General features: G+C 43.0%; 1 long non-coding RNA gene across 1 annotated transcript; it reads right to left on the bottom strand.

Annotated features, from left to right (window-relative positions):
- Positions 1 to 17,381: 17,381 nt before the first annotated feature.
- On the bottom strand, positions 17,382 to 37,627 carry LOC114595323 (uncharacterized). Its single transcript, XR_003706254.2, has 3 exons — positions 37,466 to 37,627; positions 21,956 to 21,983; positions 17,382 to 17,522 (listed from the first exon to the last, which is right to left on the bottom strand). It is a non-coding gene; the product is annotated as an uncharacterized LOC114595323 (long non-coding RNA).
- Between the last annotated feature and the right edge of the window lie 19,262 nt (positions 37,628 to 56,889).

Raw genomic sequence — 56,889 nt, 5'->3', positions numbered from 1 at the left:
TAGTGAGGTGATAGCCTGGGTAATGGGCCATTAAGGGAACAAAGGAAGTGGCACAGTGCCAGAAGCCAAATGGATGCGTTCCCTCCCTCAGTTGGCTGGAAGTTGAAAAGACAAAGGCCAGAGGTGAGAGTTGAGTGATGTGAGCTGGAAGTTGGAAGAAAAGCTGCAGGTTAGGAAGCAGGCTGGGAAGCCAGAGAGAGAGAGCCATGCTTGATTTTTGTTTGAATCCAAGGCTGTGGCTATGGAAGATGCAAGACCCTTTTGGGCTGTTAATGCTGTGAATCCCTCCAACACAGGTTCTGGTTGTTTGTTGTTGTTGTTTAGTCGTTTAGTCGTGTCCAACTCTTCGTGACCCCATGGACCAGAGCACGCCAGGCACTCCTGTCTTCCACTGCCTCCTGCAGTTTGGTCAGACTCATGTTTGTAGCTGCGAGAACACTATCCAACCATCTTGTCCTCTGTCGTCCCCTTCTCCTTGTGTCCTCCATCTTTCCCAACATCAGGGTCTTTTCCAGGGAGTCTTCTCTTCTCATGAGGTGGCCAAAGTATTGGAGCCTCAGCTTCACGATCTGTCCTTCCAGTGAGCACTCAGGGCTGATTTCCTTAAGAATGGATACATTTGATCTTCTTGCAGTCCATGGGACTCTCAGGAGTCTCCTCCAGCACCATAATTCAAAAGCATCAATTCTTAGGCGATCAGCCTTTCTTTATGGTCCAGCTCTCACTGGTTGTAGATATGTGTAAATAAACCATATATCATAAAGACAATACAGTCTCTTTTGAGGCTCATTCTGAAGGAAACACAGATGCTTGGAACCCCTGGAATCTTGCACTGCTCAGAAATTGGGTTGGCATGCCAAAATATTTACCCACTTACCTGGGAGAAAGCCTAATTGAAATCAAAGGGATTTATTTCCAAGTAGGTGTGTATAGGATAGCACAGATAGTTGAATATTGGGACTGGTAATTAAGTAAAAGCTGTTGCTGAGTATTGGAAGCCCACATGTTTAATGATAGAACTAAAGGCTTTGAAGAATATGTGAAGGCCTGATTTAGATGGAGCTACATAGAGCAGCCAAAGATCCTGTCATGAAGCCCAGGACTGAATAAAAATAAATGTCTATTCTGGGTGCTCTCATTTCTCAGCAAAAAATCTGGTTCATTGTGAAGAATCCTAAATTTATCCGTAAACTGACTCCTTAGAATCACACAGTGACAAGCTGGATCTTAAGAAAACTAAAAACTAAAATAAAATCCAAATGCAGAATTTTCCCCAGTGAAGTGAGGACACATTCATTTATTACATTTATATTGTGCTTTTCCTCCAGTAAGCTTTAGGTAACCCTGATGGGTCTTCCCCCACCTTTCAACCCCTCAGAAATCCTGTGAGATGGGCTAGGCTGAAAGATGGTGACTCACACAAGGTCACCCCAGTGAACTTAATGAGTGAGATGTGCTAACCATCAAACCACAATGATACTTTCATGACAAGTGTGTGTATCCATTGACTTGAAAAGGAATAAATTGGGAACATTAGAGAAGATTGAAAAAGGAAATTGTCCTGGGGGGGGGGGTGTTTACCGTGCGGCGTGGTCTGAGTCCGGTCCTGGGTCGAGGGTCTGGAGGCTGTCTGTCAAGGGCGAAGCGGGGTCCAAGGCAAGGAGTCGGGCGTGGTCAGGAACTCCAGAAGAGCAGGTCAAGGTGCTGGCAAGAACAGGTTTCCAGCGATGTCGTTCCCGCAACCTGGGACTGGGCTGACTGGCCTTTATCTTCTCTGAGGCCAGGGGCGGTCCCGGCCCACAGGTGACCCGCCTCTCCTGGCCTTAAGGCGAGCACTCCTCCTGATAGAACTTAGTTCCCTCCGCCTCTCTGCCCTGAGCCTCTGCAGCTCAGGAGAGGCTGGAGGGTTACTGGACCCAGAGGGAGGCAGCCTCACCTCCCCCTGACTGGGCTGGGAGAGGAGCACCTGCAGGCAATGGGTCCTCAATCACCCCCGAAGCCAGAGTGGATTCATCTGGTGTCTGCTCCTGAGGATCCGGCACAGGTGCGGGCCCTTCAGATTCAAGGCCCTGCCCTGGCTCAGCCGGCCCTGGAGGCGGGGACTCCTGTGCAGGCTGGGATTCCTCTGGTTCAGCCTCTGAATCAGATTCCCAGGCCATCACAGAAATTTGAGATTGATGAACCAGTTGCATTCTCTTTGGTTGCCTGTAGAAAAGCTTTGCTTCAAGCTGCAATCCTATACTGAAGACCCACTGGCTGAGGGACTGTAGGATTTGACAGAAGGCCTGGTACACCATTGATACACCAGATACCATATTGGCCCAAATATAAGCCACACTTTCCCCCCACATTCCGATCGTGAAAAGTTAAGGTGAAGCTTATATTTGGGACCTTACGCCGCCGGCAAAGCGACACAGCTCACCCCCCCCCCCCCGAAGCAGCCTGGGAGCGCAGCCACCCGCCGCTTCAAATCCTCCCTTTGTTCCAATGGCTCGAGGGAGGCTTTGGAGCGGTGGGCGGGCTGCACGCCTTTGCCCCGTGCTCCTGGGCTGCTCTTGTGACCGGGGCGGGGCGGGGGGGTTCGCACCGCTTTACTGGCGGCCTCTTCCCCTTTGATCCAACAGCCCCCATAGTAGGGTTAGGGCAAAGGGTTAGGGTTAGGGTTAGGGTTAGCCTGCCCACCGCTCCAAAGCCTCCCTCGAACCATCAGAACGAGGGGGGGGGGGAGGCCGCCTGCAAAGCAGCGTGGCTCCCCCTCCCCAGAGAGCAGCCTGGGAGCACGGGGAAATGGCACGCAGCCTGCCCACCGCTGCTTATATTCGGGTATTATTTTTCTTTCTCCCCCCCCCCCCCAATTTTAAAGATGCAGCTTATGTTTGGGTGCGGCTTATATTTGGGCCAATACGGTATGCTGCCACCACCAGGTCAAAGACACACTGGTGGACAACTCCAGTAAGACTTCAAATATCCACAAGTCTTGCCTTGGTAGTCAAGTGCTGTGGTATTTTGGCTTCATTGCTGAATAGACTGGGTGATACTCCCTATTGGCCATACTCAGAATAAACCCATTTAAATCATTAAATAAGTCCATTGATTTAGTGGATTTACTCTGCTGACTTAGTTGGATATTGTCAGCATCGCCCTTGAGCCAGTGCACCAACTGGACTCATGCACCTCAACCCCGACTGGGCTAGGCGAGCTGGGTAGCACCGCCAGAGACCTCCTTTCTCACAGGAACAGGTCACAGTGCTGTGGACTCACAGCTTAGAGCTGAGAGCACCGGATTCACTGTCTCAATAATACAGTCGTTGCGCAGCAGAGTTTTGCAGAGTCTTGCAGAGTATAAACCACTCGGAGAGCAGCTCTGTAGAATATCTTCCTTTTATTCTGTAACTACAACTATGATACAAAACTATATACAGAGCTGAATATTCTAAGCATGAATCAATGCTACACTGAGAGTCTGCAGCTGCTCTTAGCAGCAACCTTATCTCTACGATCTCTAACACTCTCTCTCTCCCCGATATACTGACTGACTGACTCTCTCTCTCACACACACACACACACAGATGTGGTGCTGGGCAGAATAAGTAGATAGCAGGACACGCCTCCTCCTCTCTGGAGAGTCAGCAGAGACCATCAGGAGATCATCAGGAGATTCTTGGGTATGGGAGGGGTGAAATCTCCTCAGATATGACCTGTTATATGTTTGTTCTGCTTTAATCTTGTTTTACATTTTATGTAAAGAAATAGTTTTATGAGGTGGCTAATAAATATAAATGATAAATATTAATAAATAAATAAATAAATAATAACAATTAACAGAAAGCTGTGGGAACACTTGTACTGCATTAATTTTGATGTACCTTAGTAGAGTGATTCCAATTTAAAGCAGGATCAATTTTCATTCACTATGAAGATGCTTCATCAGCATATATACTACTGCAGCGGCTTTAGATGACTTTTTCCTCTTGATCCTATGTTAATTAATTCATTGTTCCTATCTAGTTCAGAGTTTTAAAAATGTCTATTACAGGTTATTTCTGGAGAGAATACAACTGTATACATAGTATTGTTTTCACGTCCTTTCTTAGAATCAGCCAGAGCACGGGCAGGGAACTTGTTGCCCTCCAATATATGGTTGGACTCCAGTTCCCATCAGTTGCATCCAGCATAACCAATGGTCAAGGATGATGGAAGCTGTAGTGCAGCAACATCTGTAGGGCCAAAGTTCCCCACCCCCTGATTTAGAACCAAGGGCCAAACTAGATGCAATAGTGGCAGGCAGTCCTGTGTGTTTAAATACAGAAGTCTTCTAATTACATAGAAAGAAGGATGTGGGTGCCTTGAAAGGGTTGTGATAGAGGGGAGGAGTGATGAAGTTTCTCCACATTCACTTCTCCATGGTTCCTATCCACATACATAGGAACATAGCAAGGCTATTGTTCCATCTACAGTGAGGGGAAAAAGTATTTCATCCCCTGCTAAATTTGCCCGTTTGCCCTCTGACGAAAAGGTGGCCACCAGGTTTGCACACATCTCAGGAGGTATTTTGTCCCACTCCTCTTTGCAGATCCTCTCCAAGTCAGTAAGATTTCGAGGCTGATATATAGCTACTACAATAAACCTACCATTAAAACTATGGACTGGCCATTTCTTCGTCAGAGGGCAAACGGGCAAATTTAGCAGGGGATCAAATACTTTCCCCCCTCACTGTAGCTCAGTAGTACTGACTACTGATTAGCACTGACTGTCTAGGGTTTCTGGTAAGGGATATCCCCAGCCCTACCAGGAGATGCCAGGAGCTGATCCTGGAACCATTTGCATGCAAATCATGTGTTTTTTCAATGAGCTACATGTTGGTGTATTGCCAAAATAAACTTGAAACTGGCCTTGAAGCATGGCCTTGAAGCACATCCTTGAGGGCACACCTAAAACATCTGCTTAGCAATGAGAATTCTCCCCAGCAACAGGTTTCTTTATCAGAGCATGTCTGGAGGAGCTGTGGTAGAGTGTGAGTCTGTCTCTCTGAACGGATGGCTGAATGGAGCAGATATCTGAATATAGGTGAGGTGGTTATTCCTGTCATAGGAATTCACCAAGAGAGGGCTGGACCGCTGTTGCCGTGAAGACACAAGAAGACTTTCTGTGTAACTCTGTTGAGATGAAGAAAGGAACTCCAAGAGCTGGAACTCATACACTAACACTATAGCCTTTCTTATCACACAGCTAAAGCTGTGTCCTTATCACACATCCAGCACTCAAAAAGATGATCTCAGGTTCAAGAAGCATCAAGGAGATAAACTGTGGTTCTGTGCACGTGCCTTTTGGTGTTAAAATCAGATTCCTACCCACCTCCTCATGGATGCAATTCTTTAAACCAGGGGTACTCAACCTTTTTATACCTACCACCCACTAATGCATCTTTCTTGATGGTAAAATTTCCTTACCGCCAACCAGTGTTCGATGGAAGGAGGATTCAGCTTGTGCTGTAGAACCTCCTACCGCCCACCTAGAACCCTGAAACGCCTACTAGTGGGCGGTAGGGACCAGGTTGACAACCCCTGCTTTAAATGGATCCTTGGGACACTGACAAAAAGTGTTGCCTCATTATGACACACGTGTTACTAAAATGGTGGGCAATCAAGCCACAGTGATGAACCTGTTCAAGGGCCTGGCTACACAGAAATACCCTGTTCCAACTAGCGGTCCAGTAGCAGTTGCTGGTTAATTCTCCCTTCCAGGACTGTCTTCTAATCTGCTGTTCCTGGTTAAATCAGGAATAATAATAATAATAATAATAATAATAATAATAATAATAATAATAATAATTTATTATTTGTACCCCGCCCATCTGGCTGGGTTTCCCCAGCCACTCTGGGTGGCTTCCAACAAAGATGAAAAATACACAAAAATGTCACATATTAAAAACTTCCCTGAACAGGGCTGCCTTCAGATGTCTTCTGAATGTCAGGTAGTTGTTTATCGCTTTGACATCTGATGGGAGGGCGTTCCACAGGGCGGGCGTCACTACCGAGAAGGCCCTCTGCCTGGTTCCCTGTAACTTGGCCTCTCGCAGTGAGGGAACCGCCAGAAGGCCCTCAGAACTGGACCTCAGTGTCCGGGCAGAACGATGGGGGAGGAGACGCTCCTTCAGATATACTGGATCGAGGCCGTTTAGGACACTACTATTCACAAGGACAGAACACTATTCACAAAACCCTCTACAACAGGGATGGGGAATCTGTGGCCCTTCAGATCAGTGGCGTGCAGTGAATTTTTGTAGGGGAACTGAGGTGCTGGCTTGTGAGGGTGATGGGGGTGATGTTGTGTGCGTGAGCATCATACCTCCCTCCAGAAGCCAGTCAGAATCTTATTGGGCTTTGGGAAGGGAAAGCTAGGCCTTTGACAGCATGCTGGAGCCCTCCTGCCTCCTTACTCAAAGCTTTGGGAAGATGGCAAGAGGGCTCTTGGACTCCATCATAGCATCACGCCTGCCTCCCTCCCTAAGCCAGTCAGAAGCATCCTGGGCTTTGGGAAGGAGGTGCCAGGCTTTAATACTTTAATACTCTAATTTACCAGGAACATTTAGAGGACTAGCCTAGTCCCCTTAGTGCACTGACCGCACGCCACTGCTTCAGATATCTATAGACCTGCCATTCTTTAAATCAGTGTCTATGGATGGCACATCAGTATTGTTTAGTTCTCTGAGAGCTTACCTGGGCCAGATTCAGAACAGGCTCACTTGTAATGAGCATTTTTTGTGTGCTCACTTTGGACCAGGCCTGAATCAGCTTATTTAAAGCTCAGGACCCTACCATGCCTAGCATGCTTCTGATTGTGTCTTAAGGAGAATGATAAGGTCTGGAGACCTCCCAAAACCATTTGCAGTCCTTTCCTTCCACCCTTTCTTTTTCTTGCCTTGCAGTCATGGCAAGAAGGACTGTCACCGTTACCCTGAGGAGGTCCTAAAGTGATGCCGCAACAGCAGCATGGGTACTGAAAAGGAGAGTGAAAGTGATGGTGGAAAATTCAAGTGGAGTTGACTTTATAGAATAAGCAATTGATGGGTATAGTCCTAAAGATGAGGATGCAGTCGCATAGGAGACACCTTTTGCAGGATACTTTACATTCGTATGACATTTCAGTTATTGGTCAAGAGGGGGCAACATTCTCCCTCCACTAGGAGAAAATGTGATCTGTGATCACACAGGGCTTTCTTTCTAGGAAAAAGCATGCGCTATCATGTGGCGTTTCAGAAGAGGCATTCATTTTAAAAACCTCTTTTTTATGTGTCTGTTTATAGCGATAGAGACTGATTTACACCTTTGACTTGCTGGGGACAATTTATTACACACCTATAAATAAGCCAAACCTTGTTCTTTCTGTGCCAACTCATGGTTTCCCAATCCTGCTTTTCTACCAGCCGATGGGTGTGGCAATCTTCCCTTTAGAAAGGTCCAGACAGCTCTAAGGTAATGGCTTAGAGACGAACAAAAGCTGAAGCACCAGCCATTGCATTTCTTTTGAAGTACTATATAGCTAAATGTCCAGGGGATGTAGGATCAACTGGAGGGGAGGAAGGGAATAGAGGCAGGAAGAAAAGAATTTGTGGGGAACTGCTCTTTTTCATTATGGTTGCCATTATGTAGGCATGGACATAAAAAATATGGGTTGCAGGAAAAGCAATCAGTTAATGGAAATAGAGGACAAAGTGATATGTAAATAGGGCCTTGTTCAGTAAGCAGACTGGTTCATAAGCTGTGATTCCATAGGGGCTCTGCTTTTAGCAAATCAGACAAGGCACACAGCACCTTCACTTCATATCCTGATTCTGGAGAAACTTGTGGATCTACCTCCTCGGACTGTATGCAATAGGAACATTGGAATCTCCAGGCTTCCCACTGACTGACTCTTCTGCAGCTGAACACATGAAACCATTGCATCCAATAAGATTTGGGTTGGAATTAAACGTCTTTCCTTGCTTATCACTTCCTCCCCAGACAGCACGTCATATTTCCTGCCCCTACCCCAATGCTTGGGTTGTTGTTGTTTAGTCATTTAGTCGTGTCCGACTCTTCATGACCCCATGGATCAGAGCATGCCAGGCACTCCTGTCTTCCACTGCCTCCCGCAGTTTGGTCAAACTCATGCTGGTAACTTTGAGAACACTATCCAACCATCTCGTCCTCTGTCGTCCCCTTCTCCTTGTGCCCTCCATCTTTCCCAACATCAGGGTCTTTTCCAGGCAGTCCTCTCTTCTCATGAGGTGGCCAAAGTATTGGAGCCTCAGCTTCACTATCTGTCCTTCCAGTGAGCACTCAGGGCTGATTTCCTTAAGAATGGACAGGTTTATTCTTCGTGCAGTCCATGGGACTCTCAAGAGTCTCCTCCAGACCATATGCTTGGGTTATTGGGGGCTGAATATAGGTTTCCGATAATCCTCCCAATTTTGATAAGGAGGTCAGTACAAAAGGTAGATGGGTGGACGTCCCCTAGCACCCCAGTAATTTAAGCACTGGCCTACCATATCTTAGAACTTTCTGCCAAAGCTTGTGCTCATAAAAAAGACAGCCAACACCCAGAAAGCAAGTTCCAAAATGGAGTCCATTATAACTACCTAATGAGAAGGTATTTTGCTCTCTTGGAAAGCCAAGAGCTTTGTGATGCCTAATTGAGGAGAACTGCCCTTAATGATTAACTGCCTGTAATAATCTTCCTTAATAATCTTCTATAATTTGTAGAGACCTAATTAGTGTGTTTTAACAACCTGAAATTCTGAAACCAAAATGGTCGAGATAGAGAACATAATACTATATCATAATCCTTAGCAGTTCCGAAGCCTTAGCACAAATTTGCCTCAAACTGGGGCATTCAGAAATAATGAACTTATCTGAAAAATGGACTACATGGATATGCTATATGTAGCACTCACAATAAAAGCAAAATCCTTGGTTTTTAGTTTTATATATGAACCAAAGAAAATTATGATATAATGCAATGCTTATGTTCAATGTGAAGCGAAAGAGCAATCTGACAAAAGTCACATGGGACTGAAGATGCTACTTGCAACCAAGAGGAAGTGGGCACTGACAAAAGTAAATATGGCTGCAGCTTGGGAGTTATTAGTGAAGAATGAACAGCGACATTAAAAATGAATAAGTTCACATTGTTTGGTTTGGTTCATCTTCTTGAAACTATCCGCAACAGAAGCAAGATGACCATATGCAAAACATGTCACACAAGAATGTGCAAAAACAAGTAGCCGAGCATGATTTGCTGTGCTTCATGCAACTGTGAAGAGCTGTGTCACCTTAAAAAGAACTGCATTTCAAACATCCACTTGGATTTATCAGTTTAAAATGTGGTTGCTTCAATTTCTAATTTCAGTGGTTATTATATGTTTGCTTCATTTTCATTTGACCCTTCCTCCAAGGAGCTCAAGGGGTCATACATGTTCCCTTTTCCACTTATCCTTACAACAGTCTGGGAGGGGCAGGTTAAAACAAGGAATGGTGATGGCAACCAGTCAAAGGGCACTTGGCAAACTTCATCAATGAGCAGGAATTTGAACATGAGTCTTCCTGCTTCTAGTCCAGGAATCATGTCTTCTAGATTGTACTGGTGGTAATAGTGACTAATAAGAGGTCTTTTACCTAACTTAAATAAAAAGAATCCCTATATTTTGCAACCAAAATTTACTTCATACATGCACTCATTCAAGAATTATGGCATATGCCCATTCCTGTAACAGCCATCTTGGAAAACGTTCAGAATTTATGCAGTAGAATGGGCAAGTCCATGCAATGTGTTCCTACATGGGCCTGAAACTCATGCAAACCTCAGCATTGTCTGTTCATCATCGTTTATATGGTGGCCTATGACAGACTCAGTACTGTAAGGGAGGAGTACCATGATTACTGGCCATTAGTATTAAAGTGTTTTTTTCTTTTGAACCTTTTGGCTCCATTGCTCCATTGATTTTATTTAAATGCTCAAGGCTTATTTTATGATAGTTGATGCCTATCAGTTAATGTGCCTCACTTTCTTGGCAGTAGGTGAAGAGAAGTCCTAAACCAGCCAGAGTAATAGTTATCCAACCTTACCTGTACATTGCTTCTCAAGAATTTGGATGGCAAACTGGTGAAGAAAGGGCAAATAACAATGAATCATATACAGAGCAGAAACAGGCTGGAACATGTTCCATTATGCGAATGAAAGTCACCAATTTCTGGGTTTGGAAGCTGAATGCAGCTGGTGCATTTGATGAGGTAATTGCTACTTTTTAAATGGAGAGTGTGGTGCCATATACAGTGCTTGTTTCAAGGTAAGGTAAAATGGCTCATGTAAAGAACCTCTGAGAGCTATGTTATGGCCCCCTCATGCAGATTCTTTCAGGTGGGGTGGGGGGCATTCATTGACCTATTTGTATTGACTGAAAAAGCTTTGATCCTAACCAAGTTTAACAGGAAGATGGAGCACACCTGACACACACAGTAATCAACTTTTGTAAATACCATGGCAAAGGTCAGAGCAAAGGCCGACTGATTTCTTTGTAATGTTTTGCCACATCTGGGAAATTAGGGGATTTGCATAGCTGTGACCTGCTTCAGATTGGAAGCGAAGAAAATGAGCTGTGTTTTTGTGTGCATCTGTGCTTCTTCTTTCCTGTATTGATGGGAATGAGTGCATTACAGCCACTTAAAAGTATCTTCGCTTCTTATGCATTTTCAGCAGCATTTTAAAAGTACCCTTTGCTAATGCACCGGCACTGAAGAAATGTGGCTGTTATGTAAGTGACAGTTCCCAGTTGTGCTTGGGCTCCATTGACGGAGCTGAACTTCTGTTGTATAGGCTGAGTACACGCCAAACATTTAAAGCACATTTTCTTATTCCCAGTTTTGCCCTTTAGGCCTTGTCCTCTTCATCTGTTGAAAATTTACAAAAGACCTAGATATTGTAAAATGTATTTGCTAATGTGCAGGATATGCTATTTTCCTATTTTCCTATCAAAAGCATCTGTAGCCTGATCTCCTAAAGTCTTTCTTTCACATTACATGGTGAAAAATGCAATTGTAGCTCCTAATATACTCTTCACAGAGAACTGTAACTGTCTGGAGCAACCTGTGTCATACACATTTGCAATCACAGACTTGTCACAGTCATGAAATGCATGTAAAATATATTCAGTGTATACCTAAAAACATAGTGGCACAAAACTGTCTGTCTACTACGATCTTGCTGCCTGGGAATTTGTAGAAACCAAAATATATTGTGTTATGTAGGTGCCTGACTCAAAGGCACTTAAAATCTAAAATAATGAGGAACATAATGAAGGGAAGGACAGGGGTGGGGAATTGTTACTGTAGAACAACCATAGGTTAGAATTATTGTATTGTTTATATACGTTATGCCTTACTATTGGCTTACTATTGTAGTTAAATACAATAGCTTTGTGTGTTTTCCCATATGGTTTGGAGGGTTTGTTAAGTTGTGGGTGAACATATCAGACGACACAGCGATTCTTCAAACAGCACTTGTTTATTCAAAGGCCAGAACAGAACTGAACTGAGGAGCTCAGTCAGCCTGCTTATATAGAGCTCCAGAACAACGTAACTGTAGCAACTTTCTAAAACTATCCAATGACTGAACGTCACTTTCGATCCTTCATTTGCATACAAACTATCCAATCACTGAACATCACTTTCGATCCTTCATTTGCATAACTATCTACAGTATCCCCCTGCTGGCCCAGGGTGAGAACTTCAGTACATAACAGGGTTCAAGACTCTTACAAGCTTAGCACTCATGGGAATAAGAAGTGATGGAAAATTTAATTCACAGTGGGTTGACGATACTACAGACTTTATACAAGGACGCCACAGGAAACGGAAGTTTTATCAAATTTACATAGTACTGTTCAAATATTATGTAATAGTCATGTAATTATCTAACTATTCTGTAATAAGCACCTGTGTGGTGCCTGCCAATCTGAAAGATGCAACAACTCTCAACTAGGGTAAGGTGATAGAGCCGATTATGGAAGAACAGCTACAAGTGTTTCTGGAGGAAATATATTATCTAGATCCATTTTAATCTGGGTCCAGGTGCAGGTTTTGGGATTGAATCAGCCTTGGTTGCCCTGCTGGATAACCTTTATTGGAAGAGGGACACGGGGTTGCCATATTTCCAGAATTTCCTGGACATAACTGGAATATGGCAGTCGGAAGCAGTGTTCAGGCAGAAATCGCTGAAATGTCTGCGAAAATCTGGACGTACGGCAACCCATGTCGGAAGTCTAGATTTTGCCAAATTTCCTAAAAAATAGTTCAAAAACTTCATTTTTAAATTTTTGTTTTAGATTTTGCAAAACAACTTTGGGCAACATTGGGCAAAAGTAAAAAAAAAGCTCTGGATTCTCATTTTTTGAAATACAGTGGTACCTCTAGTTACAAACTTAATTCGTTCCGGAGTCCGTTCTTAACCTGAAACTGTTCTTAACTAGTGGCGTGCTTTTGCTAATGGGGCCTCTTGCTGCTGCTGCGCTGCCGGCACACGATTTCCGTTCTCACCCTGGGGCAAAGTTCTCAACTCGAGGTAACTCTTCCAGGTTAGCAGAGTTTGTAACCTGAAGCGTTTGTAACCTGAGGCGTAACTCGAGGTACCACTGTATGGCAACCCTAGGATAACTTAAGGTCTGCCTTACCCTTTATGTCCCAATCCAATCACTGAGGTCATATGGGGGAACACTATTACTGGTTCCCCCATGGACTAGAAGAATGTTTCATGTCATGAAGAGTCGTGCCCTCAGATATTCAGTTTATGTTTTGAATTTTGTATGTTGCATGCTTTTATTTTGTAAGGCACTTGGGGACCCAGTTCATGGAAAAACAAGGTATAAAATTTTAATATAAATAAATAAACATCCAGCACAGTCTTTAGCATATGCGCCGCCAGAATGCAAAGATCCACCCAGTGCCCCCAAATTTAGTTTAGCCCCCAAATTAACTTTTATTATGATGTAAGAGTTAATTTTGCGTGCACAGCACCTTTGAGATTGACAAGTGCTGTTGTCGAGTCTGATGAGTGTCACCGTTGTGAATGACAAGCGCTGCCACTGGCAGGGCACATCTTTGTAAATGAGCGCACAAAGTCGAAAGTCCTTTAGTGAAACAGTAGGTATACATTTCGGTAATACCTAGGTATATATGTATTTTGTTTTTCTAGCTTGATCAAAATTATTGTTTCCTAACAGGTAGAGCTGGACCATAAAGAAGGCTGATCGCTGAAGAATTGATGCTTTTGAATTATGGTGCTGGAGGAGACTCTAGAGAGTCCCATGGACTGCAAGAAGATCAAACGCATCCATTCTTAAGGAAATCAGCCCTGGGTGCTCACTGGAAGGACAGATCGTGAAGCTGAGGCTCCAATACTTTGGCCACCTCATGAGAAGAGAAGACTCCCTGGAAAAGACCCTGATGTTGGGAAAGATTGAGGGCACAAGGAGAAGGGGACGACAGAGGATGAGATGGTTGGATGGTGTTCTCGAAGCTACAAACATGAGTCTGACCAAATTGCGGGAGGCAGTGGAAGACAGGAGTGCCTGGCATGCTCTGGTCCATGGGGTCACAAAGAGTCGGACACGACTAAACGACTAAACAACAACAACAACAACAACAACAGGTAGATAGTTAAGAGCTTCAACAGCTTCAGCGGCGGGTGCCTCCTGCCCCCCCGAATTCGGTGCGCGGGTGCCCCGCACCCCTTGCATCCCCCAGGTAAAGACGGTCCTGTAAACATCAGTTCAATTGATTTCAAAATTTATCTTGCTCTAGGCTTCAATTCTCTGAGGGTGTTTCCTGGAACTGCTTCCATCCATCCATTCATTCATAGAACACTGATTTCTACTGACATTACAGAGGGAGATAGTGGAGGGGAATTTTGAATTCTTCACTTTGCCTTCAGCCTGTAGGTGCAACAAGTGCAGTTTGTGAGTGGGAAGCATAATTTTTAAGGATAAGCAGGAGAGTCCTAATATCTTACAGGCCAGAATGGTGCCCACTTGACAGGCTCAGCAGGCGGGGAAAGTGTTTGAATACCATAAAATCCATGAAGAAATCTTTGGGATTATTTTTTAACGTAAATGGGGAAAGTTCCTAAAATCAATATTCCACTGTTAGAATCCTGACATTTAGATCTTTTAAAACTTAGAAATTTAAACCTGAGAATCTTCACTATCTATATCATGCCAGTTTTGATTTATGTATTTTTGTTACCTTTGGGAGCCTTTATATTAAATGTGACAGTTGTAAATTCATATTGTAAAAAATTAGGACAAGTTATGAACCCGCATCTTTTAGTCTGTGTTTGGTCTATTGCTAAAGAAATCATCTCAGTTTGCATCTGTAAGCATTACTACCTCTCAAGAAGAAGGAATAAACTGGGATCAAGGTAGGCTTCTAGTGCTGCAGAGAAAGAAGCCTAAGGCCACATAGATAAAACAAGAACCTTTGTGTTGGCAATAACTTGGCACAAGCAAGCTTACAGCCTGTACAGAAACGTGTGTATGTGTGTATATGCAGGCATGTATGCAGCAAATAGATTTTGTGCAATGAAGAACAAGTATTAGATAATGACTCTGTGGATTACTTAATATTTATAAGTGGTTATAAATAATGGATGATTCTACTTCAGTTTAAAGCCAGTAGTGTACTCTGTAATTTAAAGCTTCAATCCAAAAGTGTTTATTAAAGTTCAGGAAGCCTCACTCATTCTCTTACTCTGAAATAAAATGTAACTTATTAAAAATTAAGAAAATCTTTTAGGAGCCATTAGGGGCACTACAGTAAATAAAATCCCAATTGCCTAGTATCAGCCATTTGCTTTTGGCAATGCATTACTTCTGATGGCATGACAGGGTATTCCAACCTGACCTGCAAATTAGAAGTATGGCGTGGCACAGCATGGAAGACTTTTCCTCTTTGTAAAGATGGTCCTGAGAGCATTTCTCCAGCCTCTTTTGATTAGAGACATCACTAAAGTTAATTATGACCTGTTTTGGGATAAGAAATCATCCAGCTTGTAACTGTTGGATGTATTTTAAATTGAGCGTCATTTCTCCCCGAGGTTCTTCCCTGGCTCAGAATGTAAAATTAAATTCTGCTCATGCAAAGTCAGCATTCTGGTCTGCATTGCAATAACATTCACAAGTGTACTTTGATGTTAGCTAATTACTCTCTATGAAACTCTCATCAAAATAAGATTTTGGTGAACAGCTTCTTTGGTGCATGTGCAGACATTCTTCAGTGCTAACTCTATTACTCTCACCAAATATTTTACTGATTTTTTTTTTAAAAAATAGGTTTTATTAAAGTTTTATTAAAGTATTAAAACAAACAAATGAAAAAGGAAAGTACATATAGTGTCTCCTTTTTCGATTCATAGTCTTTTTCACAGTTTGTTTGAATTTGGTATGAAATACATCTTGCGGTTGGGGGAAAAGTGAGGGGGAAGGGATTGTGGGTAATGTTATTTGGTTGTTGTTTTTTTTTGCATAATGTTAGTGTAGGGTTTTGTGTCAGCATCACATTTCCAAGTCCTTTATACAGTGGTGCCTCGCAAGACGAAATTAATCCGTTCCGCGAGTCTCTTCGTCTTGTGGTTTTTTCATCTTGCGAAGCACGGCTATTAGCGGCTTAGCGGCTTAGCGGCTATTAACGGCTTAGCGGCTATTAACGGCTTAGCGGCTTTAAGAAAAAGGAAACAAACTCGCAAGAACTCGCAAGACGTTTCGTCTTGCGAAGCAAGCCCATAGGGAAATTCGTCTTGTGGAACGACTCAAAAAACGGAAAACTCTTTCGTCTTGCGAGTTTTTCGTCTTGCGAGGCATTCGTCTTGTGGGGCACCACTGTATATAGATATATATATATAATTTATTTTTATTGGCATTGTGAGAGATTTGATGGTCCAGAATTTGGTTGTGTTGTGTTCAGTTGGTTGCGATGTAGTGAACTATGCAGCCACCAGACCACCTAATGAAGCAACCTTTGGTTTGGTGAATGTATTGTTGTGAGTTTGGGGAAGGGGTAGGCTATATGCTTGAGTCTCTTCTAATTTCTGGATCCAACAAGAATCCAATTGCTAGAATAGGGAGACATGTTTCTTGGTAATGGCTCCCTGAGTATGGGGCATTAAGAGTCCCCTCCCTCAACTATCAGTTAGAAAGACAAAAGATAGAGTTGAGGTGTATAAGCTAGAAACAGGAAGTAGGCTGGGCAGCTAAGCGGCAGAGCCATGTCTGATTTCTGCTGGAATTCAAGGCTATGCCTATGGGAGAAGCAAGACCCTCTTGGGGTATTAATGCTGTGAACCCCTTCATCGTAGGCTCAGGGTATAGATATATATGTAAATAAACCATATATCATAAAAACACCACAGTCTCTGCTGTCCTTGTTCTGAGGAAGCCAAACCCTAGGTAAGCACTGGAACACCTGGAATATTGCACCGCTTGGAAACTGCAGTGTCGTGCAACAGTATTTGTTCTATTTGCATCATCCTCTTAATTCATGGTTGTCAGGGTTGAGGAGTCAGTGACTCTCCAGATGTTGTTGGACTCCAACTCCCATCAGCCCCAGCCAGCATGATGAAAGTCCAACTTCTAGGCAATCAGTTTCCACATCCCTCATTCTTGCAAATGTTTTATTTGGTTGCTGTCCTCTATTTCAAATTTAAAATCCTGTTTTCTTTCTGGGGTACGTTTGTTTTGGCATGGTAAATTCCAATGGGACTCTCAACCATGGCTTGTGCTAGGAATTATAATTCCCAAGAGATAGTGCAAGAAAGTGCTGCATCCAACACAAGCACCAACGTAACGGGCCTAGAGAGGACTTGCAGAAAGACCATAAATAATGAATATGTTTGATCCCTGATTGATGTTTATGAAGCCCCTGAATTTGGTTGCTTTATTTCATTTTACATGGTTTTATATTGTTTCCATGGGTATTGTTTTTATATTGTACCTAGTGTACACTTCTTAGAAATATCCAGCAGTGTAGAAATGCTTTGACTGATTAAGCAAGTTCAAGGTAAAGGTAAAGGGAGCCCAGACCATTAGGTCCAGTCGTGGCCGACTCTGGGGTCCCTCGCTTTATTGGCCGAGGGAGCCAGCGTACAGCTTCCGGGTCATGTGGCCAGCATGACCAAGCCGCTTCTGGCGAACCAGAGCAGTGCACGGAAATGCTGTTTACCTTCCCGCCAGAGGGGTACCTATTTATCTACTTGCACTTTGACCTGCTTTCGAACTGCTAGGTTGGCAGGAGAAGGGACCGAGCAATGGGAGCTCACCCTGTTGTGGGGATTCGAACTGCTCTGGTATGGGGGGCTCTGGCTCAGTGGCAGCAGAAGAGCTATCAGGCGATTGTCCAAAAAAAGCTCAACAACATTTTGTGTCCGGATTTTTACCTCTTGAAATATGTCAACCACCCATTCTGCTTCTGTTTTTGATGATAACTGTAGATTTCTCCCTAAAAGGCAGAATATAAAACACATAAATAAATGCAGCACATATATACATAATGACAAGGCACACCAACCTACTGGACCTGGACCCTGGGGGGGAAATAGGTTCTAAGGGGTTTTCCCTACATATTTGATTCAGGATTTCATGTGTTTTCCTCTTTCTCCATAAAAAGTCATCAGGGATATTTACTTCATTGACATGTATGGAGAACCAGACAGGAGATCCATTTATGGGAAGGGACAGAACTGCAGATACCATGCATATTTTGTGGCTGTGTTGTGTGCCCACCTTCTCATGTTGAGAAGTGACAGTCTATAATTTGATATTGCCTTTCTTTTTTCTTTTTTTGAATGATAAAAAATGGTTTTCAAAAAATGACTACGTTTTGTATTTCCCATTCAATGCACTGATTCACCTTGCAGATTTCCAGACTACACTGGAATTGATTTGTTAGATGTGTGTAGATGGGATTATTATACATTTTTAAATTGTAACACTGAACTCTCTAAATCCTCCTCTGATATGGCTAGGGTTCGACTGATTTGAGGTGGATAATCTGGGATAGCTCTCTCCCTTTGATTGTTCTGAAGTGCAGATCAGAAATATACAAAGTAATGTGTCAATGAGAGCTTTCTGATATGAGCAGAACTATATAGTGAAATATCTCCATCTGGCTTTTAAGTTATAAAGCTACTGATAAGACCGTTTGGCAAATGCTTGATGAAGAGCTCTGAATTTCACTCTGCACCAGTTTATTTGAATAGTAAGGACAAAGGAATATTTATCTTGTCAAGTACCATAAATAAACCCATTAAAGTCATATATCTCTGTGGAATAATAAAGCGGGATGGTACAGTAAATATATTAGTTCTGCTCCATTTTGTATTGTGGTGTTTCCTTTAACAGACTACAGCATTCTTGTTTCTATCAGAAATATCCACTGAATTGAAAAGTGCTGTTGTTGGAGATGTCTTGCTCATTATATTGTGTTTTATATATATATATATATATATATATATATATATATATATATATGCTTTCGTAGATTTTCACGGGTACAGGAATGCATATTATATATATTATATTGTAATATATGTGTGTGTGTGTGTGTGTGTGTGTGTGTGTGTGTGTTTTCTTAGTGTTTGGAAGGCTGGGATTTTTTTGTAATACTTTTTTGTAATTAAAATATCAGTGCTGTACAAAAGCAAATATGATATAGGATACAAACACAATGGCACAGTATTCATGCACAGTGAATTAGAAAAATGCTGCAAAGAAAGTCAGGCCCTGTCCAACTAGCCCACTGTTCTTCATTCTGACTGGCAGCAGGCAGAGGTACAGTGGTACCTTGGATTAAGAACTTAATTCGTTCCAGAGGTCCGTTCTTAATCTGAAACTGTTCTTAACTTCAGGTACCACTTTAGCTAATGGGGCCTCCCGCTGCCGCCGCACAACTGCCGCTCAATTTCTGTTCTCATCCTGAAGCAAAGTTCTTAACCTGAGGTACTATTTCTGGGTTAGCAGAGTCTGTAACCTGAAGTGTCTGTAACCCGAGGTACCACTGTATTCCCTGTCACTGATCTCCTTAGTTGAAGATGCCAAAAATTCAACCTTGGACCTTCAAGCATGAATAGTTTTTTCTCATCCCCTTTATGATCAGACGTCCCTATAGTCCAGGTATGGAAAGCCTGTGGCTCTTCAGATGGTGTTGGGCTACAAATGACATCATTCCTGAACAATAGAGTGGAATGGAATAGGCTTGGAGTCCATAAATTTCTGGAGGTTCCCCATCTCTGCCTATAGTTCATGGGTTATAACTTCTCCTAGCGCACAAATAGCTGTGCATTGCCCATTTATCGAACCACCCTGAGATCTACAGGTATAGGGCAGCATATAAATTTAATAATAATAAAGAAAGAATAAGTACAACTCTGCCTTCAGGTATGGCCTCCTTCGAATTCCTGGAACTAAGACTTGCTGCAGGCATCTACTTTAGGAGCATAGCCAGAGAGCTGTGTAGAGCACACAGATGGGTGGATGTGTCCTTTTCTGTTCCAGTTTCTCTTTTTTCCAATTGTAAGTTTAGTTCTCTACATTTCCATGTCAGTTTGCAATGTTTAAAAGAGTCCTCGTTAAATTCAGCAGGACTTTAGTGCGAATTTCTCCTAATAGGCACATCCGTGTATGCAATTTTGACTAATATACACATTTCCCCTTATATAATGCATATCTGTATGCTTCTTTCATTCATATATGCATTTTAATGCACACTTTCCCTAGTGTATGTGTTTTTGTACACATTACTTGGCTGGAGAACCGCATTGCAAAATTCAGACAATAGCAGATTTCGAGGGATGGCTGTGTTTTGGGCCTGCATATTGGGAAGTGATAGTTAGGTAGATTTGCCTACAAATGTCCTGATCATACTTAAACTTGCACCAAATTGTACAGATCCATCACTTGAAGGCCTTAAGCTGAAGAAATCAGAATGCAAACATTTGTTGGCTGGAAGCAATCCATCCTCACTTTGGGTTTCTTGGAAACATTGATTGGTGTAAGTGTAGGTCGATAGAGGCTTTTGTGTTTGCATTCAAACATTAATCAATCACATTTTATTAAAAATTTAAAATCATGAGACACGAAAGCATGGAAAACATTTGGGGTCTGCTGTACAAGGGAATGAATAACACATTTAATACCAAAACCACACTTATTAGGAAAACAGAATGCAATATTATGGCTGTTTTACTATCACAGTTTTAAATACCAGTAATATTTAGTTATGATAATAAGGTAGCAAAAAGGCTTACTGCCAGGGAAGGTTGCCAGGTCCAGACTCTGAGAACATTGCTGTATGTGACTTTCCATACCATATTGTTGCTATTGAGCAAAAGGTCAGTAAGCAAACATTGCATATATTGTATTTGGTTCAAAATGTGGACTACATTTATCAAATGTCATGTTGCTGTAAATTCGGACACACAAACACAGTGAATACTTTCCATTCTGTCTTTCATTGGCCGACAAAGGAAATTAGTATAGATTGACTACGTATCCCCAAGGGAGGGGGGGGGGTTGTTTGAATTGTTTCTTTCTTGTGTGGTGTAACAATCAAAGTAGTAACTAGAATAGACAGTGTAGAGCCTGCAACTGATTTTCCACAAAACCCCTTTTGTGCACCTTAGTTTCTCTATGTGTGATATGCAAATATGACAACTGTTTTATGGAGAGCCAAGCATTTTACAGTGCAGAGGTAAAGCCTTTCCCTTGTTGAAGCTGTTATCGAGGGGTTTTAATGGAGATGCAGAACTTCCAGGCTGATCAATGACAGTGACAGCTAAAGTAAAAATGGATGAATCAAAGTGACATTACAAGGAACAGAAAACCAAGGAGGCAGGTAGCAATAGATTAGATCTATAGGCATGGAAAGATGGGCATCTAGGAGAGGCAGATAAGAAGACAGAACATAAATTCAAAGGCTCAGTGAGGGATTAGTAAATTGAAGGGCTGCTGGGGTACATACAATAACCCTTTTATTAGGATTTCCATTGACACCTGGAATAATGGATGACTGAACCAAACAGTGGGAGGAAAACACCAGAGAGGGGAAAACACTTGTGCTATTCTCTGTCATAATCCTAAAGACTCCCTTAGAAGCCCAGTCTGAACTCTTACAAGTGATGGATTTAGTGGGACACTTCTTACATCTGTGCCATAGGCAACTAATACAGGGAAAAATCCATTGCTTTGAATCCTAAATGTGCTTTAGATCCAGGAAAGGATCCTGCTGGTGGAAGGAGGATTTTTTCTTTTTGGCCAATTACCCCTCTTCCCCATGTTTCCAAAGGCTCCCCCCACCAATTCTCTGGGGACAAATTTTCAGGGGCTGCAGGGAGAGAGGAGAATTGCCAAAAGTTGGTTCCATTCCTTCAGCTAGTGGAAGCAATTTCAGGATCTCTAAAAGTCTCACAAGTTTTTCTAAGTGTTACGGGCCTATGATATAGGAATGGCTGAATCACACAAAGTTTCTGCATCGAAAGACAAATCTCATTTCAACATTTAGGTTGGTTTATACCAGGAATGGGGAATCTTTTTCAGCCAAAGGGCCATGTTTCTTCATAGACAGCAGTGTCAGCAGTGGTTGGAGCTAGTGGCAAAAGTTGGTGGAGCAATGGATGTGATTGGAAAAGCCCAACTCACATTTCCCAAAACTAGGTAACTAACGGATGTTTATGTTGTGAATAGGTGTCAAAAGATTATCTGTACTGATTTCAGCATGTACTGTTGACAGCAACATACATTGACTCACCTTCTGGAAGACTGGTTGAAAATCAAAACAGGCTGATGGGAAAAGAGAAATCATGGCTGTCATGGGCTCAGAGCGTTGTGTGAATAGGTTCACATTTATGCACTAAGTAAGTATTGTGCATTACTCACCATGTTATGCATTTCACGCATTTGATTCCTGTGCGAAAAGAAACAAGTTAAAGTAGCGGATATAATTATGGTTATATGTTCTGATGTGAAATGGGAATGCCAAGGGTAGAGTAGATGTGAGTCATTCTTTAGCAGCAGAATAAAGGGAAATGCAGATGACAGCTAATCTCACACATACATATTTACCACAAAACACTGTTGTTGTTTTTTAATAGAGAGAGGGAGAGGAATGTAACTACTATAACTCATGTCCAAAATAATCCCCTTTCAGGGGGGGAAATTGCATGCTGCAGTACAGACATAGCCTAAGTGGGATGGATCATAGGCTGGTAAGTGCTTGCCAAGAGAACTGAATAACCTTTGCTGTGGCTGCAGAAAAGGGGCAGACCTCAAAGACCAGAAGGGTTGGCCAGGGATTGCACCACACACAGAGAGAGCCTACATAAAAGCACAGTAGGCCAAGAATTATTATTCTTTGTTGGATCCTGTGCTTGCTAGATTTCAGAAAAACAGAGCCACACCCCATTCAGCCCATCGAGAGTATACCTGGCACCAACTGCTGAACATTTGTATGTATGCATCTGTCCAAAGAATATAAGACAAGCCTGCTGGATCAGGCAAATGGCCTATCTAGTCCAGTCCTGCAAACTGGACATGAACGCAATAGCACTCAGCCAACTGGCGATTCCCAGCAACTGTCAGGCCCTGAAAACTGGGTCAGCAGCGGAGCAAGCCAATCAGGCACCTGGAGCAGCGTGCGCCCTGTGCCCAGGGGCAGAACAAGCTGCCCGCGGGGTGGCGTAAGCTAGGGCAGGATGCTCTGTGAGGCCTCCAAGGAGTCTGCCTGCCTCCTCCCACTCAGCCACCCTACAACTGAGGGGGAGGTGGTGGCCGGATTGTCTGGGGGAGTGCGGAGCCTGCGTGTGATGGCCTGGGATTCAGACTCAGATGCTGAACCTGAGGGATCCCAGCCTACACAGGATTCCCCGCCTCCAGAACCAGCTGAGCCAGGGCTGGGGCCTGAGCCTGAAGGGTCCTCACCTGTGCTGGATCCTCAGGTGCAGACATTTGCTGAGTCTGCTCTGGCTCCTGAGGTGATGGAGGACCCATTGCCTGCAGGTGCTCCACTCTCAGCCCCGGCAGAGGAAGCTGAGGTTGCCTCTGGACCCAGTAACCCTCCAGCCTCTCCTGAGCTGCAGAAGCTCGGGGCAGAGAGACCGAGGGAACTAAGTTCCCGCAGGAGGAGTGCTCGCCTCCAGGCCAGGAGAGGCGAGTCACCAGAGGATCGGGGCCGCCCTATGCCTCGGGGCAGATAAATGCCAGTCAGCCCCAAGTTGCGGGAGCAACGTTGTTGGTTGCTAGTTCCTGCCTGAGCTCCTGACCCGCCCTGGCTCCCTGCTTGCATGTCTGTTCCTGACTTCACCCGACTCCCTGCCCTGCACTCAGCTTCAGCTACTACAGACTGCCTCCATGTTGCGCCTTTGACCACGGACTGGACTTGGACCTCGCCTCTCAGGTAACCCATGGGGCCAGCCCACTGCGGTTGCCCACCCACCACGTCACTCCCAGGAGAGACATGTGACTTGGGCATGCTGCAGGCCCCGCGGTGAGTTCCACCCAGCATTTTGTCACCCCTCTCAGTGGTGACACCTGGGGCTACCCGCCCCCACCGCACCCACTTTCCTCCGCCCCTGGACTGGGTTTGTGTTGAGGTAGTTTTGTTCTCACCAGTGTGTAGCTCTTGGCTTGAGCCATGAACAGAGAGATCTATTAACCCCTTCCTTTGTAGCAGTGTTTCCCAACCAGCAGCAGCATCATAATCATCATGTGTAATACTCCTTCCATTCTACACAGAACAAACTCTTACCAAACAAAGGGCCTTGTGTCAAAATCCAGAGATGGATTGTCTTTTGACAACAATGTGAAAGAGGAGAGACTGAAACAGATACTCCCCCTAATTCATTGTCTCGCACAGAGCTGAGCATGAGCGAGAGATCCCTTTAAATTATTACACATGATAAACTGTTTTCCATTAAAAGGCAATGAAAGAAAACTGTACCTAACGTGGGGCGTAGGGGCAATGACACAGATAGCATTGCACAACATACCAATCTGCTACTGAATCAGCAAGAGGCAATGATAATAAATGGGCTCAGGGGACTGAATTCAAAACATGCTTTATTTCGTCTTGCTCTAATGGGAATTAAGCCCCCAAATCAATGTGAACCCATGTGCATAAAAATGCTTATATTAGTGAAATTAACATACAAAAATGCATTATATAAAGGAAAATTGCTTTGGAAAAAAATGTATATTAAGGAAAACTGCAGACAAATATGTATATATTAGGGGAAATTTGCATTAAAATGTTGGTGAATTTTCATGAGGGCTAACAAAAATAATTCCCATACTGATGTGGAAATGTGAAGAACTGAACTGAAGTCAGGAAAAATGAGAAACTGAGAAAAACCAAAACTGACAGATTTGCCTGTCCCTTGCTGCAACAAGTGTAACTTACTCTGCCATTGCCATTGGTTTTATCAATATCCTGTTGATTTGCCACTCTTCTTTTAGTACCAGACATTATAGTTTGTTCATCTTGATTTTCAGGCTTCTAGCATCAACATGCAATCATATATGCATTATAGGTTTATTGTATCATATTATATCATTGTTTCTGTGATTCCCTCCCCCTTTTTTCTTAATGCTCTATCATTCTCTCAGCAAATCTGACAGCAGAGAATAGCGGGACCTTCTTGGCTATGCCACTCTGGTTATGGAACTCCCTCCTGTCAGAGATACACTTGTCCCCGTTGTTGATGCCTTTCTGACATCTGTTAAAGACATATCTGTTTTATATGGTCTTTGGGGACTCAAGACATGTTTGGCCAGTTTCTATCTGTGTCAGCTTCTGTATTGCTGCTGTCTTGTAACTGAATTGTGCGTTAGATCGTTTTATGATTTCAATATTGATTTTATGTGCTATTTTGTTGCATTCCTTGTATACCATCCTGAGAATTTTGGTTGAAGGGCAGCTCATCAAGACCCTCTTGGCTCCCCCCACCCCAAAATTAATAGCTGCTCTGCAGTCTTTGTGTTTGGACAGGATCAGCTTTTGATTTCTAGAATAATTTTAAATATGAGCATAGCCATATTTATGAATTTATGATGATGTGAGCACAGACTAGGGTAGAGACACATGTTTGTTTACTTTAGGGGTAACTTGGATTTCTATAAAATCCCAAGGCTATATGGCTGTCAGAGGTGATACCAAAAGGAACAGCAGGTCACTACAGTCAAACCCCACATTCCAAATTAAGAAGCATTGTTAAGATTAGAGATAAGGGACAAAGGAGAAATCAGAAAGAAGGAAAGAGAGAAAGAGAGAAAGAGAGAAAGAAGGAAAGAAAGAAAGAAAGAAAGAAAGAAAGAAAGAAAGAAAGCGTTTATTTAGAGAATATCTCTAGATTAGATACTCTTGAAGAAGTCTCATCCATGGTGTTCAGTAAATGAAGACTGGATGACAAACTTAACATGCCCAAATGTTTATCCCTGTGGGATCAAAGGAGGGAGTGGACAGAGGGAACAAAATTCACTAATTAGATGTAACCAGAGGAAGCTTCATGTTCCTTTCTATCCAAGAACACCTGTGGAGATGGGCTACTGACACTTTTCCAACCCAGGGTGATGTGAACTGGGAGAGAGTTCCTTACTGCAAACCATACAGGCAGTGACCGTTTTAGGCACATCTGATACTTGAGCATCGTACCAAACTTGGTAGTGACCCGAAAACGTCACTAAAACATCACAAAAAGGGAGAAGGTGAGGGGTGGAACAGGGTCGTTGCAGACTTTAACAATAGTATTTCAAATATATGTGATTTCACTAAAACACATGGTGCCTTGGAATGTGTAAACTGGGAGTTGCCTGTATTGCATTTATGTTGGAGGGGCAGAGGGAGAAATGCTGTATTAGATTGTGATGCTTGAATACTTTGCATTGTCAACTTCCTGTTCTGTAGATTGTGCCTATATCAGTGTGGGGGTATTTATAAGTTCCTTAATGTGCACTTGTGTTCCCCAAAATTCTTTGGAAGAACTCCATCTCATATCTAATCAAATTGGGCCACTGAGAAGACACCCTGTGATGCTTTAGGGAAATCCTGGAGTTGGACTGGATGCAGTGTGAGGGCACTGCTGAAGGGAACCAGGCAGGACAGCTTTAAAGCTTAAGTGGATTACATTTCTATATAACCCAGTTATGGGTCTGTGGATTCAAGAGAGCCCCCCCCCCCCGGCTGCCTGCCTGTCATATAGTTCCCCTGACAGGCAGGGTTTATTAGCTTTTCCAACCCAGCTCTCTCAGCATCTTTCTTTTCCCCCTGATCACATCCCTCAGCTGCCTGTCTCAACTCTTCCGGTATCTCTGTGTTCCCGAGAGCCCTTCATCATTTAGCTGTACCAGCTGCCTGCATTGGCCTCCCCACAACAAAGCCAAACCCTTTCCTCTTCCCCAGTGCTTCCTACAACAACCATTGGACATTTTGCTTCGTTTCATTTCTGCTTGCAGCAAATCTCCTATAGTCACTAGTAAATGTTTCACATGGGTAAGCCCCCCAACTCAGAACTGCTGTGGTCCACATCAGAACGCTTCATGTTTGGAAGATTATCCCAGTAATGTGCTTCTGATGGTGACAGTGGCTTAGGGAGTTCTGAAAACCCCTTGAACATTAAGTGGGTGGATTTCCCAGTTCCTGAACTCGCAGTCAGTTCTGTTAAACTAACGGAAGCAGTATATGCTAAGGATTTCTACTGTGTAAAAGGTAAAGGGTAAAGGGACCCCTGGCCATTAGGTCCAGTCGTGACTGACTCTGGGGTTGTGGCGCTCATCTTGCTTTATTGGCCAAGGGAGCCAGCGTACAGCTTCCGGGTCATGTGGCCAGCATGACTAAGCCGCTTCTGGCGAACCAGAGCAGCACAAGGAAACGCCGCTTACCTTCCTGCCGGAGCGGTGCCGATTTATCTACTTGCAGTTTGATGTGCTTTCGAACTGCTAGGTTGGCAGGAGTTCTACTGTGTATGTGGTCATAAAATGGCTGATGTGCTAGAGATGAGTGAATCTGTTAATTTCATTTTTCCAATCTTAAATTCAGTTCTCCACATTTCCACAACATGTAATCATAGAATTGCAGAGTTAGAAAGGACACTGAGGGTCATCTAGTCCAAACTCCTGCAATGCAGGAATCTCAACTAAAGCATCCATGTCAGATGGCCACCCAACCTCTGTTTAAAAATCTCCAAGGAAGGAGAGTCCACCATCTCCCAAGGGAGTCCATCCCACTGTCGAACAGCTCTTACTGTCAGAAAGTTCTTCCAGATGCAAAGTTGGACTCTTCTTTATTGTAACTTGAAGCCATTGGTTCAGGTCCTATCCTCTAGAGCCGAAGAAAACAAGTTTTGTGATTTTGTTTTTTTAAATCTTCATTAAAATTCACCAGCATTTTAATGTGAATTTCTCATAATATAAACATTTTTTAAAGCAATTTCCTATAAGAGAATGCATTTTTGTATGTTATTGTCACTGATATGTGCATTTCGTACACACTTTATCCTAGTATATGCCATTTTGTGTTGCTTTGAAAAATTTGGAGAAATGTGAAATTTGAAGGATGGTTGTGTTTCATTTTGTGTATTATATCAGAAAGTGCAAATTACATAGGCTCAGCTCTGATTTGATTTCTCTCCCATCCCAGTTTCTTGTAGCCTTTTTTTCTATTGTAACATAAGAGGAGTAAGTTCATATTCCAGTCCACAAATCTGAAGAACAGCTGTCTCCTTTCTTTCTAAGGTGATACTGTACTTATGCCTGCTCTATTGTGCCTTTCAAGACCCAAGGCATGTCAGATTCCTATAGTTTTAGCAAGCGGACATTGCCACTTTTCTGGGGGAGGATGCCATATACCCAGTAGCAGCCGGTGGGATGGGTGGGGCTGTGTTCCTTTCCTGGCTTCCCAGTGAAGTCCATCACTGCTAGTTACTGAGAGGGAGGAGCAAGCCAGGGTGTGCAGCTCAGCAGGGTGCAAGCACAGCATTGGGAACATTGCACTGGCTTGGCCACTGTGTGTACACTGTGCTGAGTTCCCCACGGCCTTGCCCATCTCCCATTAAAGTTCAGACAGACTATGGACAGTATCCAGCTAGTGCATCAGTGCAAAAATTTATGCTTGCATAGTGGCATTTTCCAATTGTGCACACTCTGTGCCCTCTCCAGATCTGCTCTGGAAGGTTGGCAGAGCCCAAAACAGAGATAGTGGGTGCACTGGGAGAGGAAAGTGGGAAAAGTCCTATGGTGCAAGCAAAAACGTTGCTCCGGGACAGGAGGAAGGAAGTCAAAGTGACACCGAGTTGGTTCAAAGAAAGAGTTTATTCTGTTCTCCGGATAGCAGAAGGCACCTGCGTGGTGAGTCCACAGCAAGACCAAAGAAATGATGAGTTTCATGCTGTATATATATCCTCCAGGCAACCTCTCCCTCCTTCCAACCACGTCAGCCTATGTACGCAGGTCGACATCACATATGTTCTTGCTCTGGTACTCTCAACCATAAAAGGATCTTCCTTCCTGTACTTCTGACCATAAAAGGATCTTCCTCTTCCTACTCTTATCTGGGAAGAGGTAATCATCTCTGGGAACACGCTCTAGCGTTTGTTCCCGGACCTGGGTTTGTGTGTCAGAGTGTGTCCAGGACGTAAGATAAAGCACAGATGTGTCTTCTCTCTGTTCTGTTCTACTACTGGTACAGTGAAGGCCATAGTTGCCGCCACAACTGATAAAGGAGAGGGCTCTGAGCACTTGTCTATACAGCCAGGCTTTTGTTTATGCATTGAGCTCAGAGCTCAAATTAATGGATTTTAGCTAAGGAAAAATAGGGATTTTGGTGCAGTTTCAAACTGCCTGCACAGTCAGTTTTGGGTTTTGGAAACCCATTCCTTCACTATGACAAACCTAGTTATTGTGATGGAATTTTGTCTGCAGCTAATGACTTCTGTCATGGGCAGTACTTTGACCCATCATCTCTGTCTGCCATATCTCTCATCTGAACTGAGCTCACAAGCTGACAGTTCACACTGGCCAGAAGGAAATGGTGCACAACAGATATCTCCTAAAGCACATCCACCAACCCCCTTCACACAGAAAGTGTGCAGCACTTGTGCACACACCACACAGATGAACATAGTGAGGATCTTTCACAAAAGTCAGTTTTTTTGTATTAGAGTAAAATTCTTTTCTTTCTAGTATATTATTCGGCTATATTATCTGAATCATGATGATGCCATGTGGTCACATGCCAAAAAAATCCATAAAACCCAGCAACTAGACCACAATGAATATGAAGTGAAGAACAGAAACTGTTCTTATACAAAAATGGAAAGATAAGGAAGTGCCAAGTGTTCATCGGTGGACATTAAGAAATGAAGTTATAGCAATTAATGGGGAATTTCATTCCACTCCAACTCAAACTTTCCATGGAAATGGCATACAGTAGGTTCCAGACTATTGAACTGTCTTGTTGCTCTTTGTCCACTAAACAGAAGGAAAAGCACTCCTATTGAATTTGACGGGGCATACTACTATGTAAGTGAGGTTAGGACTGCATCCTAAATCCTATATAAATGCTATCCATTTTTAGTTCTTGTGCTGATGATTTATTCATTTCTAATATAGATGGTCTAAAATAGATGGTCACAAAGCTGTTTACAGAACAAGCAATAAAAACAGTTCATTAGTCAAATAAGACGTTAAAAGAAACCAAAACCACAGGTGAAAACCTACCGGTAAGTTCCATAACTAGGTTTAATGTGTTGGAATCCATGGTTTATGTGCAGCTTTGCAAGCAGCAATTAATGTCTCCACAGCCTGGGAAGACAGAGCATGAAAGGAATCTGCCTAGAGATAAGGAGACCCAGCAACAGCTCAGTGATTGGCTGAGGTCCCTCATATAGGCAGCATGACCTATGACACAGGTGGTTGGTGTGGTTAGTGTTGGAGTTGTTGAGGAGTTGCTGAGAGTGAAGAAGTCCTGTTGTAAATAGTAACTTGTAGATAAGACTTGTATGTTTACTGCTGTATACAGTGGATGCTCAGGCTGCGAACGTGATCCGTGCGGGATGCACATTCGCAACCTGCATCTGCGCATGCGTGGGTTGCAATTTGGCACTTCTGCACATGTGCAAAGTGCAATTTAGTGCTTCTGCGCATGCACGACTGCTGAAACCCAGAAGTAACCCGTTCCGGTACTTCCGGGTTTCGGCGGTCCGCAACCTGAAGCGGCTGTAACCCGAGGTATGACTGTATAATAAACTACAAGAATCAAGTTACTAGTCGACAGTCTTTGTTCCTGATCGTCGTCCTGACTGGGCAATCTCAAGATTTGCCTAAGAAACACTGCAGTACTCTGCTATACTCTGCTAAGCTGTGCAACAGGTGAAAGCACTTCAGAAGTCCAAACAGCTTTCAAAAGTTTTAACATAATGTAAAACTTCTACCTAAAATGCTGGCTGGAATAGAAAGGTCTTTGTCAAGCAGGAGGGAAGGGGCCTGACTGATCTTAGCTGGAAGGGAGTTCCACAGTCACACCCACAATACTGAATGCACAGCTCCTGGTGGATACCAACCATGCATTGGAGCCATGGGAGACTACTGTGTTATGTTCCCATTAGGTTATGCTAGCAGAATATTGTAGCCACGTAACTCTGGTGCTACATCAGTGCAACCCCACTGCCATTATGCTATTGCTAGTTCATGGATTTTGTTGTTATATGGTCTAACTGGACCATATAACTGTATTGTGAGATATATAGATGAATAGCTTACTGTTCTTTGAATTAGAACAGATTTCCCCTTTCCAGAGTGAAAAACATCTAAGATATGTTGCTAGATTAAAAACCAGGGAAGCTGGTGGCAAGTGCTTGTTATTTTTAACTGAGAGCTGTACTCAACATTACACAAAGAGACTGTGCAGGTCAAGGCAAATGACCCTTACATGTCCCTGCAGTGAGAACCAAATCAACCAAACTCGCGTTATGTGAGAATCAGCTGCCTCTTCAGTATCTGTGTATCAGTGTGTGTGTATACCATACTTTCAGCATAAGAAAAATTCTGAACTCTTCCCATGAAATTTCAGCTCTGCCCTGATGGAATGAGGGCAGACATTAACGGATCAAAATCATGGCTTTGGAACATCTGAAATAGAGGTGCAGTTCATAGAATCATAGAATCATAGAATCATAGAATCATAGAATCATAGAATCATAGAGTTGGAAGAGACCACAAGGGCCATCGAGTCCAACCCCCTGCCAAGCAGGAAACACCATCAGAGCACTCCTGACATATGGTTGTCAAGCCTCTGCTTAAAGACCTCCAAAGAAGGAGACTCCACCACACTCCTTGGCAGCAAATTCCACTGTCGAACAGCTCTTACTGTCAGGAAGTTCTTCCTAATGTTTAGGTGGAATCTTCTTTCTTGTAGTTTGGATCCATTGCTCCGTGTCCGCTTCTCTGGAGCAGCAGAAAACAGCCTTTCTCCCTCCTCTATGTGACATCCTTTTATATATTTGAACATGGCTATCATATCACCCCTTAACCTCCTCTTCTCCAGGCTAAACATGCCCAGCTCCCTTAGCCGTTCCTCATAAGGCATCATTTCCAGGCCTTTGACCATTTTGGTTGCCCTCCTCTGGACACGTTCCAGTTTGTCAGTGTCCTTCTTGAACTGTGGTGCCCAGAACTGGACACAGTACTCCAGGTGAGGTCTGACCAGAGCAGAATACAGTGGCACTATTACTTCCCTTGATCTAGATGCTATACTCCTATTGATGAGGCCCAGAATTGCATTGGCTTTTTTAGCTGCCGCGTCACACTGTTGGCTCATGTCAAGTTTGTGGTCAACCAAGACTCCTAGATCCTTTTCACATGTACTGCTCTCAAGCCAGGTGTCCCCCATCTTGTATTTGTGCCTCTCATTTTTTTTGCCCAAGTGCAATACTTTACATTTCTCCCTGTTAAAATTCATCTTGTTTGTTTTGGCCCAGTTCTCTAATCTGTCAAGGTCGTTTTGAAGTGTGATCCTGTCCTCTGGGGTGTTAGCCACCCCTCCCAGTTTGGTGTCATCTGCAAATTTGATCAGGATGCCCTTGAGTCCATCATCCAAGTCGTTGATAAAGATGTTGAATAAGACCGGGCCCAAGACAGAACCCTGTGGCACCCCACTAGTCACTCTTCTCCAGGATGAAGAGGAACCATTGATGAGCACCCTTTGGGTTCGGTCAGTCAGCCAGTTACAAATCCACTGAGTGGTAGCATAGTCAAGACCGCATTTTACCAGCTTCTTTACAAGAATATCATGGGGCACCTTGTCAAATGCCTTGCTGAAATCAAGGTAGACTACATCCACTGCGTTCCCTTCATCTACCAGGCTTGTAATTCTGTCAAAAAACGAGATCAGGTTAGTCTGACATGACTTATTTTTCAGAAATCCATGCTGACTATTGGTGATCACAGCATTCCTTTCTAGGTGCTCACAGACTGTTTGCTTAATGATCTGCTCCAGAATCTTCCCTGGTATTGATGTCAGACTGACTGGGCGGTAATTATTTGGGTCCTCTCTTTTCCCCTTTTTGAAAATAGGGACAACATTTGCCCTCCTCCAGTCTGCCGGGACTTCGCCTGTTCTCCAGGAATTCTCAAAGATGACTGCCAGTGGTTCTGAAATCACATCTGCCAGTTCTTTTAATACTCTTGGATGCAGTTCATCTGGCCCTGGAGACTTGAATACATCTAGACTAGCCAAGTATTCTTGTACTATCTCCTTAGTTATTCTGGGCTCTGTTTCCTCTGCTGAATCATTTGCTCCAAATTCTTCAGGTCGGGCATTGTTTTCTTTATCGGAGAAGACTGAGGCAAAGAAGGCATTGAGGAGTTCAGCCCTTTCTGTGTCCCCTGTTTGCATTTCACCATCTTCTCCTCTGAGTGACCCCATGGTTTCTTTGTTCTTCCTTTTGCTACGAACATACCCATAAAAGCCTTTTTTGTTGCTTTTAACCTCTCTAGCAAGCCTGAGTTCATTTTGTGCTTTAGCTTTTCTGACTTTGTGTCTACACGTGCTGGCTATTTGTTTGAATTCCTCTTTGGTGGTTTCCCCCCTTTTCCATTTTTTGTACACATCCTTTTTTAATCTTAACTCAGTTAAAAGTTCTTTAGATAGCCACCCTGGCTTCTTTAGGCACCTTCCATGTTTCCGTCTCATTGGTATTGCCTGAAGTTGTGCTTTTACTATCTCCCTCTTAACAAACTCCCAGCCATCTTGAACTCCCTTTCCTTTTAGTATTACTGTCCATGGGATCTCACCCAGCACTTCCCTAAGCTTTATGAAGTCGGCTTTCTTAAAGTCGAGAAATTGAGTCCTAGTATGCTTGGCTGCTCCTTTCCGCTGTATAGTAAACTTCAGAAGAGCATGATCACTCGCGCCTAATGATCCTTCCACTTCTACCCCACTAACCAGGTCATCAACATTGGTTAGGACCAGATCTAAAATGGCTGTTCCTCTTGTTGCTTCTCCCACTTTCTGGACAATGAAGTTGTCTGCAAGGGCAGTGAGGAATCTGTTTGACCTTATGCTCTTGGCTGAGTTTGACATCCAACAAATATCCGGGTAATTGAAGTCCCCCATTACTACTATCTCCCTTCCTTTTGCATGCTTGGCCATCTGTTCCAGGAAGGCATCATCTATGTCCTCCGTTTGGCTTGGGGATCTATAGTAAACTCCCACAATGAGGTCACTGTTATTCTTCTCTCCCTTAATTTTGACCCAAATGCTCTCACTTTGGCTTTGAGGTTCTAAATCTTGGATCTCTTCACAGGTATACACATCCCTGACATATAACGCCACTCCTCCTCCTTTCTTGTCTGGTCTGTTTCTTTGAAATAGATTGTATCCCTCCATTATTACATTCCAATCGTGGGATTTATCCCACCAGGTTTCAGTGATTCCTATTATGTCATATTTAGTTTGCTGTACCAGGAGCTCAAGCTCATCTTGTTTATTTCCCATGCTTTGTGCATTAGTGTACAGACATTGAAGTCCATTAATCATTCCCCCGTGTCTCTTATTTAAGGATTTTCTCCTCCCACCACTAGGTCTGCATGCTCTTTGCTCCATTCGGTCTATGACATTTGGATGATCATCTTCATCAATTGATAGACTCCTACCTTCAGGAGCACTGTCTCCCTCCCCCACATTAGTCAGTTTAAAGCCCTCCTGATGAGGTTTCTGAGATTTTTTGCAAAAACATTCCTCCCAACCGTTGTGAGGTGCAGCCCATCGCTTGCCAGAAGTCCATCTTCAAGAAACTGCATTCCGTGATCTAAGAATCCAAACCGTTCCTGTTTGCACCATTTGCGAAGCCAGTTGTTCACTTCCACTATTTTTCCCTCTCTCCCTGGGCCACGTTGTTCAACTGGGAGGACAGATGAGATGACAATTTGTGCATTTAATTGCTTCAATTTCCTGCCCAGAGCCTCGTAATCTCTTTTGATCTTCTGGAGGCTATTGCTTGCAGTGTCATTGGTTCCCACATGAACCAAGAGGAAGGGGTATTTGTCAGTGGGTTTTATGATTCCTTGCAGTCGTTCAGTTACATCTTGGATCTTAGCCCCGGGGAGACAGCACACTTCCCGAGACATCTTGTCAGGCCCACAGATCACTGCTTCTGTTCCCCTCAGTAGGGAATCCCCTATCACCACTACACGCCTCCTCTTAGGTCTGGTCGGGGTTCTTCTGTGAGCTGTCGGTTCCAAGGTCGCCTGGACATTCCCAGAGGACTGCCTTTGCTCCTCGTCTTCATATACCTGATCGACTGTAATGAGGGAGAGATCCTCAAATGGAGTCTGCTCTTCGTCTTCCATGCTAGGGGAAAGGACCTCAAAGCGATTGCGTATTTCTAAACAATCAGAGCGAACCCTGGGCCTCCTACTTCTTTGAGTCACGTTTCTCCATATATCTGGCTCCTGTGTTGGTGAACTAGCCACCTTCTCAGGGGAGTCCCCTGTCTCTTCCTTGGTGGAGACGGTGTGCTCTGTTGCTTCCAAGAAGAGTTCCAGCTCTCTAATTCTTTGGAGCGTAGCTACACGTTCCTCCAGTTGCTGGACTTTGTCTTTTAAGAGGGCAATCAACATGCAATTGCTGCAGGTAAAGCTGCCTGCAACCTTTGGCAAGATGGCAAACATTGCGCAGGAACCACAGGCGACTGCAGCTGTTCCCTCACCCTCCATCTTGGGAACGTGTCGTTGGGGGTGACCACAGTGGTCCTCTATCATAAAAAGTGTGGAGACAGGACAAATAAATCCCTCCCAAAAAACCTAGGTCTCCCCCAACAAATGTTTGAGACTAGCTCCCCTAAATCTAAAATATGGATTAAACTGCGCGTGCCGCTAGGCGCGCGCCGCTGCCCTAAAGCTCTGATAAGCTCCTCCCACAGCTAATCACCTACCTCAACAGAAGCCCTGCCCCCTCTGACCTTTGCCCAGAGAGAGCAGCTAAACAGCCACAAGAAACTCACACAAGAAAACCCTTTTTGTTCCTTCTTCAGCTGCTGTTCCACATTGGGATGTGAGATTACTGTGCTAAAGTTTCCCCAAATATTTCTAGATGCATAAAAAGTCTACAGATGCAATTCAGGTGATTGAGAGAACATAGCTGCTCACTAGCTGTGATATTATTTCTCCCTAGTCTCAGCTGGTGTTGCTGCCAAGATGCTATTGTGAGACACTAAACTTTCCCAGATAACAGGTGTGCCTTTCCCCCTCCAGCTTTAAAAAATAACAACAGGCATTTTTAAAACCAGATTGCTCATAATGGGGGAAAAATAGTGTCTGGGAGGAGTACTCTATTGCGCAAAGAAGGTCTACACACAAACACTTATTTCTGACAGTTTTCATTCTGATACTTTTTTTAACATGAAGTGGCTGTAGCTCAGTGACAGAGCCCATGCTTTCCATGCAGCAAGTCCCAGATTCAGCCTTTGGCATCTCCAGTTGAAAGGATCCTTCCTTCCTTAATGTTAATAACTTATATACCACTTAATATAACGAAATTTCTAAGTGCTTCACACAATTTACAATCATCACGTCACCAGCAAAACATCAGTACGCAGTATCAAAAAGCACACTAAGAATCCAGTATATAATATTCTCCCTATTCTGCATGTGGACAAATCAGTTGAGATACAAACATGAATCATGCTTGAAATGTGCAGCCTGCACTGCAGGAGCAGCCGGTGTGAAGCGGTGGCACTGAAGAGTTTGAAGAAGAGTTTGGATTTGATATCCCACTTTATCACTACCCAAAGGAGTCTCAAAGTGGCTAACATTCTCCTTTCCCTTCCTCCCCCACAACAAACATTCTGTGAGGTGAGTGGGTCTGAAAGACTTCAGAGAGAAGTGTGACTAGCCCAAGGTCACGCAGCAGCTGCATGTGGAGGAGCGGAGACGCGAATCTGGTTCACCAGATTCACCGCTCTTAACCACTACATCACACTGCAGCTCTGGTCTCCTAGCACCGGCACTGCTGCTACTAAACTGGGCCAGGGCACTGCAAGTGTGCTGGCAGAGATACCAGATGGGCTCCACTGGTGTGCCATTCTGCTGTGACCTCACTACCACTCTGTCTCATGCCACACCATCCCAGTAACGTGTAGCGATGCTGGTGCTGGGAAGCCAGGTCACTCCTGCCTACCAGTGAACTGACCGTTTCTTTGCTGGGCAGGCAAGCAAGTGTGAAAGGGAAACAGAGCCCTCCTTCCTGTCACTCAGCCTTTTGACTACTAGTCTCCTGGAAGACAAATATTTGCCACCATCCTCCTTCCTTGATTTCATGCAAGAGGCATTGCTTCTTCCTTTTCTTGATCATTCTGGTCTTTCTGGTGTGAGGCCAATTCCCCTATCCCTGAGGACAGGAAGGAAAATAGCACTGGGAGGCCAAAGTGACAAAGGGATGGAAGGCTGGACCTGGCTTATATATTTGTTCAGACGGCTCCCTGGTTTAGGGGAGAAGAGGTACCGGTATATGCCGACTATCAATATCTACACATGCTTTAGTTTACATATTTCATAGGATGCAACTTTTCCCAGACGGGAAGAATGGGGTTTGGCTATCACAATGATCTGCAATTCCCTAGCATTTCGTAAGTACAAATGCCTATTGTGACAAACTGCATGCAGGAGCCACTCCAAGTTTGAGGAAGGGCCAGCTCAGTGGTAGTTCACATGCTTGGCATGCAGAAGATTCAATCCCTTGCATCTCCCGATGCTGCTGGGAAAGGCTGCCAATCCGTGTAGACGGTCCTGAGCTAGATATCTCAGTATGCAGCAGCTCCCTGTGCTGTTATTCCTCACATGGAGAAATAGCATCCATGTCAGAATTTCGCAATGCGTGAAAGGCCTTTACTGAATTCATACCTTTTGAAAGTCACAGCGTGGTGTCAGTGAACCTGCCTCTGTGGCACACTCTGCTTTTCTGTCTTCTTCCCGGGTGGCTCTGCATTGTCCTCCTGAGGGGCTCGATGCTGAAGAAGCTGGAATAGATAGAAGCAGAACGGCAGCAGAAGTCAGAGCTTAGCCTTCTTGCCTTGAGGCTCCGTAGTCGATTGAGGTGCCATGTGACTGACTGACTCTGGTGAATTTACAATAGGGTAGATGTCTGGAGAGATAAGGACAACACTATTATATCTCCCTTGCAGCTTATCGCTGCCTAGAGTCATTCTAATAGTAAAACGTGTCATCGGTGCCAAACTGCAGGGGCCTGGATGTGAGAGATGCCGAGCTCCCTTAACTCTCGCTGATTAAATGGGCGCTGGGAACACTTGTAACTCTGGGCTGCTTGTTTCTTTCTTTCTTCAAGCACTGCATAAGGTTAGTCAGAAGATGGTGGCAAAGAGGACGATTTGGGTTCAGAGGAAACCATAGGAATCCTATGTACTAATGCCAGCCTTGGAGACACTAAATGCCAGTTACAGTGGTACCTCGGATGGCATACACTTCAGGTTACAGACTCCGCTAACCCAGAAATAGTGCTTCAGGTTAAGAATTTTGCTTCAGGGTGAGAACAGAAATTGTGCTCCGGCGGCGCGGTGGCAGCAGGAGGCCCCATTAGCTAAAGTGGTGCTTCAGTTTAAGAACAGTTCCAGGTTAAGAACAGACCTCCAGAACGAATTAAGTATGTAACCAGAGGTACCACTGTACAATACTGAAATCAGTTAAAACAACTGATTAATTAAGCAGTTTACTTTTTCACTTAAAAAGACCCATGTTTCCTAATGTCATATATAGAAAGGTCATGTTTCTGATTATAACAGCTTTATCAACCATCAGCATGACACTGAACTGAGGCAGGACAATTTGTTTATGTACTTGTGTCCACTGTTTAAGTACTTAACCCGAGGTACCACTGTACTAGGAATCACAAATGGGGAGAGTGCCGTGATGCTTGGGTCCTGATTGTGGGGTTCCCATGAGCATCTGGTCAGCCACTTTAAGAACAGGGTGCTGAGCTAGATGGGCCATTGGCCTTAGGCAGCAGAGCTCTTCCTATGTCCTTATTTTCTTTGCGTTTCTATTACTGATGCTGGCTTTAAAACCTGGGAAAATGTTAGGTCAGTGGTAGTTTTTCCTTGCCTGGCAAATAACTCCCACAAAACAAAACATCCAATTTTTGAATTATTTAACCCTTGAATCTACTTGGAGATCAAGTGAGCCAGAATAATATTAGGGGTGTTCACATGTTACGTACATTCAACAAGTGCATCGTCTACACTTGTTGTAGTTTAGCTGTCCGCTCCTACAGTTATTCACATGTGATGTTCAACAAGTGTACAGTCTATGTACCTTGATGCACAATAGTGTCCGACTTGTCCCAGGAGACTTTTCCTTCAGATGTGTATTTTAAAGAGAATACACAGAATTAACTTTCATTACGCAAGTGATTGTGAGTCAGCCTTAGATGACTCTTCTAAAACTTTTGCTTGGCTAGAATCCCTTTTGAATTTGACTGTGACAGCAATAGTGCAATTTATGGTTTTGCTTTTTTGGGGTGGTGGAGGAAATCCATGTACTGTAACTAGAGAGCTGCAGAGAGTCAGTGTAAATTCTAGGACGCATTCATTCATTCATTCATTCATTCATTCATAAATTTAAAAAAACCACTATTATTCATTGCCAATGCAATTTCATGTTCTACACTAGCTGCAGCTTCTCAACCATCTTCAAGGGCAACCCCACAGAGAGGGGGATGCCACTCTATACAGCAACCAACTTTGAGGTTTCTAGTCTATGAATCCCTGTGGCTAGGCTATCCCTATCTAGGAACAGCCATAGCAGGTGAACCAGCCAAGCTATCAAAAGGCACTCCTTGGTGCAGAGGCCACCTGCACCTCCAACAACAGTGCTGGAACTAGGATCCCCTACAGACTGCACACCTGTTCTTTCAGAGGGAGTGCAACTCTGTCTAGTGCAGGCAACCTGCCTATTTGCTGGAAACAAGAACCATGCACTCTCACCCACTTAAAGGGGCTCTATTACGATACGATACGATATATTTATTGTCATTGTCCCTTGCGGAACAATGAAATTGAAAACTACATAAAACTACCACAAAACTACATAAAACTACCACAAAACTACATAAAAACTACATAAAACTACTACAAAACTACATAAAACATTCAAAAACCCCTAAAAACTCTATCTTGTTGGGATTCAGTTTCAACTAATGGGCCCTCATCTAATCTGCTATTGCATTGAAGCAGTGGTCCAGGACTTGCACTAAGACATGTGTTTCTGGCACGACAGCTCATATGATACACATTACAGAGGTGTTACTTTGAGGCCAGCTGCTCTGGAAGAATCTGCCACAATTATGGCACAATTTCTTATTGGCCAAATGCCCTGTGAAACAAAGCCATCTTCTGAACCTCCCAGTGCCATTTCAAAGTTTGTGTATGTGTTTGTTTGAATTTTCAATTTCCCCTGTGTTGTATTTGTAGAAAAGGTGGAAATGAAAAGTCAACTGGTTGTGACGTACTGGAATAGGAGCATAATGAGTAATGGATGTGCTCAGTGGATGATCTCACTTCCTCTTGCCCTGCACTTGGAGTTCATGAATCTGCATCAACAATCAGCATGTTCTCAGTCCTGTCTCCCACAGTCTGAGAGTTTCAACAGAGAAGGGGATTCCAGGTATTTTTAAAATCCTTGGTATGACACCATCAAGCAGAGCAGAGTAGTTTTTGGCCCATTTATCATGATAGCAGCAACACACCCAGAAGTGGCTGGATCCATGCTGTGTCTCCTAGTGCAGCCACAACCCTGCCCCTTTAGATAGGGTGTGATGATTCCAGTCCAAACACCATCAGTTTTCTGGAAATGGCAAGTGAGACACTTGTTGCCATGGTGATCCTTAATAGTTCTGACTCAGATGTGGGGTTGTCATGGAAACTGCATCTGTAGCTCCTGGGAGGTGGTGCAGGCTTCTTCCTTCCTTCCTTTCTTCCTTTTCTATCAGCAGAAAAAGGCTCTAAAGCCCCATCCTGTTTGCTACTTGCTGCACTGCAGTGACTAAGCTTTCAAGGCTGTTTCATTATTCACAGACTGAAGGATAGTCCCTTTTTGATCCTGCACTGAAGAAGCAGAATTGTTACTCAATGGCATAAATACTTTCCCTCCACATCAAACTCATCACAGGCATATAATCTGCAAATTTATGCACCTCCAGTTCCCACTATTAATTTTATATAGTCTATTTTTTATATATGTCTATTTTTTAAATAAATTTATAATAAAATAAAATGAAGCCTTCTTGCAGAAAGCAGATCACCTTCTCTTTTTCCTTGGTTCATTCCTACTATTTTACATGCAAATATATCTACATCTATGACTTCATGCAAACCTAGGGCTTGCTTGGCATTGTTAAACTTGGTTGAAAACAAACCTGTAGTTAACTTTCTTTTCTGGGATCTTAACATATGCTACATAGATATTGGTTAAAATTACATTATTTCTCAGGCAGAAGAATTCAAGCTTTAGGAAGCCAGCATAATTTATGACAGAGTAAATAATGCCTGTGTAATTTACCCCTGTTCCAAACTCTGTTCAGGAGTGAGGCTAATGTGGGCAGATCTGATCTGAGCATGGCGGAGGAAAAATAAAGCTTTAAAACCGAGTTTGTCTTTCACCACCTTTTTTTTTTGCCAGTGAACTTCCACTGGGTTCCTAGGTCATGTTCCTAAGCTGAACAGAGTTTGGAACAGAGATAAGTTTTCCCCCACCTCCCCCAACTCACCCCTGCCACTCCTGTGAAGCACCCTTTTCACAGGACGTACCCTAGCCTTGACTCAGCTGACTTCAAATGAGTCATATGAGCTAGGATGAAGGACTTAACCCCATTTGTATCTGAGCTGGGAAGAAAGCTTTTACCTAGCTCTGCTGGAGAGCTGCCTATTCCAGGCTCTTCTCACCCCAGTAGCTCTTGGGGTTGGATTGCTCCCTAAGATTCGATAAGTGAAAGAATGTATTTGAACTGCATATTTCAAGGGATACACAATATATGAGATAAATTTGTGCGTAGGAGGAACTGCGCCATGTATCTTGAGTCGCAACATATGTGAGGAAGGATATGGTGAGAGACAAATACCCCATACTGAGAAGAGTTAATGTACATCTAAGGTGAGGTGTGAAGTCCATGCAATGTAGACTTTGTTCTACAAGGCTTTTGAGCTTTTAGACAAATTAGTATCTTAGTCACTGTATCTTTTAGACAAGATACAGTGGTACCTTGGTTGTCGAACATAATCCCCGGAACAGTTCGAAAACCAAGATGCAGCTTGCAATTGTCTGCAGGGGCTTCCTGCACTTAATTGGAAGCTGCGTAAGCCACGTTGGACATTTGGCTTCCAAAAAACATTTGCAAACCAGAACACTCACTTCTGGGTTTACGGCGTTTGGGAGCCAAAAAGTCCGAGTACCAAGGTGTCCGACAACCAAGGTAAGTCTATATGTATATGAATGTAACAATATATTAAGAAACTTTCAGTTCTACCCTATATACATCTACTTAGAAGTAAGCCTCAATGAGTTCAATCACACTTTCCCCCAGCTACATAGGAAGCTGCCTTAGCCTTATACCAAGTTTACACAACTGGTCCATCTAGCCCAGTATTATCTCCACCGATGGTCAACAGCTCTCCAGGATTTCAGATAGGGAACTCTCTCAGCCCTACTGGGAGATGCCAGGGAACGGACCTGAAATATTCTGCAAAACAGATGTTCTACCATTGAGCTATGGCTTATCTGCATGGGATTACAGTCTTAAGAGAGTAACAACCTGAACAATCACAACAGCTGGATTCTACTATTAAACATGATAATAAATCAAGATCATATCTCATAACAGTTGATGAGTGTGGGTTGTTTCTCCAGTATTCTATAAACATCAAGCACTTTGAATGAGGCAATGGTTTCTCTCATGCAAATATAGTTTAATAGTGTTGACATCATTGCATATTCATACAGTGTACTTTCCAAGGCTGTCCCTTTTAAGAACCACCCTTAGCAGAATTTCAAACTGTATTATTTTCTATCCCTGAATAGGGATGCCCATAGGATTAGTGTTTATCTTGATTTAATGTCTCATCAGAAGCATGACAACCCCAGTAGTCATCCCATGGTTCTACTAAATGAAGCATGCCTTGTTTCCTCATCTGTGATGTAAACCTCTGCCCTTTGAAGCCTTGGCCTGAAACGAAAGATGGAATGAGAACGATAGGTATTGACCCATGGAGTATCTACAGTAAATTAAATAATAGGCTTTAGTTTTAGCCCATTTAAAACAGTTAGAGGGAGCTGCAAAATTGATCTGTGTGCCAGTGAAAGGTGACTGAGGTGCCTGTATCTGCAGCTTTGCACCTCCTCAGCTCTTGTCCCTCTCTCCTGAATACCTTGCTATTCATAGCTGTCAACATTTCCCTTTTTTAAAGGGAAATTCCCTTATTCTAAATAGGATTCCTCACAAGAAAAGGGAAAAGATGACAGCTATGCTTGCTATTGATAAACTTGACAGACAGGGATGGCCGCCATCTTAACAGAGAAAATGAACTCTCTCACTCTTCAATTGATTTCACACCCTTTCCTTCAAATAAAATGATGAAAAAAATTCTTCTGGTGGAAAGGCTGGACAATATGTGCTTGCTGAGTACCTGAGTGCATAGGGGCCACCAAACTAAACTTAAGTCAAGTCAGTAGAATTTCAGGGCACATGGTTCATTATAGTGATGACTTAGGTTCCTCAAACTTTTTATTGCTGATTCAGCTAAGCTGTGGTATTTTCTTGCTGTTCACCAATTCTGAATGCCAGGGAGCTACAGCCACTATTTTGCCACATATTCAGCTTCACCTTTGTGCCTCATGTGCCTTAAACCACATTACTGCATGATAGGATAGTACAAATGGCCAAAGCTACTCGGGTGTGAGAAAGCTTTGGTAATTTATATGGGCTCAATGACACACAGAGAAACTTTCTCAACAATTGAGCCTTGTTTTGGAGGTTTGCAAAAATCTGGGTCTAAGCGTCTTTCAGAGGCAATCTATACTGCAATTAAAAGAATAATGGGTAATTTATTTTGCAAGGGTTTGTTTTATTTACATATTTATATCTCAGTTTAGTTTTTAATAACATGTTATCCATTACAAACATTCAGGATAGAGAAGAAAGCAGAAAGACATTTTTGTCTGAAGCTAACAGCTTGCTGCTTTCTCACTTAGCACAACAAAACAAGAACACCTAGTTTCACCTAACAAATATTGTGGTCCTGAAGAAAAGCAAACAAATCTATACTATGTGAAAATCAAATTGCATATATATTGAGCACATTGCAGTAGGGCTACAAGGCAGCAGAAGTTAGCCATATTAAATCTTGATTAGAAACTTGTAGAAATTGGATCTTTGTTTTAATTCAGACACGTCACCTTCTGTCAAACTTCACCTTTGACGGGCCCTCTTTTCCACCTTCATGTAGAAGAAGCAAACCTTTTCTACAAAGAAGAACAAACCTGCTGCTCATTCATGAAGGGAAAATACTTCCATTCTCAGTGATGAAAGTACAAAGAAAAGCAGTCTGAATCCCCAGAGACTTGCTGTGATTGATGTGACTTGTGAGAAAAGGACTCGACTGCTGCTATGGTAGAAGCATTTCACTCTGGTAGATTTTTAAAAAAAATAATACCCAACACACACACACAGCGCCAGCACAATATCAAGGCTTCCTCACTCATGCCCAGGATCTCAGCCATTGCCTGATGTGGATTATGAAGTTCAGTGTTTCCATTCTTTATGTCCTGGATTAAGGCAGAGCAGGTTTGACTGTCTCTGAAGAGCTGTCATATTAGAGTCACAGTTCACTGCTTAGCACAGGCCAGGACAGAAGCTCTGTTTACAGGAGTCTTTTTGTCCATTATACATATAGTTTGCTATGCTAGAGCTTTTTCTGGTAAATGCTCTTTGTCAGTTTCAGGCTTAAATGATATATGTTGGTCTGGTTTGAATGTTATGCTCCTGGTTTATTAAACTGGGAAAGAGTGCTAGACTTGCAAATTCTTTCTCCACACTCTCTTCCCTTGTGTGCTGGTTTGGCCACTTCTATTCTAATTCTCTTTGAAACCCAGTTTGTCATTACATTCTTTTTATTAACCAGGATGTTAAACCAGGACCAAACCATGGTTTATGATCCTCGTTTGCAAATTGATATTTATTCCTTTCTTCTTCTTCTTCTTCTTCTTCTTCTTCTTCTTCTTCTTCTTCTTCTTCTTGTTTAGTCGTGTCCAATTCTTTGTGACCCCATGGACCAGAGCACGCCAGGCACTCCTGTCTTCCACTGCCTCCTGCAGTTTGATCAAACTCATGCTGGTAGCTTCGAGAACACTGTCCAACCATCTCGTCCTCTGTCGTCCCCTTCTCCTTGTGCCCTCCATCTTTCCTAACATCAGGGTCTTTTCCAGGGAGTCTTCTCTTTTCATGAGGTGGCCAAAGTATTGGAGCCTCAGCTTCACGATCTGTCCTTCCAGTGAGCACTCAGGGCTGATTTCCTTCAGAATGGAGAGGTTTGATCTTCTTGCAGTCCATGGGACTCTCAAGAGTCTCCTCCAGCACCATAATTCAAAAGCACCAATTATTCCACGATCAGCCTTCTTTATGGTCCAGCTCTCAGTTCCATACATCACTACTGGGAAAACCATAGCTTTAACTTATTCCTTTCTTACCTTGTAACTATTTCAGATGTCTGAAGGAGAGACCAAAACTGAAACACTGGAACTGGTGCATGACGGGTGCAGGAGGCACACAGACCTGATGCTTCTTTCAGGTTTGATAAACAATTATTTATTAAGTTAGTAATATTACATCTAAACTGGCTCCATGTGTGATATCTGTCATGGATTAAAGGTTTGCAGTGGTGATCTGTCAAGGCAAGAGTAATGCTTTGTGTGTCTAGAGCATTCTGGCAGATGGCTGGGATATAAATGATGAAAGCAGATAAATAATTATTCAGATGCAAAACTAGTTTCAAGTGTGGTATTCATTTCTTCACATGAGCTATTTTGTCTTTGATGAGGAAGAAGAACTTAAAGTGCACAGAAAGAATTTTCACTGAGATCGTAGTGAAACTGTAAGAATTAAGACTCTTTACATAAGGTTGATAATTGCAATTCATTCCGTTGTTGTGGTTGGCATCTGCCTGTCTCTGGAGACAATGAAAGAGTGCACCTTCAGGGCTTAAGTCAAATTGTTGGAGTGTTATAGCTATGGGTGTAGAGACCCATATGGGAGAGACACGTTTTATTGCAGGTGGGGCAGATGAAGGCATCCAGTTTTGCTGCTCTAGGTGCACCATGACATTTCTTTTCTCTGTGCTCCTCCCAGCAGTCCTTCCTCCTCTGATCACTGCTGTGAATACACAACTTGACTGTCTGTCTCCAGGCGATTGTCTGCAAGGGAATCCCATCCTTTCATCTCATGTTTGCAGACATAATTGTAATGCAGAGTTGGTCTGCCAATAGGCCTAGTGCCTGAAGCCAGCTCCCTGTAGAACACTTCCTTGGGGATCCTGCCACCCTCCATTCTGTGTATATGGCCAAGTCAGTGTAGATGTCACTGTGACAGAAGTGTGAACGTGCTGGGAACATAGGCTTGGGAGATCACATCTTTGTTTTAGACTCTGTCCTGCCATGTGATGCCCAAAGTTTCCCTGGAGCAGCACTTATGGAAGGCATTGAGGCATCGTTCCTGGTGGGTATAAGTTGCCCATGACTCATTTCCATAAAGCAGTGTGCTCAACATGCAAAACTGGTAGACCTTTGTCTTGGTATTGGTCGTTAGCATCACATTCTCCCATACTCTTTTGGAGAGAGGAGCCATTGCTATAGCTACCTTGCTAATATGCTTGTCCAGTTCAGCGTCAATGGAAAGGTTGCTTGTTATGGTGGAGCACATACTGTACTATTTTTGGTACAGTATCGTCTGCTTATGATGATCCTAACTTCAGAATGCTAGTGATCTTGCTTGAAAGTTCCCCCATCATAGAACCTTCTTCCCTCCCTGTAGAGTTTACATCAGAGATAAGGGATGCCATGGAAGAGGACTGTACTACATCATGAACAGCAATGACCAGTTAGTCTTGCTGACAGTTGTAAGTCTCAGCAAGGATCCTTCTGTAGCACATTGTGAACTCCTTAATATGCTGCAGCATCCCATGGGGAACCCACTCTTATAACCTGCACTGAATGAAAATGAATGTAGCCTTCCCAGCACTTTTAGCCTTCACGTATTAAGATCAACCTTTACATCTGTATATCACTGCTTCCCACAACTGGATAGTGCTAATGAGGAATCAGTAAGCTTTAATAACATGACAGTTGTTGGGTAGCCTGAATGCCCCTTTCTGGAATTGCTTGATTCTGTTTTCTTTGGAAAAGCAAGTCTATGGTTTTGCCCAAATTTTGTTGTTGTTGTTTAGTCGTTTAGTCGTGTCCGACTCTTCGTGACCCCATGGACCAGAGCACGCCAGGCACTCCTGTCTTCCACTGCCTCCAGCAGTTTGGTCAAACTCATGCTGGTAGCTTCGAGAACACTGTCCAACCATCTCATCCTCTGTCGTCCCCTTCTCCTTGTGCCCTCAATCTTTCCCAACATCAGGGTCTTTTCCAGGGAGTCTTCTCTTCTCATGAGGTGGCCAAAGTATTGGAGCCTCAGCTTCAGGATCTGTCTTTCCAGTGAGCACTCAGGGCTGATTTTCTTCAGAATGGATAGGTTTGATCTTCTTGCAGTCCATGGGACTCTCAAGAGTCTCCTCCAGCATCATAATTCAAAAGCATCAATTCAGCAAACCCAAGAAATGTCAGGGGTGTCAAGAAATACTATATCTAGTTTTAGCTGCATCCAGACAGCACTTTTCTCCATTTTCCTGATGTTTCCTTTCCCTGATAATTGTTGTGCTTTTTGTGAACTTACAAATGACAAAAGCCACTTATGGAAATCTAGTGGAATCTAGTGGAAGTTTAGCACTCATTTCCATGTTAATTGCTTCCAGGGAAAATATGTTTCCAGCGCTTGTAACCCAGAAAATAATAGGGCTTTTGCACTGCAATTTCCTCTTAGTTTTTCTGGATCGCACCACTGCTGCAAACATGACAAAATTTGGCATTTTGGCATACTGTTCTTTTCCATGATTTTCATTGGTGGATCATGTGTGAACAGAAGCACACATCTCATGACAACATGTCCAATTACACCTGTTGTGTCACACCATACCTACTGACGTGAATAAAATTTAGCATGACATCGATCAAAAAGCCACAGTACCACAACACAAGAGGTAATACATTACAAAAGGAACATTACAAACTGGGACAGAAGTGCCAACTTTATAACCAGGAAAACTAACACAACAATTCTCACATCTGAATGCACTCTTAGCATTTGTTTTTTAAGATCATGCTGAGTGTGGCCTATTTGGGTGGGTAAACTATTTTCCCATTGACTCTCTGCCAAAGCTTTTGGAATGTGCGTAACATACAGGAGGAGCATATTAGACCAGCCACAGTGCTGCCACTAAAGTTGCCTCCAGACCACAGAATGTGCTAAATGATACACAGGATGGAATGAAAATGTCCCTCCCAAATTCACCATTCCATTAAGCACTAAGGAGGGAAGATCTGCAAAAGGCTCACGGTAATCTTTGGGGTGTGCATCTTACACCCCATGGGCAGGAGAGGTACATGTTCAAAAATATTGTGGTTTTTTTTTTTTTAAGTTCCACTGTTGCTATGGCACACACAACATTCCCCACCACTATAGCACACACACTAGAATGCCCTGAAACCATGATCTAGCCAGAGTATTTGGGCAGGGTGGGGAAAAATGAGGTCCAGCAGTTGGTGGCTACTGAAAGGAGCTCAATAGTTGCCTGCAGACCATTAAAAGAAGAAGACTGCCACAACCGCTTCCTGCTGGAATGTGCACCCTTTTACAAAACACTTTTGGATTGTGTATGATTATTATGGTCCATTAACAAATGGGAAAACTGAGCCACTAAGGAATACATAAATCTGATGGTGGCTATTCTCTGAACCAGAGACAGAATCCAAAAGAAATCTTTAGAGCCAACCCCCCTAACAATAATACCAGGCCATATGCTTCTCATAACATTGGAGCTATTGAGCAATGTAGACTCTTACAATACAGTATAATATTTCATATCATTCCCTCCCCCTTGTACATTCTGTCTAAGAAGGAAGGAAGGGAGCAAACTCTCAAGCATTGTGCCTGTGTGTTAGACAGAGAAAGAAAAATTCCTCGGGTTGGGAGGTTAATTTCACAAACTAGAAAATACATTTTGGACAGGGGGGAAAAGAGATAAGTCTTTGACTGGCAGCCATTTTATAACACACATAGCTATTTAATTGCTTTCCTGCAGCTTCCCCTGGGGGGAGGGTTACCCTCCTTCATAAACACCTAATTTCATCTGTCCAGACAGGTAGTGAGTGATATTGCTCTTCCAGAGAAATGATGAATGGAAATCATTAATAAGAGTATATCCCAGAGACAGGAGATTCACCTCAAATCTAAATTTAAGTAGCTGTGTCCTCTGTGGCACCAGGGAAGTTCCTTAACACAAGGCATTCGTAAGTAGCTTGCAGAGTTGTCTCCCATTTCACAGGGGATGTTCTTTGTGTGATGTTTTGAGAAGCAGCCGCAGGTTGGGGAAAACGAAGGAGAATGGGATTAGTTTGAATTTAGCAATTCCTTAAAAAACACACGCTTCTGGCAAAAAAGGTTGTCAGTTTTATTATTTTACCATTATAACAAATGGGCTAACTAATAGTTACAGTGGTACATCAGGTTACATACGCTTCAGGTTACATATGCTTCAGGTTACAGACTCCGCTAACCCAGAAATAGTGCTTCAGGTTAAGAACTTTGCTTCAGGATGAGAACAGAAATCGTGCTCTGGCGGCGCGGCGGCAGCCGGACGCCCCATTAGCTAAAGTGGTGCTTCAGTTTAAGAACAGTTTCAGGTTAAGTACGGACCTCCGGAACGAATTAAGTACTTAACCTGAGGTACCATTGTATTCTTGATGCCATTGATATCATTTGATATCACTTGATACCATTGTATCAAGGTGTTTTCATGGAACTGATCAATGAATACCCAGGCCAATTGGGGAAGGGTATGGTGGGGAGGAGGAGGGGAAAACCCCGTTGCACCAGCAAAAGCCTTTGTGTGGGCTTGTGATAATGAAACTCATTGGTTGAACCCAGTCATTTTTTTTATTTACATCACATAATGTATAATAATATACATTATCATTTACTGATATACAATATTTACCTGCACACACCATGAAAAGTTTAACCTTCAAGCATTTCTTCCAACAAAATCACCATCATCTACAAGAGTCAGTTTATCAATTTCAAAGGAAAGCATCCACTTTAATGTTAAAAGGTGATATTATACCTCATCTCAAATCAATATCCAACAAAATGCTTAGGTAAACCACAGCAAAATAAAGAAATAAATGTTTGGGTATCACAAAACATTTGGCAAAAATCTTCTACCAAAGGCTGTATAAACCACACCAGTATCTTAGGAATTTTAAATTAGGTTGAAGATGTATGCTGCAAAACTGTGATGCATTAGAAAGTACCCAGAAGAATAGTTTCTTCTTTTTAATTCCTAATATAGAAACTTAGGAATCTGCCAGGTCAGACTGTTCGGATAGCTAACTCACAAACTGGCAGCAGCTCTATAAAATATCAGACTAGTGTCTTTTTCATCATCTGCTACCTGTTCAGCTCAGGTGTGGGGAACCTTTATTCCTACAGATGTTGCTGAGTCACAACTGCCATCATCCCTGTCCATTGGCCATGCTGGCTGGGACTGATGGGAGCTGTAGTTCAGCAGCATCTGGGGGGGCAAAATCTGCCCCACACCTGCTTTAACTGGAGACATCAGGTATCATCTACATGCATAGCATATTATCTCCTAGTGAGCTATGGGATTTCCATACCCTCTAACCATAGCTATCAACGTTTCCCTTTTTTAACAGAAATTCCCTTATTCCGAATAGGATTCCTCGCAAGAAAAGGGGAAAGTTGACAGCTATGTCTCTAACCAAACAGTGGGCCTGTTTACTGAGGGCAGTTATTCACTTCAATAAGCAGTAAGAAGCAACAGCCTGACTTATTTCAGGAGAGAAATAAAATATCTTTAGCAACATAACTCACCTCCTGTCATTAGCAGAGGGAAGAGGAGAACTCAAGTGCCCCAGTTTGTGGAATGATTAACCATTATCTACTTCGAATACTAAGCAGCTACTCATAAATGATGTAAGTGGAATGTAAAGCACACATTTCACTGGGGTTTAAAACGTGTTTAATTGTGCATTGGCTTGCGACTGTAGTCTTTGAGGTACATCATGTATGGAAGCATATTAACAGCCTATCTGTACAAAATGCCATGCATGTAGCCTCCACAAATTGATCCTGTGATGGTTTAACATTGAGGTTCATGCAACCAGTTTCATGAATTACCCGTATTTTTCACTCTATAACACGCACCCGACCATAACACGCACAAAGTTTTTAGAGGAGGAAAATCCGTAGGCATGCCACCCGTAGGCATTCCCTCCATAACACGCACAGACATTTCCCCCCTTTTTAGGAGGAAAAAAGTGAGTGTTATGGTGCAAAAGATACGGTATATCCCGGATGAACTTTTCTACAACCTAATTGCCTAATCGCCACTCTCTCCTACATTTATGCTTTATATGTCATGAAGCAGGTCTTGGGAGCGCTTCTACTGATCTGAGCCATTCTTATGACACATGGAAGTGCAGTTTCCTACGCGGTGCAGGAACAGCATTACCATGGAAACAAAGTTTCCTCAGGCTTTAAGTGACAAGATATTACTGTATACATATACATTATGTCAGTAAGGTCAGAGACCTAGACCATCTGGCTTCCTTGCTTCCATTCTCACTTGGTTTATGTGCCAACTGCCTAGCCCTATTTGACCTGACTACTGCAGCTTCCACTTCTAAATACAATTGCTTCTGCCCTAGTCTATGCCCAGATGTCCTGGTTATTAACCTTTGCACAGCTTCCAGATCATGGTGAGTCTTATTGGAATGAACTTTTCATGGCTCTCTTCAGCCCTTCATAGTACACTGTAGAGGATGGTCAGGCTTATGACATAACCTTTGACCTAGAGGGCAGCTTGGATCAAAAAATGAAGCTTGCTAGAAGGATGGCATCGAGGAATCTGTGTGAAATGTTATCTATTGGAATTACAAGAAATGGAGGACTTGACGTCTAAACTCATTCCCAAGCTTTTTGATACCCAACTAGTAATCTGAGGTTGTTGTGCTTTCTTTGGCCCAATATTTGAGCAATTTTCTCAGCTACAAGAGAAGGTGGTATTGTGATTATCACATAATAGTTGTCAAAAGATGATTAAAAGCTGAAAACAGATACGTGAATTCTGTAAGACAAATTGCTACCACTAGAGGGTATAATGTTAATGATAATTTCATAAGAAATTGTTGGAAACAGTCTAATTGCATTCTGGTTCCTCCAAACAAAACTTATATGAAAAAAGAATTGTTCAGTATTATATGCCAATGTATTTATCAAAGGCTGTGAAATATTTTTTAAAAAAATTGATCAAAACTGGGATACAATATATCATTGAGAGCGATTCTTCAGTTCTAATATGAGGTATAATGTTTAAGCAGTAAAGACAATAGATGTGTGTGGTATCTAAACATTGAGAAAAACAAAGGAACCAAATCATGTAGTGACACGCTCCCCTTTTTAAAAAAGGCAACATAATTTTGGAAAGTTACATAGCGAATGATCAGGAACTAGACTTATCATCTGGTAACTGCAGAGCAGTGATGTATGGAAGTGAGAGCTTGACCATAAAGAAGGCTGATCGCTGAAGAATTGATGCTTTTGAATTATGGTGCTGGAGGAGACTCTTGAGAGTCCCATGGACTGCAAGAAGATCAAACCTATCCATTCTGAAGGAAATCAGCCCTGAGTGCTCACTTGAAGGACAGATCGTGAAGCTTTGGCCACCTCATGAGAAGAGAAGACTCCCTGGAAAAGACCCTGATGTTGGGAAAGATGAAGGGCACAAGGAGAAGGGGACGACAGAGGACGAGATGGTTGGACACTGTTCTCGAAGCTACAAACATGAGTCTGACCAAACTGCGGGAGGCAGTGGAAGACAGGAGTGCCTGGCGTGCTCTGGTCCATGGGGTCACGAAGAGTTGGACACGACTAAACGACTAAACAACAACAAACTGCAGAGTGCTCGTTAAGAAATTGGATATAGGATCAAACATGAGAATGGCCACTTTTAATATGCTAAGTTCCATGAGACAGGAAAGTAACAACAATGTTATCATCACTGTCTTCCAGGATAAATAATGAAAAACAACTCAGTTGCTTAAATAAATAAATAAACAAACAAACTTTATGTGTTAAGAATATGGATATGGATTACATCTAAGAACATTAGGGTATGCGAATATAATACAGTGGTACCTCCAGTTCCGGACAGGATCCATTCCAGAGCTCCGGTTGGATCCCGAGGTTTTCGCAAGTGGAGGGACAACTTCTGCGCATGTGCACATGGCGAAACCCGGAAAAATACTTATGGGTTTGCTACGTTCGCATCCTGAAGGATACGCCACCGGAGGTGTGCGTATCCAGAGGTACCACTGTACAGTATATGGAAAAATGTAAGGGGCACAATCCAGTCGCCCTTCAGAGTCTCCAAACCCTTCCTCTGTGAACAAGAAAGTTTTGCATATATTTGACTGGATTGAGCATGTGCATATATAGATCTACATTAAATAAAAAAATACTAAGAAGGAGAAATGTATGGACAATATTTTTCAATGGAATGATAAATTGAGTGACTGAAAAAGCTCTACAGTCTCCATTTTTTTAGGCAAAATGTTGGATAGTGGCAATTAAAGAAGATTTCATAAACATGCTTTCCACAAGAAATTATAGCGAACAGTTTCAGGATGAACCAAATAAACATGTACATTGAGAAGATACTTCAGCATCAAGCACATGCTCATGGTTAAAAGAGAGAAAAAACCCCTGCTACCTCCCCAGCGTTATGGGAATAGACACATAAAAGGATAAACTTACTGACCTCTTAGAAAATGGCACCATGTGAAGTCTTCAGAAAAACACAACGATACTACTACTAATAATATCAAAGAAGAAAATAAATGGCATTGAGTAACTTCAGTAGGCAACTACAGCAACAGTCTCTTTCTAGGAACTTGATAGTTTTCTGCAGCAGCAGTCCAAATATACTAGAGAAAGGGTTTTGCAAAAATAGGGAGCAAGAAGGCAAGCATGTATGTATCAGATTTACACCATAAGGTTAATTGAAGAGACTATTATAAATTGCAAGGCAGCTTTCAAATTGGGGCCACCAAGAGCAAGAAACATCCCATTGCAGATCAAGCAACACATGTGTGATTAAGGCCCAGGTAATCTGGAAGATGGCATGTCTCATCTAATCAATAAAACTAATCAGAATTTTTATACTGACAAATTTTATCGATAGGAGCAGGAGGGTTATAGATACTTCTAGTGCCATGATTTATGATAAAAAATAAAGAAATACAAATAGATGATTATAGTGAAGGGAGCTCTTAAGAAAACCCTGTAGGTTTGCCAGCCAGCCCACACAGAATTCTTGTAGCACTGTTTGCACTAGCAGTGTGGGGATGATGATTATTTTGGGGGAGGGAGGAAAAATATGCCTTGTTTTCACCCACCCTCCTAAAACCTTTTCCCATTCTGCTGTACAGTGGTACCTCGGGTTACATATGCTTCAGGCTACATACGCTTCAGGTTACAGACTCCGCTAATCCAGAAATAGTGCTTCAGGTTAAGAACTTTGCTTCAGGATGAGAACAGAAATCATGATCCGGCGGCACAGCAGCAGCAGGAGGTCCCGTTAGCTAAAGTGGTGCTTCAGGTTAAGAACAGTTTCAGGTTAAGTACGGACCTCCGGAACAAATTAAGTACTTAACTCGAGGTACCACTGTATAGCACTGAAGGGGAGATGTTTTTGGTGAACTGATAGGCACCATCTCAATGATTAGACACACTCTTCATGTTGAAAAAAACTCACAGATCCCAGTGCCACAGCAGGGCCCCTGTAGTGCAGTTCATTGGAGTTGCCCAAAGGGAAATAACATACAAAATAACAAGCAAGATTGAATGTTCTCTGCTGGAGGAGCAAGCATCAGAAAGACATAATGAGTCAGAGGGGCACATATAATTTTCATATTTGTATTTATGTAATCATGGTATTATTGACAGACTGTAGAATGATACCAGTATGTGGCTGACAGACATTTTATGCTTCCTCTGTTGTGTTATGTGCTCACTTTCCAGAATGAGAATAGAACTGGCAGTTCTTACGGTGTTTTGGAGATTGTTCACCAGCTAACTGAGATCCCCGTTTCCTCTAATTATTGTCCAGCCAATTAAAATGTTTCCTCACAAATGCATATACAGCCAACAAGAGAAGATAGCTCAGAGCATGTTGCCCCACGTAAGCATGGCTTAGTCTCTCCAAACCTTGGCAGAACTCCAGCACTAGTAATTCTGTGAATGTTTATCGTCAACAATTTGCTAGCCATTCAAGTTTCATTCAGCACCAGCTGTATCTGCTGTTCAGTATCCTCAGGTGACACAGAAGAAGGACCAGCAAATCATAGTCAAAACTGGTTTTTTGGTTTAACCGGGAGAAAATGTTGTCATTGTCCAACTGCAATTTCTCAACACATGCCAAGAGTCAGTCCTCGCATGCTTTTTCTGGGTATTTTGGAAATTGTAACACACTCACTCTAAGCCATCTGGGTTACCCGAGAGCCCTGAGCTTTCTTACACGAGCTCTGACAGATTGCAGGCAGAGTCCAATGCAAAGTCAAAAGCACTTAAGCTCATTACGTCAGCCTCAAAATTATGCTAACATCTCAGGAATCATTAGAGTTGAAGATGTAATACATTTGAGCTTTCTTGTAAGTGCCTTGCCCAATAGATGGAGTGTAACCTCCTGCTCTTTCTTCTGTGGTCCTTGACGTTTCAAGCTCTCCCCTCTCTCTGCCTATCAACTCTTAAAAGGTATAATGAATGTCTCCCTTCTACCAACACTTCAGAGATGTGGATCACATAGCCGTGGTATGAAGACAGTGAAAAGGAAGACAGTTACACATGCATATGGTCTAATTCATTTTTAAAGGATTGTAATTCATCCAGGAACATTATCAATAATTACTAGAAGAATGCCATAATTCACATCAAGAAGATCAGAAGTTTGGCAGGAAGCCTGCATTGTGCTTAGAAATATCACATGTGTACACACAGGATTGTGGAGCATACTAATTGTCTGTAGGGGGCCAGGAGACTTCCCCATAGAGGCAGATAAGAGCTCTGGTAGTATGTTGGTCAGGGACATTCTGAATAAGCCTTACAGCTACACCAGGAAGCTGCTGTAGGAAGAGTAATGGCTGTAGAGTCAAGAGACTAGAAGTGATCCATTTAGAATCATAGAGTTGGAATAGACCACAAGGGCCATCGAGTCCAACCCCCTGCCAAGCAGGAAACACCATCAGAGCACTCCTGACATATGGTTGTCAAGCCTCTGCTTAAAGACCTCCAAAGAAGGAGACTCCACCACACTCCTTGGCAGCAAATTCCACTGTCGAACAGCTCTTACTGTCAGGAAGTTCTTCCTAATGTTTAGGTGGAATCTTCTTTCTTGTAGTTTGGATCCATTGCTCCGTGTCCACTTCTCTGGAGCAGCAGAAAACAACTTTTCTCCCTCCTCTATGTGACATCCTTTTATATATTTGAACATGGCTATCATATCACCCCTTAACCTCCTCTTCTCCAGGCTAAACATGCCCAGCTCCCTTAGCCGTTCCTCATAAGGCATCGTTTCCAGGCCTTTGACCATTTTGGTTGCCCTCCTCTGGACACGTTCCAGTTTGTCAGTGTCCTTCTTAAACTGTGGTGCCCAGAACTGGACACAGTACTCCAGGTGAGGTCTGACCAGAGCAGAATACAGTGGCACTATTACTTCCCTTGATCTAGATGCTATACTCCTATTGATGCAGCCCAGAATTGCATTGGCTTTTTTAGCTGCCGCGTCACACTGTTGGCTCATGTCAAGTTTGTGGTCAACCAAGACTCCTAGATCCTTTTCACATGTACTGCTCTCAAGCCAGGTGTCCCC

Source organism: Podarcis muralis, chromosome 4 (genome assembly GCF_964188315.1).
Source record: "Podarcis muralis chromosome 4, rPodMur119.hap1.1, whole genome shotgun sequence".
NCBI lineage: Eukaryota > Metazoa > Chordata > Lepidosauria > Squamata > Lacertidae > Podarcis > Podarcis muralis.
Note: the sequence above shows the minus strand (reverse complement) of the source record. Positions and strands in the feature narration are given on the sequence as shown.